The sequence below is a fragment of the Melanostigma gelatinosum genome (genome assembly GCF_949748355.1).
Source record: "Melanostigma gelatinosum genome assembly, chromosome: 1".
NCBI lineage: Eukaryota > Metazoa > Chordata > Actinopteri > Perciformes > Zoarcidae > Melanostigma > Melanostigma gelatinosum.
Window position 1 is genome coordinate 31,648,534 of NC_136634.1, and position 72,089 is coordinate 31,720,622.

At 42.1% G+C, this 72,089-nt stretch overlaps 2 protein-coding genes and 1 long non-coding RNA gene across 4 annotated transcripts; all 3 read left to right on the forward strand.

The window, feature by feature from the left end:
* Positions 1-7,184: 7,184 nt before the first annotated feature.
* Positions 7,185-21,729, forward strand: LOC306777084 (septin-7-like; the record flags this gene model as incomplete). Its single annotated transcript, XM_079268049.1, has 5 exons — positions 7,185-7,410; positions 9,753-9,859; positions 18,155-18,255; positions 18,360-18,494; positions 21,592-21,729. The coding sequence occupies 5 exons, from the start codon at positions 7,185-7,187 to the stop codon at positions 21,662-21,664; spliced, it is 642 nt and encodes a 213-aa protein (XP_079124175.1). The 3' UTR covers positions 21,665-21,729.
* Positions 21,730-21,774: 45 nt separating this feature from the next.
* LOC306780360 (septin-7-like) lies at positions 21,775-47,891 on the forward strand. 2 transcript variants are annotated; one of them, XM_079272712.1, is made up of 11 exons: positions 21,775-21,850; positions 25,526-25,626; positions 25,731-25,865; positions 32,159-32,276; positions 32,833-32,925; positions 34,226-34,322; positions 41,662-41,713; positions 42,552-42,677; positions 42,835-42,970; positions 45,361-45,506; positions 47,484-47,891. In XM_079272712.1, exons 3-11 carry the CDS (start codon positions 25,810-25,812, stop codon positions 47,521-47,523), a joined length of 864 nt encoding a protein of 287 aa, XP_079128838.1. In that variant the 5' UTR covers positions 21,775-21,850; positions 25,526-25,626; positions 25,731-25,809; the 3' UTR covers positions 47,524-47,891. The 2 variants fall into 2 exon arrangements, with proteins under 2 accessions (XP_079128838.1, XP_079128839.1); XM_079272713.1 differs by having other exon boundaries at positions 34,229-34,322.
* A 29-nt stretch (positions 47,892-47,920) lies between these two features.
* LOC306780374 lies at positions 47,921-50,024 on the forward strand. Its single transcript, XR_013772152.1, has 2 exons — positions 47,921-49,120; positions 49,825-50,024. It is a non-coding gene; the product is annotated as an uncharacterized lncRNA (long non-coding RNA).
* Positions 50,025-72,089: the final 22,065 nt, after the last annotated feature.

Genomic DNA, 72,089 nt, shown 5'->3' on the forward strand with positions numbered 1-72,089 from the left:
GGGAAACGCCTGGCTGTCGCCGGATCAAAGAGCTGATTGGCTCTTAGATTTGACAACAAACACCGTTTTGTAGAAAATCATAATTTTCTGTGTAATAGAGTGGTCTCGTGTGACGTCACAGTTTTAGCTGTCGGCCATGTTGGAGTACACACAAAGCCACTGGCATGCACGACTGAGTCGCATAACCTGTCGATCATGGTGAACTTTTGTGCTGTCTTTGGTTGTGGCAGCAGAGCTGATAGAGACAAGAAATCATTCTTTCGTTTGCCAGCGGTCATTACACATCAAGGAAATGACACGAAGGAGCTATCCAAGCGACGTTGCGAGAAATGGCTGTCACGCATCTCTCGAGATATAAAGGAATGGAATTTGGCGTACACTAGAGTATGTGCGGATCACTTTATAAGTGGTCAGTGATTTTATTTACTAATTTGTTTGTGAACAGTATTTAATAAAGGAAATATAAATTAATCCGATAAGACTACTTCGGTAAAATTGTATTTCAATGTTTATTACAAACTGTTTCAGGTAAACCCTCTACTCTCCAAGATGCCGATAATCCAGACTGGTCTCCGTCTCTAAAACTTGGACATGAGAAGGTTACCGAAGCTTCATCGGCCCATGACAGCAGTCGGTACTAGAGACGTGTCGAGCGTGTACAACAGGCGAAACACATAGATGCAGCCTCAGCATTGCTTGATATGAGTTTAATGTTGGATCATGCATATGACAGCCCACCAGCAGCAGAGGATGAGGACGAGGATAAGAACTAGAAAAAGCATTTCCTTCTGAAAATGCGTTGGAATGCTGAAAGCTGAAATTAATTGTGAAAAAATTGCTGAAAATTAAGAAATGGGAGACTATCTGTCTGAAAAATGTTGAAGCCCGAAAGCATTTAAACTGCACTGCTGAAAAACGTTTGCGTTGAAATGTCTAACTATGGTGTCTGTAGCTGAAAGTATCAGGAAGAAGAAGGCTTTGAAAGTTGAAGTTTAACAGGATTTGAAGATTTTCTCCATAGAGATCCCATTCAAAAGAAAATTGCAAAAAGCTAAATTCAAAAAGTTTAAAGATTACAAATATGAAAAGTCAAAGCACCCCTCTCCTGAAAGAGCTGAATATTTTGATATTTGAACAATTTCTGTAGCTTAAACAAATTTCAGAAGTAGTGATATTTGTAGTAATAGTCGTAGAAGTTGTAGTTGAAGTAGAAGTATTATTAGAAGTAGAAGTATTAGTAGCATTAGAATAAGTAGCAGTAGTAGCAGTAGTGATATTTGTAATAGTAGTAGTAGAAGTCGTAGTTGTAGTAGAAGTATCATTAGTAGTAGAAGTATTAGTAATTAGAAGAAGTAGTAGAAGACGTAGTACCAGTAGTCATAGTAATAGCTGTAGTATTGGTCGTAGTATTTAATATCACAGTAGTAGTAGTAGTAATAGTAATGGCAGTAGAAGATGTAGCAGTAGTAGTAGTACTAGTAGCAGTCGTACTAATAGCTGTAGTAGCATTACTACTTTTAGTAGCATGAATAGCAGTAGTAGTAGCAGTTGTAGTATAAGTAACAGTAGTAGTGGCAGTAATAGCAGTAGTGGTAGTAATAATATTCATGGTAGCAGTAATAGCAGTAGCAGTAGTAGTAATAGTAGCAACAGCAAAAAGTTATAGTAGTAGTAGCAGTAGTAGTAATACTATATTAGCAGCAGCAGTATTAGTAAGAGCATTCATTTTTTTTAACAAAAAAAGCCCAATTTTGAGCTTAATGTTTAAATACAGTGAATCCATGGGGCTTTTATTTTGAAAGGGTGGTGCTGGGTGGGGGAGGGAGGGGGAGATGAGACATAATCATAATGTTTGACACACATAAACAGAGGTTATTAAATGACAGGCTTCATCACAAGCAGTTCAGTTAGAATTCACTCTCTGGGGATTTTATTTTGAAATGGGGTGTGTGTGGGGGGGGGGGGGTGGGTGGGTAGAGGAGGGGGGAAAGACCTCTAAAGATCCCTAAGACCTGAATGACTGTATGAGAGACACAGAGAGAGAGGAGTGTATGTGCGCGTGTGTCTGTATCAACATCACTAATTGGCTCAATCGCGAACACCTGTGTGCCTGAAGCCATTTGAAAATATTCTCCATAGAGATCCCATTGAAAATAAAAAGCTTAATAATTCAAAAAGTTTAAAGGTTAGAAATATGAAAAGTCATAGCAGACCTCTGGTGAAAGAGCTGAACATTTTAATAGTTGAACGGTTTCTGTAGCTTAAAATATGAAGGAGAAGAAGAGGTGCGACGGAAGAAATGGAAGAAGTTGAATAAAGATTCGAAGAACAATAGTTGGAATGCTTAACAGCATTCCAACAATAAAGAAACAGGATAACAATAGTTGGAATGCTTAACAGCATTCCAACAATAACCAAGCCAACCAGACAGACCTCGGTGGGGCCACGATTGCAGCAATGCAAGCTGAGATGCAGCGCCTACTCTCGGAAAATCTGAATTTGAAAAAGGAACTTTCCGATGAACGATCCATGTTTGATTCAGTTTTTTTCTAAAATAATGATGAAAAAGTGAGATATGATATGTGTGTGTGTGGGGGGGAATGAAGTTAGGGGTTAGTTTAAAGTTAATTCCTACACACACGCACACAATGACATGCATGTACAATGTACACAAACACACGTGTCTGTTTGCACTGAGTAAACATTGAATATTGCTAAATATCTGACCAGATCTGTATATATTTACCCTTCCAATGACGAGATGAGAATTCTCGACGACCGTTGCTTTGACGTCTCGGACCCATCCACTGACAAACTGATTATAAGCGTCGAGCCCTTTGTAGCACTCCAACTCGTATTTTGTGTAAGGACTGGGGGTGTTCACGAGATACGTGTAGATGTTGGCGTAGTTTACCGATGGAAGATAAGTAGGATCGGTACTGAAATGATCTGCACTCATCGTATAGGGATCCAAACTAGAAAATGCATTTCCTGCTGAAAATGCGTTGGAATGCTGAAAGCTGAAATGAATCTCAAAAAATTGCTGAAAATAGATATCCAATTTAAAAAAAATTGCAAAAAGCTGAATAATTCAAAAAGTTGAAAGATTACAAATATGAAGTTATGTCACCCCTCTCCTGAAAGAGCTGCACATTTTGATATTCGAACGGTTTCTGTAGCTTAAAAGATTCCAGCAGTAGTGATATTTGTTGTAGTAGTAGTAGAAGTATTATTCGCAGTATAAGTATGAGTAGCATTTGAATAAGTACTAGTTGTAGCAGTAGTGATATTTGTAGTAGCAGTAGTAGTAGAAGTTGTCGTCGAAGTATTTGTAATTAGAAGTAGTAGTATCAGCAGTCGTACTAATAGTTGTAGTAGTAGTAGTAGCAGTAGTGATATTTGTAAGCGTAGTAGTAGAAGTCGTAGTTGTAGTAGAAGTATCATTAGGAGTAGAAGTATTAGTATTTAGAAGAAGTATTAGTATTTAGAAGAAGTAGCAGCCTAGTATCAGTAGTAGTCGTAATAGCTGTAGTAGTGGTCGTAGTATTTAATATAACAGTAGTAGCAGTAGTAGTAAAAGTAATGGCAGTATTTGAAGTAGCAGTAGTAGTAGAGTAGCAGTCGTTCTAATAGCTGTAGTAGTATTAGTACTGGTAGTAGCAGGAATAGCAGGTATTAGCAGTTGTGGTATCAGTAATAATAGTAGTGGTAGTGGTAGTAATAGCAGTAGTGGTAGTAATAATATTTATGGTAGCAGTAATAGCAGTAGCAGTAGTAGTAATAGTAGCAACAGCAAAAGTTGTAGTAGTAGTGGTAATACTAGAAATATTAGCAGTAGTAGTAGTTGTCGCAGTATTAGTAAGAGCATTCATTATTTCAACAAAAAAGCAGAATTTTGAGCGAAACGTTTAAATACAGTTAATCCATGAGGCTTTTATTTTGAAAGGGTGGGACTGGGTGGGGGAGGGAGGGGGAGAGGAGACATAATCATCATGTTTGACACATAAACAGAGGTTATTAAATGGCAGGCTTCATCACAAGCAGTTCAGTTAGAATTCACTCTCTGGGGCTTTTATTTTGAAATGGGGTGCGGGGGAGAAGGGGAGAGGAGACGGAATCATAATGTTAGATAAACACAAACCGGTTATTAAATGACAGGCTCATCACAAGCATTTCAGTTGGGATTCATTCTGTGGGGCTTTTATTTTAAAATGGCATGTGTGTGTGTGGGGGGTGGAGGAGGGGGGAAAGACCTCTAAAGATCCCTAAGACCTGAATGACTGTATGAGAGACACAGAGAGGGAGAGGAGTGTATGTGCGCGTGTGTCTGTGAGTCTGTTTATCAACATCACTAATTGGCTCAATCGCAAACACCTGTGTGCCTGAAGCCATTTCATGGAGATAAAACAGGGAAACACCTCTCAAACAAATCATCAAAAATCCCATAACCGTAGCTCATATTGCTCCGATATTAATAATTGAGGGGAAGAATGAGTTGAAGAACAGATCCTGTAAAAATTGTGTCTGTAGTGTAAAAAATGTGGCTTAACTGGCGATCTAGAAATGGGGTACCGTGTTCTGTGGAAGATGTTTTTCAAGCAAAATTTAACATTGGTCTCTATGGAGCAGAAAGTTGGTTTTCCTCTCAATTAACGGCTTCCGTGTCAAATGTGGAAATCTGTGGGATTCCACAGTAATTTTTCTACGACAAGGACAATATTAGCTACTTCTACATCCAGAAATTATGCATGAAGAGTGAAGATTGTGGACACAGTGGCAAAATACAAATGTTTTTTTCACAAGAATCTCAAGCTGCTCTTCACTCTAGCGGTGACATCACACACTCTAAGCTGCGCAATACACACCCATTATAAAGTCAGAAAAGGGCTGAAAAATCATAAAAGTTAAATTGCTGCAGTTTAAAAAGTTTAAAAGATATCAAAAAGCTGAATCATGTTGGCAATAGTTGAGGGTTTTCTCAACATTTGAAAGTTGAAATGGTGTCTGTAGCTGAAAGTATGAGGAAGTTGAAGGATTTGAAAGTTGAAGAAGTTTAAGAGGATTTGTAAATATTCTCCATAGAGATCCCATTCAAAAAAAAGTTGCTAAAAGCTTAATAATTCAAAAAGTTTAAAGGTTAGAAATAGAAAAAGTCATAGCAGACATGAGCTGAAGGAGCTGAACATTTAGAAGAAATAGAGGAATAAAGAAACAGGATAATAATTGTTGGAATGCTTAACAGCATTCCAACAATTATCTTTTCCAACAGTCTGGCATTCGGCAAACACAACTCTTCTAACATCCACCTCCTTCATGCCTGTGTGTTCCCCAGATGTCTCATTTCACACTTTCTGGCTCAGACCTCACACATGCCTGTTAGGTGTGTGTGCGTGCGTGCGTGCGTGCGCACGCTAGTTAGTAGGCCTGTCAGGATGTGAGGGGGCCAGCTGCTGCCTCGGGGCTGAGAGAAGGAATGTCAAGAATCCCATGGGAAAGCCCCTCTATTTGTTTGTTTTTCTGTCTCTCACAGTCCGTCTTGCTTCTGCTCTTTAGACACTTTTATATTTAATATGCATTGGTTCTCAATATGTCCGGAAATGTGCACAACACTGAGTTAGCATCGATAAAGCGATAAAGTCGTTTTCCCAGTGCTCCAGCTGCACTGTCCATTCGAGTTAATTTCTGCGTTCGCTGGTTGCTAATAACTTACACAATAGCATAACAAAGTATTGCACTAATACTTGAACTCGTTATCCAATCGGGAAGTCTCGTTGAGATCGAGATCTCTTTTGCAACACCTAAGAACAAATTACGTGAGACAAAGACACTCATTTTAGGGTTTTGTTTGTTATCATTCTACAACAATGTTTGCCAAACTTGTTTTTGGGTGGGGGGGCAAACCATCACAATGCAATTCACAACAGTCCTTATGTTCTATATTCAATCTCTTGTGACCCACTCTTTGGGAATTGTAGTCCCTGTGCTACATAAGAAAAACAAAAGGAGAAGCTGCTCTGTAGTCTGGTGATACGGTAGCCATTATTCTGAATCTCTTGCCAGAGGGCAGCAGGGTGAACAAGCTGTTGCTGGGTGGGTATTGCCAACTCACCGATATCACTGATTCTTGGTGTGTTCTGGGCAGTTACGATCACCCGCTGCAGAGCCCGCCTGCCTGCTTGTAATGTTTCCTGTCAGTTCATTTGAGGTTGGTAATAAGGATTGTCTATACAGTAGACAGACATACAGGTACATAAATTAAATCTGACCTCTTGCATTTAACCCCTTTCTAGGCCTTTAAAGAGTGGGCTGCTGGGGTTCTACAGTCAGACAGGAGGAGCAGGGGATAACACCGCCAACCTTGTGGCACTGACGCTCTAGTTTTGTGTTGCGTCTTAAATCCAGTGTACCTCCTTTAGTTTAAAGCACAGTGCTTTCGGCAGGTCAGGGTCGGCCACTTGGTGTGGGAGGATACCCTTGTGGGAACCCCGGCGCTGGCTGGACCATGGTGGTGAGCCGCAACCAGCTCTAGGTTTGGCTTGAAATGGTCTGGGTTGAAGGTGACGCTTAACGGCACCCCTTCATAGATGTAGACTCTTCCTTTTCCTCTCAAAGTGCACCAGATTGATGCATTTATCTTTTGAATGTGAAGGCTACAAAATCTTTATTCTAAATGCATGATGTTTCCAAAGTCTATCAGTAATCGTGACCTCAATATTGACCAAAAAAGTACTCTCATTGCCTTTCGTGTTCTAGCATCTGCTTAATAATGTTGTAGCCTTTCCGCAAGTGTGTGTTTTAAAAAAAAATTATTTTACTTCATGCTGACATCACAGTAAAGCAACTCAATCTGGAGAACCTTGAGAAGACCCAAATATGGCATCAGCCTGTCGGCTGTTGGATCTCTGTCACCAATTACATTAACATCTGGTCATCATTTTGAGATGGAAAACCTCCAACTTTCTGCTCTGGAACAAGCAATATTGATAGCTTGGCAACATTTTTCTTTGAGTCCAGCAATTGTCTCCGGTGGATTGCATATATTAAAAGTAAAAAAATATATTCTTCTTCTTACCATATTAACCGTCACTTCAAAGCAATGTTGGGGTCTGGCGCCACCTCCTGGCTGGCTGAGCTCCTCACATGCTTTCCTCATTCACCAAAAGCCTGACCTCACATCTGCCCAGATGACCACACCTCCACCTTCGGCCAAACCTGACACCAACTCTCCATTGGCAGAAAAGCAGCCTCCCGCTGTGCGCGCAGGCCCGCTTATAAGCACCAACACAGCTAAAATCGCCCTCTTCGCGCCGGACTTGTCCAGGCAACAGAAGATTCAGCTTTCCCCTCCAGCGCGACGCTGGCCACGCAGGCCCACGAGGAAGCCGCAGCCTACAACCCTCATCAAACCCTGTCAGGTCACAAGCCATTTCGCTGGTCGAAACAGCCGTGTTATATTTCTGAGTAAGGCCCCCTCATCCCGCGAGAACGGACCACTTCCGCGATCCGTTTCTCCGCTTTTCTTTTGTGCACATTCCGGCCGAAGGAAAGACGACTAAGCCTCCCTCCTTCACCGATGATTCCCGGTAAGACATACGGACCACGGCGTCTCAGCCGAAGTTAAACTGTCCCCGCTGCAGCGAGAACAGATCGGACCTGCGCTTGCTCCAGAGCGAGCAGCGCCACAACTGACCGAACCCGCGGCGGCAAACGCCGCGCTGAACAGCAGCTACCCCCCCCTATGAGGAACATGCGATTCCTCCTCGGAGACTGGCCTTTGTCCCGAAACTTCTACAAAGTAAGGTTCATAGCGTCTGGGCATAGCGTAGCTTAATATAACCTACGTTAATTCAGGTTATTCATTTATGTGTCATTATTCCCGTATTTTGTTGTGAGAAGTTACTGTCGCGCGATATCAAGGTATTGCGCAACCCATCGCGGACACCGACGCGCCGCTGTATTTGTTAGAATGCTGTTAAGCATTCCAACTATTGTTCTTCGAATCTTTATTCAACTTCTTCTATTTCTTCCGTCGCACCGCTTCTCCTCCTTCATTTTTTTAAGCTACAGAAACCGTTCAACTATTAAAATGTTCAGCTCTTTCACCAGAGGTCTGCTATGACTTTTTATATTTCTAACCTTTAAACTTTTTGAATTATTAAGCTTTTTATTTTGTCAATAGGATCTCTATGGAGAATATTTTCAAATGGCTTCAGGCACACAGGTGTTCGCGATTAAGCCAATTAGTGATGTTGATAAACACACAGACTCACAGACACACGTGCACATACACTCCTCTCCCTCTCTCTCTGTGTCTCTCTCTCATACAGTCATTCAGGTCTTAGGGATCTTTAGAGGTCTTTCCCCCCCTCCCCCCCCCCCACACACACACGCCATTTTAAAAATAAAAGCCCCACAGAATGAATCCTAACTGAAATGCTTGTGATGAGCCTGTCATTTAATAACCTCTGTTTATGTGTGTCAAACATTATGATTATATCTCCTCTCCCCCTCCCTCCCCCACCCAGCCCCACCCTTTCAAAATAAAAGCCCCATGGATTAACTGTATGTAAACATTAAGCTCAAAATTTGGCTTTTTTGTTGAAATAATGAATGCTCTCACTAACACTGCGACAACTACTACTGCTGCTGCTAATATAGTATTACTACTTCGACTAACTTTTGCTGTTGCTACTATTACTGCTACTACTGCTACCATCAATATTATTACTACCACTACGGATTTTGAGGACAGATTTTAGGAACTCTTGATTAATGTGGCTTTTTTTTTTTGACTACAAAATAGGTTGATTCTTTTTTGGGGGGATTCATCAATCAGGATAAATCAATAAAGGCGTGGTGGGTCAAAAAGTCCACGGTTCAGTGTGTACCGAGATTTTGGGATCCCAGTTCGGTACGTTTTCAATATGGCAAGGGAAACAAAGGACAACATTTTTAATTTATTTAGAAAAATTAAAGCATTAGCTGGGAGCTCATTGGCCATAATTCTCTTAAAATACCTCTTAAAATGAAGCAATGAACCCTGGTTGGTAGTTTTGGTCACACATTTTCTGAGTAGTGGCTGCTGAAAAGCAGGGTGACTGTGTACTGGAAGTCAGTCAGAGGTCTTGCTAGGACAAGCATGCCGTCCTCCCCTCCAACCAAACACCCCTCCGATGCCTTGTCATGAGACACGAGCCAGATGCTCAGCCATCCATCACGGCGTTGTGTGAGTGAGAGGGCGTATGCAGTGTGTATGTTCTGGAGTGGCGGCGCTCTTCATCCAGTAAACGTCCCCTCTGTGTTTGTGCGACTTCTGCATCCTGCAGAAAAGGAGAGAAGTAGGGAGATTTATACGTAAGGGAAGCTCAGTGAAAGGGACGGAGGAGGGGTGAGGGAGGGAGTAAACAGGCGGTGGAGAGGAAATTGTCCTTTTCTTCTTTCTTCTTCTTTTGTTAAATGTTTCATTCCCTCTTTGAAAGCTTTTCTTGCTGGCAGACCTTTTTCCCCTCAGACAATGGATCTACTTTATTGTCTCTGCAGCTCTGTCCCTCCCGGCCCTGTGTGTGCATGCGTGTGTGTTTGTGTGCAGGCTATGCACATGCTTTTGTGCATTGCTTTTAATGCACGTGCTTGTAGTTAAGCGTGCATGCATGTGAATAACATGTGGTGAGCAGGCCGCTGGAGACGGCGTTAAATTCATCATGTTTGTTTATATATTTCAAAGTATTCCATTTTTTAATGTCCGTCTTCAGGTGAATCTGGTCTGGGGAAGTCGACTCTCATCAACTCTCTGTTCCTGACTGACTTGTACTCAAAAGACTACCCCGGGCCCTCCCAGCGCATCAAGAAGACAGTGCAGGTGAGGTTACTCGATTACAGACTCATTCAGCATCACACCTGAGTTTCAACTTTAGTTCACGTGTCACGATAAAGGCTGTAAGTAGGTCATATACATTAATTTTTTTTATTTTGTTTTATTTAACCTTTTATTTAGCCAGAATAATCCCATTGAGATTTTGAATCCTGGCCAAGATAGCAGTGTAGGAGTTTCACACAAGCACCACATGAAAACACTAACTTAAACACTTAAAACACAACAGCAAATTGCATCAACCAAAGAAATATACCAGACATGGACCTCCTCCAAATAAATAAATAAAGCAACCTTCACGGCAACCTCCGGCTCTGACGAGTGAAACCAATGCGGAAGTGTCCTGAAGCTGCATTCTCTCTAATGTTTATCAGGGGGTGACTCTACTTCTCTCTCGGGATGGGTATCGTTTGGGTTTTTTCCGATACCGGTGCTAAAACGATACTTTTAAAACGATACCGGTGCCTGAACCGATACTTTTTTATTCAAATTGAACAATATAGTAACTGTTTAAAGTATACTATAAATGTAAATAAATACAAAACACTTGGCTTCAAACTACAGCTTCAAACTTTTAAACTTCAAACTATGAACAACATATTAACTGTTAACAACAGTTTACAGTATACTTAAATACATATAAATAAATACAAAACACACACACACTCTGTACACACACACACTACAGCTTCAAACTTCACCATGAGCATATTTGCAAATTTGTAGATACCGGTCATATAGGAACTGGTGCTATATTGGCACCGGGTTTCGGTACCCAACCCTACTTCTCTCTTGATTTATTACCTCAGTAAACATGAGTTTATGGTATCGATCTCTAGTTTCAAGTATTCTTCAATACAGCATGATGTTCATTTCGTAAATTATGGTCCATTTAGAGTCAAACAGACCATAAAGCAGAGTATGCTTTAGGGCGGGTTTACTGTGATTGACAGGTCGCTCCTCCTCAGTCCAAATATAGTCACTTCCGTTCACTGGTTGCAAAAAGCCAAGATGGCGATGGCCAAATCACTGAACTCAAGGCTTCAAAACGACAGTCCACAAACCAATGGGTGACATCACGACGACTATGTCCACTTCTTACAGTGGCGGGCTTCACTACTGTCCTGCAGCTGAAATACCACCTGATAACCACATGATGGCGCAACAGTTATTATTAGTTTCTAAGGCTGTAACTATGTACGTATTAAATGTACGTACTGTTCGGTACGAGACTTACAATACGTTTGAATAGTACTAGAGCATTTGGAAAATGCAGAAGCTTAAATTCAGGAAAACATAATATTTTCTGCGCTCATGGAGGACAGTGGTTCTCAGCTGGTCTGGCTGTGGGACCCACAAGTCATGACCCAAAGAGATCGCCTTATGATTTTACTTTCACAACTTGAACATTGAACGTACTGCTCTGCAATGTCTTTCCTCGTCTCAGCACCCTGTGTCATGGTGTGTGGTACATCTCGCTCAGTCAGAATGCCCATATTTCATTGGCTGAGCTGCATCACGTGATGTGATTCACTACCTGACAGCCTCTACTGTTAAGTTTTGTTTCACGATAGTCATGTGCTCGCCCACTGACCAATCACAGCACACTCTGCACCTCGCGGCAGAGCTACACATGAACACTGAGCTGCACGTAATGCTGACGTCATTATAGGCCGGCTAGCAGGTGCTGACACGTCAAAGAATACACCCAACATGTCAAACTAAAGATCTGATTGGTTGAAGAATATGATCATCAACAATATCGTCCCCATTCACTTAAACTGTACTGGATGCACCTTATACTCTGCAGGCCTCTGCCTCTGTTCTTACCTAGAGACACAGAGGTGAAATCTGATTGGATAAAAGCTCTACTTAAAACAAGCTGCACTGGAAGCAGAGCAACTGAGGAAGACAGTAGCTGTGCAATGAGAAAATAAGATAATAGGAAAATATCTTCATAAATTATAATACATGTAGTGTATTTAAGAAACAATATTAAATTATAAAATTGATATAGCTTTGTGATTCTGTTTAGGCCAGCAGAGAAGGCCTTGCAGGCCCTGACGGCCCACCATTGACTTCTTATATACAGTCTATGCTACTTGATGATGCGCCGATGACTTAAACAATTCAAACTAGTTGCAGTGTCGTGCTCAATGCCGGCTGTTCTCCCTGGTCGGAAAACAACCAGCCAATCAGAGCTTAGAAGGCAGGATAAATAACGGGAATATCGTTTATTCGTGCCAAAGCAAGAAGAAGAATGGCTCCATCCAATAACAAAATAGAGCCACAAATGAGACAGAATAACAACTCTGACGCTGTATTCACACCAAACACAAGGTTAAATAACACAGAAAAAAGGAGAGAGGGAGCAAGAGATGGAGTCCTCTGAAGAGGAGCGAGGGATGGAGTAACTAGGAGAGAGAGAGAAGGATTGAGGAACTAAGAAAGAACCAGCAAGGCCCCAGGGCCTGGTTTTGTCCTTTTATGGTGACGACAAACTGAGGATCAAGGCTGCATCTCGAGCAGCAGTGGGGAGCAGAGGACGGAGAGAGGGAGGAGAAGCAGTTTGGAGAAAAGGGAAAAGAAGACGACACTGAGTGTAACTACTAAAAGGTGGATGAGGAGGGTTGAGGACAGGAGGGACAAGGGAGGGATGCAGGTTGTAGTAGGAGGTGGACAGAGAGGCAGTGTGTATCTGAGGACTGAGGCAGGGATGGATTATAAGAGGTGACTGGGGAAGGGTGGGACTAAGAACAGCCTATTGGGTGAGAGTCCTGGTATTTTCCCTGAGGCCTGATAGGGTCAGTAGCAGGGCAAGAATGTTCCCATACAACGTAACACTCACACACACACACACACAAATATAGCATGCTGAGGCTAAACTAGAAAATAACACAAACAAAATTTGATGACACACAATTTTTTAATTTTTTATTTGCTCTGCTATCTGGCTGAAAAACATTGTTTAACGGTGCTATATACAAGGTTGGGAGCATTTCTATTGTGTCCAAACAGCTCTCAACATGGCGACAGCTGAGTCGGCAGCTTGCAACTAACGGCACTAAAAGTGCAAACGACGGCAACAGTGCTGAGCTAACGGTGTTAGCAGCTGTAGCTGCCATATGTGCTCACGTAGACATTACTCCACTATCTTTACACAGCTAATAGTTGTTAGCTGCTTTATTAATACTCTAAATATTGTATGTTGCACCTTTTATTAAATTATGAAAACGGCACACACACACTTAAAACATATGTATCAAATTACTTTGCTGCAGGATTTGGCTCCCACTTACTCTGTATACTCTTTCTTGTGTTTGCACATTAACACAAACAAGCATCACCCACACATTAAAAGCACACACAACTGCCTTCTCCCAGAAGCCGTATTCCCTAAGAAAGTGTATTCAGTAAGGTCTATCGATTATGCAGGGTTACCAGGACACAGTTTCTTCAAAGAGATGTTACTGTAGATTTATTTTAATGCAATTTTTTTTTTTTGCTGTGAGCACAGGGGCTGGGTTTCTTTTTTTTAAATGACGATGCCAGTACCAATACCAGCACCTTTAAAGTGCTACCGATACCAATAGGGTACTTCATTTGATACCCATTGTGGCAATGGAAGCTGCTAGTGTGTCCCACTGGCACTCATACAGCCTTTACTGCAGATAACGCTGTTCCCCACCCACTGTGGTTACTACTGATAGCTCTGCTAGCCACCGGCTCGGACATCCCCCGTGTTCAGAGCTAGCTGTATGGGTTGTAGCTGCTGCGGTAGTCGTCCAATCGCACGTTGCATTAAATTGAAAAGTGCTTTTTGAGATTGGCTGCGAGCAAAGCTGTAAAAATAGTCCAAAAGGTTTATTTTGTAGATCTGGGCACATAAATGATGGATTGCAGGTATCATTTGACTGGAGAAGTTCATACTACTGGGTACTCTGTTATTTTGGTCGATACTGTTGGGGTCTGGCGCCACCTCCTGGCTGGCTGAGCTCCTCGCATGCTTTTCTTCCTCACAAAGCTGACCTGGAGTCAGAGCGAATGTCCACGCCAAATGACCACACCTCCCGGCTCCGGCCAGCCCTGATACTGACCCTCCATTGGCCAAGAAAATGCCCCCGCTGTTTCTGAGACCTGGCTTATAAGCACTAACACAGCGAGATTCTGTCTCTTCGCGCCGGGCTTGTCCAGGCCACATGAAGACACATCAGCTTTCCCCTCCAGCACGACGCTGGCAACCGAAGGCCACGAGGAAGCCGCGGCCTCAACCCTCATACAATTCTATTCTGAGTAAGGCCCCTTATCCCGCTGGAACGAATCACTTCCGCGATCCGTTCTCCGCTTTTTGTTTTGTGTACACATTCCGGCAGGAAGACGACTAATCCTTTCCTGACCGACTATTCCCGGGAGACGCACGGACCACGTCGCCTCAACCGAAGTTAAATCATCCTCTCTGCAGCGAGGACAGATCACCTCTGCGTTTGCTCCAGAGCCACGCCACAACGGACCGAATCCGCGCCGGCAAACGGCGCGCCGACAAGCAGCCCCCCCCCCCCCCTCGAGGACTGAACAATTCCTCCTCGGAGACTGACCTTTTTTTCCGAAGCTTCCACAAGTAAGGGTCATGGTGTCTGGGCATAGCTTAGCTTAGTTTAGCCTTAGTTTAATCTAGGTTATTCATTTATGTGTTGATATTCACGTATTTTGTTGTTAAGTTACTGTCGCGTGATATCAAGGTAATGCGTAATCAGCGCGGACCACAAGCTCCGCTGTATTGTGTACTTAACTGCTGTAACTGTCTGCATTAGATCCGTTGCTGCGAGTGGATGTAGAGTTTGTGTATTATCACTTGAGAGATGTGATAAGAAAACAATACGCTCATCTCACCGCAGTGATAAAGGTCTGTTTTATTTGGGGATTATTTTCATTTATTTTATTTCACTTTGTGTGGTATTTCTCTCCATTAAATCGACTCTGTGAGTGAGCTGAGAGTCGTGGCTTATCACTGCATAAGCTGCCGGCAGTTCAAACCGACAGCGGTAGGCTTGTGCATGATAAGATCAGCGTACTCATGCTCCTTATAACATCACAACAGAGCTGATTCATGTCGCTTTCTCTCTCCTTTTTCTTTCTCCCCCTCTCGTAATATACACACACATAGAGCAGCCCCTGGGGGAAACCCCTAGCAGTCGATTGCCTCACGCACACGTGCTGCGCCGGCACACGTGATTACATACAGCACCTCTCAGCCATTTTTGACTACTAATTATGAGACTTAGTTTTATCGTTTGGTTATTGGTCCCTGTTCGCAGGGTGGTGCCCCGTCGTTATTAACAATCATTAATAACTGTTACTTACATTAATAATTCTATTGATGTCAAGAATTCAGTTTCTTAAATGCTGACAACCCAAACACGCTCCTTTAATTCCCAACAATACCTTAAAGGCATTGAGTACCAATACCCAGCCCTATGAGCACCACAAACTAAATTCCATTAATCTCCAGTGTATTGAGGCAGAGGCAGCAATCTCAACCCTGGACATTATAAACTATCAACATGGTTAAATACCAGTAGAAATATTTTTTGATACAAAAGGTACAAGATCATTTTAAATGGCAGAACTGTGTAATTGGTTCATTTCAAGGGAACCACCACAACCAATGGAACTTTTAAGAACTTTGGCACACAAATTAGCACCGTTGACCAATAGCAAGCTGTCTAAACAGTGTTGACCAGTGAAGGGTCCAAGATAGTGGAAGCTCTTATAGCTTAATTGCTGTATGTCACAATCCACTTTGATTTAACGCTCCTCTTGTCGTAGTACAAACTGTTCCACAAAACGGGAATGGTTTGCTGAAGGGTGGTTTAAGATGGTTTGAGATTTATTATATGGTGTGAACTTCTTTTTCCTACTCCAATAACTCTACTGAATAAAAAGATTCCTAAAATACCATCCCAGCAAGAACATCCAAGGATGGCTCGCGTGTTAGCATGCTAGCACATGTGAATGCTAGTGTTGTGGCAAAATGACGAGAAGAGACTGTCAACTGAAGTTGCAACCAGCTGGAATCGTTTTAATGCATATTCGTCAACACCAAACTAACTTAGCACATCGAAACAGATTCAAATATATTACTGTTCAAAGATCACTTTTATCGTCAAAATTCACACCCCTTTAGCTGCGTTCCACCAATCAAACCAGTCTGTTGAGTCGAAAAACAGGACACATCTGGTCTCCTAATTAGGGCATGTTTTTAGGCTGTTCTGATCACTTGTCCTTTTGGCCGAACACAGCTCCATGTACGGAAATGTTTTGGTACACTTTACGAGAGATTTATTACATTTTCTGTCTGGCGCTCCATAGTCATTTCCTGAGAACGTTGCTGGGAACCGAATGTGTGTTACATAACACGTTATATAACTGTTGCGTGTGAGCCCAAATGTGTTTAATTAAAAGTTCAATTCAAAGTTATGATGATTTTCTTCAACACTAGTTGTCATCACCTGACCAAAATATGGAATGTCTGTAAACTGAACCAACTGAGCAATGAAATGAGCCAAATATATTTGTTTATGAATGGCACGAGATGCGGAAAAACATTCCAGAGAAAGTTTGTGGATCTGGAGTTATGTTTATTTTGTCAAACTACTGTTCCCAGAGTCAGGAATATACTTTAATGCTTAGTTACTGATTTTTAAAAAAAAGTAACAAATCCAAAACATTGTTTTGGTATCCGTCCTGAAGTCATAACCAGCTCTACAGCCTTTCCCGACACAGGAAATCTTGTAATAATTCAATAGAAAATTCCCCAACATAGTTTGTCACGAACATCCCTCAAAAGACTTTTACTAATTTAATTAATTTGCTCATTCACCGAACCAACTCATAAATGCTTGTGTTGCGCTAAATAATGGATTGTAGAAACAAATCAAGTGATGTCGCCGTATCTTTTGCGTCACATGACAGCCACTGTTTGGTTTCAGTCTCAGCTCGGTGCTAAATTTACTCCATTTTGGGAAGACTGAAAATACTTTTTGTTCCAAACTCCCTCTTTGGGTCAGTCACTCACACCGAACCTCACGTGAACCCCGCCAGCACGGCATGCGCTCCTGCAAGTAGCATTTGGTGCGTTTGCCATTGGGTGCTGTGGTCTGAGGCTGAGGGGGAGAGACTGGGTCAGAGTATTTCTATACCACAACAATCTCTCATGCTTTGTCGCTCTCTCGCTTCCCCCCCCCCCACCAGATCATATTTCTTTTTAAATGATGGTGTCGCGACTGACGGCATTTTTGAGGTTTTCTCCCAATGTGTTTGTATTCGGTGGAAATAGCAGATTTTGGTTTCGAGACGGCTAACATGTCATGCACAACACCCGTTGGATGCACAATTAAGCCAAGATATGTCAAAATGACTGCGGTGCGGGATGTATATGTGCTCGGCCGTAAAGTCAGGATAGATTATCTGAAGGTTGGTGGAAACCGAAGAATGTTTGTGTTTGAGCGAGAGGGCTGTAGTTTGAGTTAAAGGGGTGATCCTAAAATAACTAGATGGCCTTGTGAAAGTATGCAGCGGCGATGTGAGGGAACAGCAGACGAGCTGCAGGAAATGATTGCTGTGTGGGACTGACTGAGTACATGTGACCCAAGTGTGAGATGGAGTGGTTCTGTTTGTCTGCTTCTTCTGTTTTGCATTAAAGCCACTTGCAGAGATCGACGGTTCTTGGATATTGAATTACTTTACATACTGAGGCACTACAGAGCAGTTTAACCTTTTTATATTATGTCAAAATACTGAGTAGGTTTTCGTAACATTTGCATTTTAGGTTAGCCGTAGTCTGTCATGACTATTTAGAGTTGGTGACATCTGAGCCGGTCGCTAGCAGCGAACACAGCTGTATGAGTTGTAGCTGCTGCTGTAGTCCAATCACACGTCACATTAAATCAAAGAAAGCTTGCAGTTGCTTGTCTTCGAGCAAAACCATACAATTCCTTCATTTCTTTTTTCCTAGATCTGGGCACAAAAATTATGGATTGCAGGTATCATTTGACTAGAGAGGTTTTGATACTACTGGGTACTGGGTTATTTTGGTCGTTACCTTAAAGAACTGAAAGCGTTACACACATGCGCACTGGTTCACTCAGTACTTAACAGTTATTGCACTGTATTCTGAGTTGTATTCACAAAAATGTTGAATCCGCAAAAATGCAGAAAGAAACTCAGATTCCAATGTTTGGTTGTGATTCAGAGCGGTGGTGTACCAAACAATGTGTGTTTCAGGTGGAGCAGTCCAAAGTGCTGGTAAAGGAAGGAGGAGTCCAGCTGACACTCACCATCGTCGATACTCCGGGTTTTGGAGATGCAGTGGATAACAGTAACTGGTGAGCCATGCTGGCATATTCAGGGCGTTTTCCATATTCCCAATAGATCATACGTTCGATTTTTTTTGTTTCTCTGCCTGATATCTTTTTCTCCATCTTTCCAGTTGGCAGCCAGTCATAAACTACATTGACAGCAAGTGCGAGGACTTCCTGAACGCCGAGTCAAGAGTGAACCGCAGGTCCATGCCGGACAACAGAGTCCACTGCTGCCTGTACTTCATAGCGCCCTCTGGACACGGGTAGGTCTGCAAGAGACGAAGGTGTGATAACATGAGATGGATTTCACATACAGTAAGATCGGACAGCATAAGGCAATGAGATAAGATGCTCTAAACAGGACACAGTGTTCATATCATTGCGTTCCCCTCCATGCCACATGTTTAAAACATAGAAGCCATGTTGGGGCTATAAGAAATATGTTGACCATATTTTGACCATTTATTTATCTCATAATATTGGCTATAATTGACTCTGTGAAATAGTAGGTTTTAACAGTTGAAAAAAAGAGCCTTTTGGCGAACGCTGACACATTTACAGTGAAAATTTAAAAAACATTTACGCATCTGGCCAACACAGAGCAACATTAGCATTTGTTTGAAGTCATGTCTCTGACCACCTGATGAATCTCAGTCCGATATTCACTCTCCTTTTTGCTCTGTTTTGGCCTCCTCCAACTCCCGACAATCAGCCAGTCGTTCACTTTGACTTGTTCAAGGCTTTGTTAGAGCTCATTTGTGGAAAATAGCTGTTGCTGGAAACTATACTGATAAGAAGCAGTGAGCGTGAATCAAAACGGTGAAGTAAGGGGCAGTAAAATAACCAAAACGATGGTGATACGACAGACGCCTAATCGCTGAGGTCAACAATAGAGTCGGGTGATAATTCTCTGCGGTGGACCAAGTCATGACGCCACCCGTTGGTTTGCTGACTGTGGTTTTTGAAGTCTTGAGTTTGGCATTTTGACCGTCGCCATCTTTGTTTTTGTCCAACCAATGAACGGACGTGACCATATTTGGACTGAGGACTGATGTAGAGACGCCGTATACGGCTCTGGTAGCGACCTGTCAATCACAAGCAGTGGTGTATAAAGTACTCAAAAGCCATACTTAAGTAAAAGTAAAGATACCTTACTGGAAAACTACTCAAGTAAAAGTAAAAAGTCACCTATTAGAATACTACTTGAGTAAAAGTCTTAAAGTATCTGATATTTATTGTACTTAAGTACAAAAGTACTTAAGTATCAAAAGTAATTTTCTGATATTAAATGTACATCACAACCTGAACATTAAATGAACATCATAACCTGTTCATTGAAAGTAAAAGTACAAGTAAATGCTGTTAATAAAAAAAGCAAAGGGTCAGAATTGTGAGAATGATGAAGTTTATTCTTTTAGGTGCTGTGGCACCATGACCAAGGACATGGAGCTGTGTTGAACATAATTGGGTTGGCTGTGATCCATCCAGGAGCAACAATGTTCAACATAATATATTGGTCATAAGTATACTTTTGCATCTACTATGAACTTATCATCATAATTCTCCGAAAAGCAATATGACACGATGAAGGAGTTGTAACAGTGCGTTTATAAGTATGCTCATTAGACTAGAGGATGTAGAGGCCAATGCATAATATTATGTTCAGCAAAACATATCCACTTGATGCATCAGGTCAGTGTTTTGAGAAAGGACACCTGCCTTGTAAACTCCTATGGGCCTGATTTGAACACAAAGGTTTTGCTGAAGCTGAATCTGCAATTGGGCGACTGCTACCATCATAACTCCATCTGATCATCCACAACATGACTCAAATATCAAAACATGATCAATACTAAAGCAGCACCGAAAGTAACAACCCAGTCATTACTTGAAACTGAAACATGTCCTGTTCATCTTCAAAAGAAGTTGGTTTTCAAAATTGCGAGAATTCAGTCTCGCTCTTCTTGGGCTGAAGACTAGTCCTGCGATGCTAAATAGTCTTTCACAGGCCGCTGAGGCAGGTAGAGGTGTGTTCAGCGTCACAGACAGCTTGCGCACAGCTGCGAAGGATTTCACTAATGCTGCGCTCTCGCGGCTCCTGTCAATCCGTGTATATAGCTACAGCTAACGTTAGCCAACTAGTGCTGCACAACTGTCAACACTTCCTCAGCTCACTAACTCGCTAGCGATCCACTGGTGTTGGTCTTCGTCACCACCGTCGTTTGTTGCGGGAGTAGCAGGTGCCTCCATTTCTGCTTCCATCATGAAATCAGTCATCGTAGAGTGGAATTCTACTCATGTAGTCGCCCGCTAGCTTATAGCATGTAGCATCCTGGGAATCAAAACACCGCGGCTTTGAGAGCACTTGTTTGCAATTGTGCATTAACATGATTAACCAATGATTTAACTTGCTGCTAGGACCACTGATTCACCAAACCTGCTTGCTTGCAGTCTGTGTTCCACCGCAGTCCCCGACGCTGCTCTCATGATTCATTTTGTTTCTAAAGATAGATTTGATTTTGTAGCGAGTAACGAAGGTTTCAGGGGAAATGTATCGGAGTAAAAGTACCGGTTTTCTTTGCAAAATGTAGTGAAGTAAAAGTAAAAGTCAACAGAAATATAAGTAGTAAAGTAAAGTACAGATACCCAAAAAAACTACTTAAGTACAGTAACGAAGTATTTCTACTTCGTTACTATACACCACTGATCACAAGGTAGCCCTGCCCTCTATTTGACACTAAATGGACCATAATTTACTTAATGAACATCATGCTGTATTGAAGAACACTTGAAACTAGAGATTGAGACCATAAACTCATGTTTACAATGTTTACTGAGGTAATAAATCAAGAGAGAAGTGGTCATTTTCTCATAGACTTCTATACAACCAGAGGAGTCGCCCCCTGATGGACGATAGAGAGAATGCAGATTTAAGGCACTTCAGCAGTCGATCGACTTACCAGAAATGGGGGTTGCTGCCTGGTCACTACAAGCCCTTTCACATTTAAAACAGTTGATCCATTGTTAAAGTGAATTATTGATTATAGCACCTTGAAGTGTCATAGGTGTGTCAGTGAAGTGAGGTGCAGTGTTAAAGTGGGATGAAAACCTTCACACCCTTTGTCTTGGAGACCCCTAAGTTGAGGGAAAGTCTACCCTTTAAATCCAGTTTCCAATCCTCTGCCAGCAATGCAAGCTGAAGTGTGTGTGTGTGTGTGTGTGTGTGTGTGTGTGTGTGCGCCAGCCAGCCAGCCAGCCAGCCAGCCAGCCAGTGACGAGGAGGCTGCCAGCCAGTGTATGTGACCCACAAAGGTTATATAACCCAGCTCCGCTTTTTGTTTTGTGTACACATTCCGGCAGGAAGACGACTAATCCTTTCCTGACCGACTATTCCCGGGAGACGCACGGACCACGTCGCCTCAACCGAAGTTAAATCATCCTCTCTGCAGCGAGGACAGATCACCTCTGCGTTTGCTCCAGAGCCACGCCACAACGGACCGAATCCGCGCCGGCAAACGGCGCGCCGACAAGCAGCCCCCCCCCCCCCCCCCCCCCCCCCCCCTCGAGGACTGAACAATTCCTCCTCGGAGACTGACCTTTTTTTCCGAAGCTTCCACAAGTAAGGGTCATGGTGTCTGGGCATAGCTTAGCTTAGTTTAGCCTTAGTTTAATCTAGGTTATTCATTTATGTGTTGATATTCACGTATTTTGTTGTTAAGTTACTGTCGCGTGATATCAAGGTAATGCGTAATCAGCGCGGACCACAAGCTCCGCTGTATTGTGTACTTAACTGCTGTAACTGTCTGCATTAGATCCGTTGCTGCGAGTGGATGTAGAGTTTGTGTATTATCACTTGAGAGATGTGATAAGAAAACAATACGCTCATCTCACCGCAGTGATAAAGGTCTGTTTTATTTGGGGATTATTTTCATTTATTTTATTTCACTTTGTGTGGTATTTCTCTCCATTAAATCGACTCTGTGAGTGAGCTGAGAGTCGTGGCTTATCACTGCATAAGCTGCCGGCAGTTCAAACCGACAGCGGTAGGCTTGTGCATGATAAGATCAGCGTACTCATGCTCCTTATAACATCACAACAGAGCTGATTCATGTCGCTTTCTCTCTCCTTTTTCTTTCTCCCCCTCTCGTAATATACACACACATAGAGCAGCCCCTGGGGGAAACCCCTAGCAGTCGATTGCCTCACGCACACGTGCTGCGCCGGCACACGTGATTACATACAGCACCTCTCAGCCATTTTTGACTACTAATTATGAGACTTAGTTTTATCGTTTGGTTATTGGTCCCTGTTCGCAGGGTGGTGCCCCGTCGTTATTAACAATCATTAATAACTGTTACTTACATTAATAATTCTATTGATGTCAAGAATTCAGTTTCTTAAATGCTGACAACCCAAACACGCTCCTTTAATTCCCAACAATACCTTAAAGGCATTGAGTACCAATACCCAGCCCTATGAGCACCACAAACTAAATTCCATTAATCTCCAGTGTATTGAGGCAGAGGCAGCAATCTCAACCCTGGACATTATAAACTATCAACATGGTTAAATACCAGTAGAAATATTTTTTGATACAAAAGGTACAAGATCATTTTAAATGGCAGAACTGTGTAATTGGTTCATTTCAAGGGAACCACCACAACCAATGGAACTTTTAAGAACTTTGGCACACAAATTAGCACCGTTGACCAATAGCAAGCTGTCTAAACAGTGTTGACCAGTGAAGGGTCCAAGATAGTGGAAGCTCTTATAGCTTAATTGCTGTATGTCACAATCCACTTTGATTTAACGCTCCTCTTGTCGTAGTACAAACTGTTCCACAAAACGGGAATGGTTTGCTGAAGGGTGGTTTAAGATGGTTTGAGATTTATTATATGGTGTGAACTTCTTTTTCCTACTCCAATAACTCTACTGAATAAAAAGATTCCTAAAATACCATCCCAGCAAGAACATCCAAGGATGGCTCGCGTGTTAGCATGCTAGCACATGTGAATGCTAGTGTTGTGGCAAAATGACGAGAAGAGACTGTCAACTGAAGTTGCAACCAGCTGGAATCGTTTTAATGCATATTCGTCAACACCAAACTAACTTAGCACATCGAAACAGATTCAAATATATTACTGTTCAAAGATCACTTTTATCGTCAAAATTCACACCCCTTTAGCTGCGTTCCACCAATCAAATCCACCACCAGTCTGTTGAGTCGAAAAACAGGACACATCTGGTCTCCTAATTAGGGCATGTTTTTAGGCTGTTCTGATCACTTGTCCTTTTGGCCGAACACAGCTCCATGTACGGAAATGTTTTGGTACACTTTACGAGAGATTTATTACATTTTCTGTCTGGCGCTCCATAGTCATTTCCTGAGAACGTTGCTGGGAACCGAATGTGTGTTACATAACACGTTATATAACTGTTGCGTGTGAGCCCAAATGTGTTTAATTAAAAGTTCAATTCAAAGTTATGATGATTTTCTTCAACACTAGTTGTCATCACCTGACCAAAATATGGAATGTCTGTAAACTGAACCAACTGAGCAATGAAATGAGCCAAATATATTTGTTTATGAATGGCACGAGATGCGGAAAAACATTCCAGAGAAAGTTTGTGGATCTGGAGTTATGTTTATTTTGTCAAACTACTGTTCCCAGAGTCAGGAATATACTTTAATGCTTAGTTACTGATTTTTAAAAAAAAGTAACAAATCCAAAACATTGTTTTGGTATCCGTCCTGAAGTCATAACCAGCTCTACAGCCTTTCCCGACACAGGAAATCTTGTAATAATTCAATAGAAAATTCCCCAAAATAGTTTGTCACGAACATCCCTCAAAAGACTTTTACTAATTTAATTAATTTGCTCATTCACCGAACCAACTCATAAATGCTTGTGTTGCGCTAAATAATGGATTGTAGAAACAAATCAAGTGATGTCGCCGTATCTTTTGCGTCACATGACAGCCACTGTTTGGTTTCAGTCTCAGCTCGGTGCTAAATTTACTCCATTTTGGGAAGACTGAAAATACTTTTTGTTCCAAACTCCCTCTTTGGGTCAGTCACTCACACCGAACCTCACGTGAACCCCGCCAGCACGGCATGCGCTCCTGCAAGTAGCATTTGGTGCGTTTGCCATTGGGTGCTGTGGTCTGAGGCTGAGGGGGAGAGACTGGGTCAGAGTATTTCTATACCACAACAATCTCTCATGCTTTGTCGCTCTCTCGCTTCCCCCCCCCCCCCACCAGATCATATTTCTTTTTAAATGATGGTGTCGCGACTGACGGCATTTTTGAGGTTTTCTCCCAATGTGTTTGTATTCGGTGGAAATAGCAGATTTTGGTTTCGAGACGGCTAACATGTCATGCACAACACCCGTTGGATGCACAATTAAGCCAAGATATGTCAAAAATGACTGCGGTGCGGGATGTATATGTGCTCGGCCGTAAAGTCAGGATAGATTATCTGAAGGTTGGTGGAAACCGAAGAATGTTTGTGTTTGAGCGAGAGGGCTGTAGTTTGAGTTAAAGGGGTGATCCTAAAATAACTAGATGGCCTTGTGAAAGTATGCAGCGGCGATGTGAGGGAACAGCAGACGAGCTGCAGGAAATGATTGCTGTGTGGGACTGACTGAGTACATGTGACCCAAGTGTGAGATGGAGTGGTTCTGTTTGTCTGCTTCTTCTGTTTTGCATTAAAGCCACTTGCAGAGATCGACGGTTCTTGGATATTGAATTACTTTACATACTGAGGCACTACAGAGCAGTTTAACCTTTTTATATTATGTCAAAATACTGAGTAGGTTTTCGTAACATTTGCATTTTAGGTTAGCCGTAGTCTGTCATGACTATTTAGAGTTGGTGACATCTGAGCCGGTCGCTAGCAGCGAACACAGCTGTATGGGTTGTAGCTGCTGCTGTAGTCCAATCACACGTCACATTAAATCAAAGAAAGCTTGCAGTTGCTTGTCTTCGAGCAAAACCATACAATTCCTTCATTTCTTTTTTCCTAGATCTGGGCACAAAAATTATGGATTGCAGGTATCATTTGACTAGAGAGGTTTTGATACTATTGGGTACTGGGTTATTTTGGTCGTTACCTTAAAGAACTGAAAGCGTTACACACATGCGCACTGGTTCACTCAGTACTTAACAGTTATTGCACTGTATTCTGAGTTGTATTCACAACAATGTTGAATCCGCAAAAATGCAGAAAGAAACTCAGATTCCAATGTTTGGTTGTGATTCAGAGCGGTGGTGTACCAAACAATGTGTGTTTCAGGTGGAGCAGTCCAAAGTGCTGGTAAAGGAAGGAGGAGTCCAGCTGACACTCACCATCGTCGATACTCCGGGTTTTGGAGATGCAGTGGATAACAGTAACTGGTGAGCCACGCTGGCATATTCAGGGCGTTTTCCATATTCCCAATAGATCATACGTTCGATTTTTTTTGTTTCTCTGCCTGATATCTTTTTCTCCATCTTTCCAGTTGGCAGCCAGTCATAAACTACATTGACAGCAAGTGCGAGGACTTCCTGAACGCCGAGTCAAGAGTGAACCGCAGGTCCATGCCGGACAACAGAGTCCACTGCTGCCTGTACTTCATAGCGCCCTCTGGACACGGGTAGGTCTGCAAGAGACGAAGGTGTGATAACATGAGATGGATTTCACATACAGTAAGATCGGACAGCATAAGGCAATGAGATAAGATGCTCTAAACAGGACACAGTGTTCATATCATTGCGTTCCCCTCCATGCCACATGTTTAAAACATAGAAGCCATGTTGGGGCTATAAGAAATATGTTGACCATATTTTGACCATTTATTTATCTCATAATATTGGCTATAATTGACTCTGTGAAATAGTAGGTTTTAACAGTTGAAAAAAAGAGCCTTTTGGCGAACGCTGACACATTTACAGTGAAAATTTAAAAAACATTTACGCATCTGGCCAACACAGAGCAACATTAGCATTTGTTTGAAGTCATGTCTCTGACCACCTGATGAATCTCAGTCCGATATTCACTCTCCTTTTTGCTCTGTTTTGGCCTCCTCCAACTCCCGACAATCAGCCAGTCGTTCACTTTGACTTGTTCAAGGCTTTGTTAGAGCTCATTTGTGGAAAATAGCTGTTGCTGGAAACTATACTGATAAGAAGCAGTGAGCGTGAATCAAAACGGTGAAGTAAGGGGCAGTAAAATAACCAAAACGATGGTGATACGACAGACGCCTAATCGCTGAGGTCAACAATAGAGTCGGGTGATAATTCTCTGCGGTGGACCAAGTCATGACGCCACCCGTTGGTTTGCTGACTGTGGTTTTTGAAGTCTTGAGTTTGGCATTTTGACCGTCGCCATCTTTGTTTTTGTCCAACCAATGAACGGACGTGACCATATTTGGACTGAGGACTGATGTAGAGACGCCGTATACGGCTCTGGTAGCGACCTGTCAATCACAAGCAGTGGTGTATAAAGTACTCAAAAGCCATACTTGAGTAAAAGTAAAGATACCTTACTGGAAAACTACTCAAGTAAAAGTAAAAAGTCACCTATTAGAATACTACTTGAGTAAAAGTCTTAAAGTATCTGATATTTATTGTACTTAAGTACAAAAGTACTTAAGTATCAAAAGTAATTTTCTGATATTAAATGTACATCACAACCTGAACATTAAATGAACATCATAACCTGTTCATTGAAAGTAAAAGTACAAGTAAATGCTGTTAATAAAAAAAGCAAAGGGTCAGAATTGTGAGAATGATGAAGTTTATTCTTTTAGGTGCTGTGGCACCATGACCAAGGACATGGAGCTGTGTTGAACATAATTGGGTTGGCTGTGATCCATCCAGGAGCAACAATGTTCAACATAATATATTGGTCATAAGTATACTTTTGCATCTACTATGAACTTATCATCATAATTCTCCGAAAAGCAATATGACACGATGAAGGAGTTGTAACAGTGCGTTTATAAGTATGCTCATTAGACTAGAGGATGTAGAGGCCAATGCATAATATTATGTTCAGCAAAACATATCCACTTGATGCATCAGGTCAGTGTTTTGAGAAAGGACACCTGCCTTGTAAACTCCTATGGGCCTGATTTGAACACAAAGGTTTTGCTGAAGCTGAATCTGCAATTGGGCGACTGCTACCATCATAACTCCATCTGATCATCCACAACATGACTCAAATATCAAAACATGATCAATACTAAAGCAGCACCGAAAGTAACAACCCAGTCATTACTTGAAACTGAAACATGTCCTGTTCATCTTCAAAAGAAGTTGGTTTTCAAAATTGCGAGAATTCAGTCTCGCTCTTCTTGGGCTGAAGACTAGTCCTGCGATGCTAAATAGTCTTTCACAGGCCGCTGAGGCAGGTAGAGGTGTGTTCAGCGTCACAGACAGCTTGCGCACAGCTGCGAAGGATTTCACTAATGCTGCGCTCTCGCGGCTCCTGTCAATCCGTGTATATAGCTACAGCTAACGTTAGCCAACTAGTGCTGCACAACTGTCAACACTTCCTCAGCTCACTAACTCGCTAGCGATCCACTGGTGTTGGTCTTCGTCACCACCGTCGTTTGTTGCGGGAGTAGCAGGTGCCTCCATTTCTGCTTCCATCATGAAATCAGTCATCGTAGAGTGGAATTCTACTCATGTAGTCGCCGGCTAGCTTATAGCATGTAGCATCCTGGGAATCAAAACACAGCGGCTTTGAGAGCACTTGTTTGCAATTGTGCATTAACGTGATTAACCAATGATTTAACTTGCTGCTAGGACCACTGATTCACCAAACCTGCTTGCTTGCAGTCTGTGTTCCACCGCAGTCCCCGACGCTGCTCTCATGATTCATTTTGTTTCTAAAGATAGATTTGATTTTGTAGCGAGTAACGAAGGTTTCAGGGGAAATGTATCGGAGTAAAAGTACCGGTTTTCTTTGCAAAATGTAGTGAAGTAAAAGTAAAAGTCAACAGAAATATAAGTAGTAAAGTAAAGTACAGATACCCAAAAAAACTACTTAAGTACAGTAACGAAGTATTTCTACTTCGTTACTATACACCACTGATCACAAGGTAGCCCTGCCCTCTATTTGACACTAAATGGACCATAATTTACTAAATGAACATCATGCTGTATTGAAGAACACTTGAAACTAGAGATTGAGACCATAAACTCATGTTTACAATGTTTACTGAGGTAATAAATCAAGAGAGAAGTGGTCATTTTCTCATAGACTTCTATACAACCAGAGGAGTCGCCCCCTGATGGACGATAGAGAGAATGCAGATTTAAGGCACTTCAGCAGTCGATCGACTTACCAGAAATGGGGGTTGCTGCCTGGTCACTCCAAGCCCTTTCACATTTAAAACAGTTGATCCATTGTTAAAGTGAATTATTGATTATAGCACCTTGAAGTGTCATAGGTGTGTCAGTGAAGTGAGGTGCAGTGTTAAAGTGGGATGAAAACCTTCACACCCTTTGTCTTGGAGACCCCTAAGTTGAGGGAAAGTCTACCCTTTAAATCCAGTTTCCAATCCTCTGCCAGCAATGCAAGCTGAAGTGTGTGTGTGTGTGTGTGTGTGTGTGTGTGTGTGTGTGTGTGTGTGCGCCAGCCAGCCAGCCAGCCAGCCAGCCAGCCAGTGACGAGGAGGCTGCCAGCCAGTGTATGTGACCCACAAAGGTTATATAACCCAGTTCTGCTCATGCTCAGTAGAGCCCCACTCTTCATCACTGAAATCACCCAATCAGAGCAGAGGCTCGGAGCGGCTCACAGAGGCAGCCCTCTCATCTCAGACAAACGCACTCTGTCTTCTCTCATCTCGGTGTGTGTGTTCACTTGGCATCACTAGAACATTCCCTGTTTGTCAGTATAGCTGCAGTACCAGCTACGTTTGATCTACATGGATTGGATCATTTATAAGTCAGTAATGAGTCACATGCGAGATGTCTGAAACTACACTCATTTAATAGCAGCAGCTGGATCGTGTGTGAATGTGTTGCTTTTAGTTACTGTGAGGAACGTTTAACTGGTTATGAAACGGTCTCAATGTAGTACTGATGTCTCTATATGACCTACATAGGTTAGTCTTAGTGCTCGTCAGCGGTGTCACCGGGACACATGCAGGTTCACCAGAACCGCTGTTAGCATGCTGATGTTAGCATTTAGCTCGAAGCAGCCTCTAAGAATCAAACGGTTGGTTGCCAGGTACGTTGCACATACAAGGAATTCAGCCAAGTGATTGGCGCATAACAATAAACACAGTGCAATAGTATGAGACGATAAATGATGATCAATAGAAAATATGAAAATGTACAATAAAATACGATAAACAAATAGGAGTATGTTAAAACAAGTCTTTGCAGTGGACTCCATGTAATGTATGGGTTTAGTCAGCCCTCTGCTGGAGACCCGCTGAATCGCATTCACTTTGGAAAGTGTTAGATCCTGGGGTACTTCTGGCCCGATACGGGGCTACTTACTGACTCAGCTCTCTATTAAAAGATTGTCGAGCTGGTGTTCTTGCGAGGGAACTCGCCTGGCTCCGCTAACTGCCGTTACTCCCGACGTCTACCCTGCTTCCTCCGGTCTGAGCGCGCTCGGCCGAGAGACCAGTCCTGGCCCCGGGCGCTCCCACCAGTCGCGTCGGTTGTGGCAGCTTCCCTCTTATGGATCCGTGCTCTTGGTAAATGCCAGGTTAGGTTTTAACGGCTAGGATTACTTCTTTCTAAAACCGTAAGGGGTTGTTAAGTGGATTCGGTCTCTAGGATAACCTTTCAGAACTCAGTTGTTAGACATACACTGGCTTTAACTTTTTACTGCCACGAGGAACTTTTTACTACTTGAGCAAATGAATGCACTTGAGAAATTTACTTTAAATGCAGATTAGATATTTATTGCAGGTTATATTTTAGTTAGTTTGCAAGGGTTAAAGCTACAGCTCACATAAAAAGTTACTACACTTGATTCGTTACGTTAATTTTCTTCTTCGATTACACTCATTAGTTTTAGATGCCGAGAAGGCTCGGTTGGAGCTGGATTTTCAAAGGTGCGATGAAAAGGTTCTTTTGGAGTTGTTAGGAGCGAAGGTCTGGCCAGACCCTCGGTCCTCCTGCTCTCGCAGCGAAGTCCGTTCAACAGTCCTCAAAACTCAGTACAAAGTCTTTCTAGGGCTGCTGCGTCTTCTCCGTTGTCCAGTTGTTAAGAATCGAGCAGTGGGGAGAGGAAACCTCCGTCTTTAAATCTTATTGTCCACGAACAGCGGTCTTCTTTCCGTGAACAGAGACGAAGTCCTCAATACATCAGTTGCAATCGTCCGTATCTCCTCATCGGCGCACTTGGACGGCGCCCGTGTCGAAATCCCAGTTTGCTGTTTGCAAGTCACTTCTTTTATCCATCATTTGGGCTGTCGGCCCCCTCCTGTCCAATACATGGTCTCATCTCCCCACCCACTTGAGTGGGCGTTTGGTCCTGAACATGTCCGGACAAGTCCAGGCTTTATCCTATGTTATGCCTCTATGACTCATCTCTTGCGACAGTCTTTTCCTAACCCCACCCAATAACATCTGTTCCTACTTTTTGCCAACTCATCCTGACAAAACACTTCTATCGCAGCTCGGCTCCGGTCACACAGAACATTTGTTAATCAGTTTTTACATTTGTTAAATCAGTTTACTTAGTACACATTTGCTTATAAAATGATTATTGATCTCATCCTTCATCATTATTGTGCTTTGTGTCTTTTCTTCTCAACCATCATTATTTCCCCATCCCTTGAAGCCAACACCCTGCTTACTTCCTCTTTCTCCGTACTTTCTACACTCAGACTGCACTATACTCAGATACACTTATTATTATTATCAGGTTTACATTTGTTAAATCACTCTATGTATTAAACATTTGTTATGTAACGATCATACACTTTATCTTTCGATTACACTTTAACTATTGATTTCTGAGTATATGCTTTATGCTTTTTATATCCTGACCTTCCCCTGATCGTGTATGCATGTTTTCGAGGCAGCTCTGTGGGCTCAACTCTTCTTGACAAAAGTCATGCACTTTCCCTTAGATTCATTCTCATGAATAAACTCTACTTTCATAGAAAGTGTCAGTCGTCGTCGTTTTTCTATCTAATCTAAACTACAATTGCTATAAGTAAAAAGCGAATGGAACTACACCGCGGTCACATAAGCACTAGTATAAACACAACGAGGCTGTTAAGGCGGACTCGTCGGCATGATGACATTTTGTAGTCTCTTTAAGGCAATTGTTAGTAACTGCTTTTTTAAAGACACCTAAAAGCTTCAAAATGCATGAGTGGTGTATTCTGGGATGTTAGGCTTTGGGTATTGGCAGAAACCGGGTACTGCACCGATCCGATACCAGTGTTTGATTGATAAGCAGCATGCCTCACTGTGTGAAAGAGACTGGGATAATTGTTGTGTGTGAGGCAACATCAGGCTTCACTTAAACATCGCTTTCTCAACTTAGTAAAACTAAATGTATCATATATACATGGTTGTGCATTTATCAACGTATTTACAATTCAAATACTAAATCGTCCACTCGGTAAAATAAATCTTCCAATTTCCAGTATATATCTACATATATATGTAGATATATACAGTATATGCTATTTGAGTCAGCATTGGCCTAGATTGAAGATATTTCAGGCATCTAACCAAAAACCTATTCAAGTGGCTTAACGTTGGCTTAAAGACAAGGACTCCAGAAGTGCAAAAATGGGACAGGTCACCAGCTGCCAAATACATTCGCATTTATGAGCAAAGATGAAATTATCAGTGGAAAACCGCTAAGTGGAAACCGGTTGCTGAGCATACCACACTTGCCAGGTGAATGGACCTGTTGACGTCAGTCGCTTGTTGTTAAGTTTTTATTCTGTCTGTCCTTCAGTCTGAAGCCGCTGGACATCGAGTTCATGAAGAGACTCCATGACAAAGTCAACGTCATCCCTCTTATTGCAAAAGCTGACACTCTGACCCCAGAGGAGTGCCAGCTTTTTAAAAAACAGGTATTTGTGTGTGCGTGTGTCACATTAGTAGGATTAGAAGTGCTGCTGCTACAGGCCAACTAATGTACCCAGATACATAACAATGTTGCATATTTGTATCTTATTTAGTTACTGCAAGCAGCATACAAGTAAAGCACCAGTAGACATTTTGGGAAGTGCGCTTACTCCTGAGAGTAAGATGAGAAATATGGAGCTATAGCTAGGAGGCAATTAGCCATAGCTTAAACATTTCCAGTTCATAACTCCTTCTCAATTACAATGGGTTGATTTATTGTTTCTGTTTGAGGAGCAGTGAGATGCAACATGTTAATTAGAGTTGTTTGTAGGCATATTTTTAACTTTGGACAGAGCTGGGCTTATGCTAAGCTAGGCTAATCACCTCCTGGCTCGGTGCACCATACTTCATGCATAGACATGACAATGGTGTGAATCTAACTCCCAGAAAAACATTAAAGATTGTAAACCTTCAGGAAAAATTCAAATCCCTTCTGATCTGTATGCAGGCCTGTGTTCTGTACGTGTTGCCTTTATTCTGATTTCTCTCTCCTTTCGTCAGATAATGAAAGAGATACAGGAGCACAAAATCAAAATTTATGAATTCCCAGACACGGAGGACGACGAGGACAACAAGCTCATCCGAAAAATTAAGGTAATGGACACAATTTTGTTCATAATTTTAAAACTAATTTAATCGCTCAAAATCTCCTTTGTAGAGGAGCTCATTGAGAACTTGTACTAGTGATTGTCGTCCATGTAACTCTGCCCCAGCAACCGCTGCCTCTAGTAAGACCAAGCATAGTGCTACTATGTTGGAACATTCTTTACCTGCGTCATGTCAGTCAACATGATTGAAGGTCCTGTCACAGCAGCATTTAAAGGACCAGTGTTCAAGATTAAGTTGGATCTATTGGCAGAAATACAATATAATATTAACAACTATGTTTTCATTCATGTATAATCACCATAAACTAAGAATTTATTTGGTTTCGTTAGCATAGAATGATCCCTTCATATTTACATAGGTAGGAGGTCCTCTTCACGGAGTCCGCCATGTTGCACCACCTTCTTTCTACAGTAGCCCAGAACGGTCAAACAAACGCCAGCTCTGGAGAGAGCCTTTAGCAATTTTTTGTTACCTGGCGGCCACCGTAGGTCTATACGCGCTTGGAAAGGGAGGGGTGAGCAGTGGGGTATTTAGTTAGTTGCAATCTGCAACTTGCCACTAGATGGAACTGTTTTCTACACACTGCTCCTTTAAAACAGGGAGACGTCACATTGTAGTCAGTAATCAGTTCATTCCAATTGAGCATCTTCAGTGGAATACACCCGCATTTTTTATTTTGAATTCATCCTATGTAAATTTTGACAGAACAAAGCGAAGTCCAAAATGCAACGCTGTTGAAGCAAATTAACTACATTGCACCATCCAGTTCTTTTAGAACCCTGCTCTATAAGAGTATAAACTGCTCCTCAATTTAAAAACAAGCTAGCTAGCTTCGAGTACTATTTTCCCCAAGTCAATGAGTATTGATAAGTGATGAACAACCCTGGTTAGCGGTTAGCATGCCAGCTAAAGTAATTAATTTATAACTTTGTATGTAGTTACCAAGCATCTAGCACCAACTTTGACGACAGGACACATGGATATATTTTGCTCTGCCACATTTTGCCGTGTTAAAAATATTCAAATCTCTTTAAATCAGTTCTCGCACTCTAAATACTGTCAGTCCGCTGCACTTGGACTAGATGGGAATTTGAATGTATAATTTGTGATTATTAATTACTAACAAACATGTCAGCAGACATAAGTATCCCAACCTAAAGATTTGTGAAATCAACCCATACTAAGTCAGTGGTCAGTTGCCACAGAAGGGGACCAATCAAACAAAGAACTAAACAAACAGCTGGTTCTTCACAGTAAAATAAAGTTGTTCATCTCTTCACTCCAGGAGAAGATGCCACTGGCAGTGGTCGGCAGCAACGTGGTGATCGAGGTGAATGGAAAGAAGGTCAGGGGTCGCCAGTACCCGTGGGGCGTGGCGGAAGGTAGGTTCATTCGGGTCCACTGCCAGAAAAGGACACCGCTTCCAATTTGTAGCGAAACCAGAACAGAAGTAGGCACACTTTGAAAGTTCACATGTGGGTTTTGTCAGTTTTCAAGAAGGACGTTTGATTCACAGTTTTTCATTGCACCTCGGTCAGACAATGACAGATTGTGAGAGATGGGCTGATGCATGTGGGCGATTGAAGGTTGACATGTTTGAAAATGTCCAGCAGTCATAGTGTCCTCTCTATCGTGACGAATGACTCATGGTATTCCTGAGAGTGTGGGATAGAAGGCATGTTTTCCACAGTGACCCCCTCGTATACACTGAATGTATTAACTACCAGGTAATACAACGACTTGTCAAAATGTACTCTTGACTGCAAATGAGTCCATGAACAAATGCAACCTCCTTAAGTAGGAAATAAGTGCCACATAGCACATTGTAAAACACCTGCTGGAGCTTTATCGGATTAGTCTAGAAATAGATATTGATTTTTGTATGATTTGTCATTTCATTATTGTTGGATTTGAAAGTAAAAAGAAAAGTTGATAGACACATTTAAACCATCACATTAATAAGGTAAAGCCAGGCCGGTTAAGTCTCAGTTAGGGCTCATTTTATGCCTCGCAAAATGAATATGAACGCAATATGATAGAACTTAATGTCTGTCCCACTCTTGTGTCATCTCGGTAACGCCTTAGGAAAATGTCTCCAAATTTGGCTCAAATGTATTTGAACTCAGGGAAGTGAACTCGCGTCTGACTAATTATTGTGGCTGTGATATGTCAGGAACACCTTGACGGAATTTCTTCAAATTCAAAATTGTCAGGCTTTTGAGTCTCAGTGGGCGGCACCGGAATGTTTTTTTGAGGATCCTGGTGGCTTTTCGTTTCCCAAGTTTTTGAGTTGGTATGGGTGAATAGAGGGTTAGCAGTCACGGACATTGGGATTAGCAAAATAATTGAATTTTGCATTTACAATATTTGATTACATACGAGTAGACATGATCAAGAAAGAACTTCCACATTTAATGAGGGTTTACTACTTTTTCTGTGTTGATTGGGAAATACATGAGCGCAACAAGTTAGAAGTTACCTGGCAGGATGCTGATAAATTGTTACCTTATACACCCACCCCTCAACACAAACAAACTCATGTGCACACAGTCCTTTTGGTAGTGTTGGTGTTGACCCTGATAGGGACTCTGGGGAATAAAAGGAGGATAGGCATAGTGTATTATGGGATATGTTGTTCCAATATGGCAGTAGGCACTGACCAGTGTCACCACAAGTCACATTGAACTGCTGTTGCTCCTACTGGTGTGTTTGTTTTCCTTTGTTGTAAAGTCCTCTGAAAGATGATTATATTGTACATATCTTTGTAAAGTATTTTACCTTTGTTTATGTGGTTGACCGTTTATCAGTCTTTCACTTTTTTCATTCCTTCTTTTCTCTCTTTTTTTCTTTTTTTGTCTGTTCTTTTCCATGACTGACAGAGGGCATTTTTGGTAAACCAAACCATCTTTCACTTTAGTTCATCCTCATTTTCTCCCCTACTCCATCTCCTCCTCTTCCTCAAGAGTGTCCCCCAAACTCTCCATCCTTCCTTTCCCTCCACTTTTCTGTTGCTGTGCTGTCTCATCATTAGGCTGATGGTCAAACCAATGCTCTGATCAGACTTGGGCTGAATACTTCTCTGAAGTGCTGAAATACACCATATTTTGGAAAACGGACATGTTAAAATGTGAACGTATTATATCTTGAAAATACAAAAGAACATAGACACTGAAATCATTCATGTGTTCTCAGTAAAATGTTTCTCATTGCTCTTTGCTGACACTTTACACCATGCTAAATGAGCCTCTACAGAGACCTCCCTTTTATAAAAAGGCTATAGGGGCAATTATTAATATGGTATATCATTAGATATTTTGAATATTGAATTTGGTAACTCGGTGTAGCTGATTTTATGGGGTTTATTCTGGAATAGGATACCACATGCGAGTCTGGTATGGTAGTGTCCCAATGGCCTGGGACATTACCATACCACACCAACAAATATTTTAACAAATAATTCAAGGAAGCAGACAAAAGTCCATTCACACAACAGCAGTGTACATCTCTTATGCTACAGCCGACGTCATCAAAAATGTTGCATATTTCGTGTTGGCAACGGAAATGGCATGTTTCTCCAGACGAGTTAGCTAGCTTTAAACATTGAGTTTAAAACTGTTGCCATCATCAGGACTGTTGCATGTTCGGTTGTCAGAATCAATATTCCAACAGCAGACTCAAGTTCTACAGCATCGCGACGTTTCAGAACAACAGGTGTATCAGTTTAACGAGTGGCCGTGTTAACTGGTGACGCTCGTAGTAACTCAAGTAAATGGTTGGTAGCTAATAAACATATATTTCAAATTGATTGAAGTCTTTTACAAAAACACCTACGTGTTCTGTTGGTGTTTTCAACAGCTGCCGTCGCTATGAGCAACCAAGACTCATTCGGCCAAGAGTCGCCAGCTTTTGGTCACCGGTTGAGAGCAATTAACGGACACCGGCTGCGAGCTATGAATCATGTTGACTGGCACTGGACTGTTTGTAGCGTCCGTTTTAAAAGTGAATGAAGTCAAACCTCTGAGTCTTTGTCCTGGGTCCAGAGTTGGATCATCTAGAGACTTGTAGCTCGTAATGTCTCTCTGGTGTAACGTTACACGCTAGCTTTCTCCACCAAATACATGTTTAAACCTTCCCACTAAATACTGGGCTATAGCTAATGTATTCTACCCACACAGAGATCTGGAAAGTCACTTTGTTTGGGTTGCATTCACCATCTTTGCTGGTTAATGTTCGTACAAAGCTTGACAAGCTATCGCACTCCGCCGTACTTCCGTTGCCAAACTGCGTGCGCACACCTACGTACGTCATCATTGTTTCGAAATGGGTTTATAGCTTGGAGGTTCAATGCACTACTCTTTCATCCTTATACCATGTTGTGTTCATTTTAGAGCCTTACCAACATTTGAGTATTATTAGATTATTTTAGTTCATAACAGTTACATTGGTAATGGAATGGTATGGTAGCAGATAAGTAATATAAATTTGTACATTTTGGAATGATAAAATCTCTCGATACACATCTTGGATGTTTCTGGGATCTGTCTCAAAAATGTTGTTAATGTTAAAAGGTAAATATCTGTGGATATGTGGTGATTGGTTGATCAGTGGTAACCTCCAAAAAATGTAATATTGCAACTCAGCTGTAAGACATTGTCCCCCCACCACCACCACCACCAAAGACGAACCAGGCTACACCAGATCAACACACACTACATAAACCAACTCTCATCGTCTCATTCCATAGGTGATTTCTTCATGTATTCCTCATGCCAAAGGAATATTTAAACAGTCTGCTCTTCCTATTGTCAGTTACTGAATTCTACATATTGCTTCGGGGCCTGTAATCTACTAGAGGGACACATGAATGATTCACTTTTTTGTCTTTTGTTTTTGAGTACTTAATTCGATAGTCAACCCATAAAATAACCTCACTCTATGTTTTAAAGGATAATTCCAGTCTATTACAACTATGGTCTTGTGTTGATAGCTTTGTCTATCATCTATCAGTTACTCGCCACAGTGATTACCGAGATGTTTGAACAGAGTGGCATCACCACAACAAAGTCTGGCAGGGTGAGAAACACAAGCAGTCAGACTATCAACCAGGTTTGCAAACTTTAAAAAAATGACAAACCATCACGACCCAATTCACAACTATATATATTTGTATATACTATAGTGTGTGTGTGTGTGTGTGTGTGTGTGTGTGTGTGTGTGTGTGTGTCCCTCACACAAGAAGAGCATATTTGTGCATAAATGAATGTTCCTGACTATTTTAGCCATTTCCACGTCACCTTATATTATCTTGAGCAGGTAAACCAGCTGTTTCGAAGAAACTTACATTTAATAAATCACAACTTTGTTTTTAGTATGTGTTAATTAAAATATACGCACATGTTAAATTCTTTATAAATGAGACCAAATAAATACAAGAGTTAACAGACTTAAAGGTGTACTGCAGATAAATGAATGAGACTTATTTTGGTAAGCCTAATAAAATCACCTGCGACCCACCCAACCCAGTCTTTGGGAATGAGTGATCTTAACCAATTAATTTACGGGTAAAACTGCAAGTGAGCGCACCCGAAACATTGCTAATGAACCCTCATTGTACAGGAAAACTACAGCAAGTACAGAGGGTCACACAGTTTGGTGAACAATTTTACCATTCATCTTTATTTTCTCTTTAAAAGATGTTAGTCGAACCCGAATCACAAAGACCAAGGTTGTAGTAGACGGGAATTATCCTGCAAGGTGCATTTAAAGAGGTGTACTTGACACATATTTTAAGATCCATCTGGTGTTCTCAGCAGGTTTAAAAGCCTCCACATACTCGCCTGTCCTCCCAGGTCTGATGCTGTGAATAGTCATGGAGAAAACTAGAGGCTATTTGTTTGTGCTGAAGCTGCAATAGAAACATCGCTCTAACGCTGTGGTTCCCTTCTTTGCTCCTGTGGTCTCATTTCAGTCCCGCTTCACCACACGCTTTAACTCGCCGTGTTGTGCCAGAGTCTAATTGGTTGTGTTGGTGCAGGGGTGAGAACGGTGTACAGGCCTTACTGTATCACTGGACCAAAGACCGGGATCCGTCATCTTAACGCATCGCTTATAGATTCATTACAGATTCATGAGCAGTTAATGCTGAGTTAGGGTTTTCCAAAAGGGCATGTAGCAGCTCATTTATCTCATCAAGGTAACACGTGGTTTGGAATCATGACTCATTCGCATATTTGGAATTGTATGACTTTTAACATAGAAACATGTGGTTGAAACAGTTGTGTGCTCTTGATTCATTTATTTAACCAATGCAGTTAATCATCATGGCCTAAATACACACTGCTAATAGGTAAAGCACCCAGGCTCAAAACACCTGGTGGACTCCGATCACTTTCCAATAAAGTTCATGATTGACAAATAAAAAGCTGAAATGTTTTGACTTGGAGAATGCATCAGGTGTTTTCTGCCATTCATCAACAATTAAGATCTGTATGCGATTAGTTAAAACTTCTTTTTTTTTTCCCTGTGACCCTTGATCTTCACTTATTCCCTCATTGAGACTTGTCCCCCAGCTGTTCATGCCTAGATCCCCCACATAACACCTCCTCTCCAACCACCACAATCCCTCTAAAAGCCCCACGCTCTTTAGTCAGTCAGCTTGGACACATGCAGGTTATGGTGTTGATCCGGGCCAAATCTGGTCCTGAATCTGGGCCAAACACGGGCCGGTTCTGGGCTCAACCTGGGCCAGGTCTGACCCACGATAAACCCAGCTGCTCCAGACCCAGATTTATCCCCCCCCCCTCCCCAGCTGGGTGCAAAAAGTAACTGAAAACCCGTACCCCCCCCCCCCCCCCCTCCGTCAGAGCTCCCTCCTCTAGAAGAGACTGAAGGTCAATGGCTGGCTTGGGAGGAAAAGGGGCGGGACTGCTTAAGTTTCATCAATGGTAAGGTGTGCTCCTTATTCGCTCCCCTGATGATGATTGACTGCCAGCGGGGCGGAGGCTAACCAATAAGGAGCAGCGTATTTGACGAAGAGGAGGCGGGAGATCCACCATGTCCACCTCAGCAGCAGTTTATTAGTGGTCCTTTTCCAGAATGCCATCTGACCGTATACCCATGTCTTTGTTGTTAAGATGAAAACTCACAATCACCTAACGTACCGGAGACCTTTTCTGTTGTCTGACCAAGAACTGTTGTTCGTTCTAACTTTGTGGCATCTAACAGTGAAAGGCTGTGATCAGATAGGAGGCTTTATGTTTCTGACTTGTCCTTCCGGTTCATTCTTATGAACTTGATATGACAGGAACGCCTGAAGTGAATTTCTTCAAATTTGGCACAAACGTCCACTTGGACTCAAGGATGGACTGATCATAACATAACTGTGGCAGTCAAAGATCACTGTGACCTCACCAGAGGAAATTTTTGGCTATAACTCAAGCATCCAAATGTAAATTATGAGAATTTCAAATAAGTGTCTGATAGGATAAAATGATGAAGTGAAGACATTTTGGACAGACAGACGTTAACTGTAACATCACTGGTTGGCGGAAGTATACAGCGTCCAATCACATAACTGATGAACAACAAGGGGGCGTGTCGTCCGTTAAAAGACTTCCTGGAAGTCTGTTCTCGTGGTTCCTCGCTCATGGCTCCTCTGAGGTCGATCCTCGCTCTTCCGAGCTACATTAGAGCTTTGGGACGGCCGTCAATATGGCGGCGCAGAAACAACTTCCGGTTCAAGCGAGGATCGAGGAGCGAGGAAACGACAACTAAGAGACTTGAGAAGTACCCATATATCGACCAAGGCGACTTGTTTTGTTTCCGGTTCGCAACCTCTACTTCTTCTTTCACTCTGTTTGCTGTTGGAGGCGTAGCCCATACTGCCAACTTTGGATGAAACTACTCAGCCTAGAGTAGTTTATTAGCTCCGAACCAGTTAATGGAAACGCGCCAGTTTCTTTTTGGCAAGATTTCAAAAGTTTGCATTGAATGGAACACGGCGAGTGATGGGCTTAAGAGCTACAAGCTGTAAACACAAGTGGCCAAAGCACTTTTAATTGTGCTTTGAGCTGAGTTGGTGCACAGTTCAAACATGCTTCATGTATAGTAGTAGAGCATGGGCCTCTGCAGATGTATTCACTCAAACAGCCACCACAGAAGGATACTTAGCTGGTGCACTGTGGCCTTTTAAAGTTTTGTTTTAGGGCAAAAAGCCGATGAAAAACAGAAAGTAAGGCATATGCTGATATAGAAAAACCGTCCTATGTGATCATGGCCTGGTGTCCCGCTGCGCTCTGTTAATGTGCTACTACAACCCATGTTGTACAATGCCTCCTTATACTGTCACTTATCTCAATATTCCCATACCTTTATAACCTATGACTGAATGGAATGAACTTTACATCCTCTTGATGTCTGTGTTTGTACCACGAGGTCTAATAGAATAATAATCTATTTCTCTATATTACTACTGTGCTGTATATGCTTTATCTTGTAAATAACACAGATGTGTTAGTTGATCACCAAAAAAAAGTTTCTGCTGGGAAGTTTCTCTCAATGTGAACACGCCTGAGATGCACCCCATTTACCCAGAGTTCTTTGCAGTTATTTAGCATCTGTGAAACCGGCTGTATCAGTTTCCCTTGAGACCAGATATTGATTTTTCATATTGTTCGTGTATTGTTATTCTGATCTGTGTGTCTCTCTCCCTGTGTGTTTCAGTGGAGAATGGGGAACACTGCGACTTCACGGTGCTGCGCAACATGCTAATCAGGTAAAACAGCCGTGCATTACTTCTCCAAACTTAATTCCATGAATGCAACTTGATGTCTTACCCAGAGAGTCCACTAGAGGCTGACCTAGTTCTCCTCATGCCCACATTAGTTCACTGTTGTCTCAGATGCTAATGTAGCAATAGTCAAAGTTGAATATGTGCTAATTATTTGCAGCACTAGCTTGTTCTCTTATAGAGTGCTGCAGAGATGATGTATTTTTGTAGGCCAACCAGGAAGTTAGCATCACACTGGTTCCCTCCACCAAAAGCCAATGGGATTCTTTCATTGGATTCTGGATTATTGCAGAAAATAAGCTCTGTGGCAAACAACATTTATGATACTGAAGTTTTGTTCAGAAAGATAATCTTCACAAGTGAACACCACTTTTATGATTTTTGAAGTATAAATCAAATTGTGAAAATGTGAAAAGCTAACATTAGGCTACAAACAAACACCACGGTCACATGACTGCACGTCACCACCACTAAGCTAAAGGAGGACTAGAGTTCTAGTGAGGACGTTTAGTCGTCTCATTTAGACACCTTTTTAAGACGTAAAAGCTTCTAAATTCACCAGAGGGGTGTTTGCTGACGTATTTTATGTTATGAAAACAAAACGGTAAAATCTCTTCAGCTTGTGTTAAACACAGACCTTTTTTCAGGCATCCAACCAAAATGTTGACTCATTTCCTTGTTTTAGGACTCATTCCTGCAGCAATCTATACATGAGCTGTACCTTCCTTCTGGGGTTCTCTCTCCTATTCTGCTCCCCTTCCTTCCTCCTCATCCTCCTTCAGGCACCTGATTAGTTTTTCTTCTTGTTCTTCCCCTTCCATAGGACCCATATGCAGGATCTGAAGGATGTCACCAACAATGTCCACTATGAGAATTACCGCAGTAAGAAACTTGCCGCAGTCACCTGTAACGGAGTAGACAACTCCAAGACCAAGGGACAGCTCACCAAGTACGCCTCAGTCACTAAACTACTGCTCCTCTCATTCTAATGACAGGGAACACGTTACTTTAGATGTGGAACAAACTGCTTTCCTTTAGTTTTTAAGTTCTATGACAAGTGAATATAACAAATTCCAACTAACCTCCGCCTTCGCTGTGGTCCACAGGAGTCCCCTGGCCCAGATGGAGGAGGAGCGCAGGGAGCACGTGATGAAAATGAAGAAGATGGAGGCAGAAATGGAACAGGTCTTTGAGATGAAGGTCAAAGAGAAGAAGCAGAAACTGAAGGACTCGGAGGCTGAGGTGGGTTTGAGGATCTCCGTGTGTTTGAGCGAGAGAAAGATGAAAAGTGTTGGAAATAAATTACATTTATCTTTTTTCATGGCCACCATTCATGGTCTTGGTCCAACATGATGCCATTAATTAACCTCTGTTATGGGAAAATATGTCATGGTCTTATGCTTTAGGATTGAAGAATGTAAGTCTTTAAAAATGCAGGCACAAAACCTATTTGAGTAGATGATTCTATCAGTTTTGCATCCAGGTGTTTTGTTATCTGTTATCTTGTTATCTGTTTTCCTGTGCATTGTTTCTGTCTTCAAAGACGGCGACACACAGAGGTCTAGATTACGGTACTTCCTGATGAGCATCAGCTGAAGAGCATGACCCTCTGTATGTATATGTGATGTGTGATGGTAAAACAGGCTTATTCAGAATCTGTATTTCTTGTATCTGAACTCTTTGATTGGGTCACAGTGACCCAATCAAAGGAAGCAGTATAAAGGTCCATGTATCTGACTGTGTTATTCAGAGCACCTCTAGCAGATGACGGCGATGTGTCTGTGAGACGTGTTCTCTTTGCTTGCAAGCAAATAAATTGACTATTACAACTTTGATCGTTCATCCAGACTCTGTTTCATTTGACAATGATTTGTTAACACTGTAACACTCTTCTCCCGACTTTTCATAGAAATATTCCACAACACCTCTAAATGTCGACTCAGCTGTGGTTTTTCACAAGACTTCATGTTGTTTTATGCTCCAATCAAAGGTAGAGATCAACTGATTGTCTGTCTTTTTTTGACGGTCACATTTACAAACATGTCTGTTTTACGTCGTGCACATAGCGGCATAGACAGTAACACCACACACACGCATGTCGTTGTTGTGGAAGTTCTTCCATGTGAGTGACGAAGAGCTCACAATTTGTAACATCTGCAAGTCCAAAATAAGCTGTGGAGAAAAACCTTTAAAGAATTTGGGACACCTTTGAGATCCGTTTGAGTGAGAGAAGCTCCTGTAACTTGTTTTGTTATGAATGTACAAAGAAAAATACAAAAACTGATTGTATATGCGGTCAATTATCATTTTTCGGCAGATGAGACTTTTAAAAAAGCGGAAATTGGAATCGGCCAAGAAAATTGCATTCATATAAAAATCTTATAATCATAAGGAATTTCTAGTTTTACTTATGTTCTTTATACCTGACTCATTTTTTATTCTGAATGGCTATAAGAGTCATTTTTAGTTACCTCACAATATAACCAGACATCTACGATGCAGGTGTTTGTTTGCCATTCTAAATTAATGAACCAATATTAAACTGTAGGTAAAGATGAAATCCAGTTAAGCTTGGAGCAATGGTTAATTAGGTCACCAATAGAAATGTGTGAAATGAGAATCTTTACCTTGAAAAAACGATTTAACAAAATAACCATCTTAACAGTAATAGTAGTTTGTTTTGGCAAATAACCAAGACAACTGAACAATATCCATCCGCAGATGAAGACAATGTGGCTGAAAGCATCACAATAGGCTAGTACTGTAAGTACACCTAGAGTTGAATTCTGTTTTGTCAGGTTTCAGAAAACAAAAACATGATTTCACACTTTTTTACATGAATCTGGATATATAAATCATAAGATCAGAATTTTTCTCATACTGATCCAAATATCAGAAATGCCTGTGATACAGCCTAAAATGCTGAATCAGGTGTCGGGGAGCACGGGATTCTATTCACCAATCTGTTATGTTATGTTACGTCATTTATCAGGTCATTTATGCGACAAAGGAACTTTAATCACGTGTGTCTCTTGATACTGATCCGTACATCATGCCCGATCGCGACTGCATGTGTGCCAACTAATAGTACACATCTGTCCTTATCTTGTGCACTCTATTTTTTCCGTGATAACGCTACGTTGTGAACAACAAATCAGTGTTGAAATCAGCAGGAGGAGAGCTAGTTAGCGCATGCTGTTAGCAGGCTGCACAGGAGTTACATTATGATGCGTTCAAGCTTTATGTAGTAAAAAGGAGGACTGGGCAAAGATACATTTTGTAACGTTATCATGATGTGTTCAGATGTAATTTTGTAAAATGTAGTTTTTGGTGAGAATCTTGAATAAATCCAGTTGTTGTTTGAAGGAGATGTTTTCACAGGAGTATGGAATATATATTAGAGAAATAATTATGACCTATTTATCTGTTTTGATTATAGCACACTGCTGTCAGATTGAAATCGGTATCAGGAAGGAAAAAGTGTTACTGTAAAAATATGAGACACGGATAAAAGAGCTATCGCGTGTTTTTCCTGCGACAAGCTAACAAGATCAAAAACCAGTTGCATGAGTAAATTAACAAATAATGGTGAAAACATACAACCTGAGTCTGGCTGACATTTTGACCCTCAGCTGGAGCGACGCCACGAGCAGATGAAGAGGAACTTGCAGGCGCAGTACAAAGAGCTGGAGGAGAAGAGACGAGTGTATGAGGACGAGAAGTCCAACTGGGAGGCTCAGCAGAGAATCCTGGAGCAGCAGAAACTGGACGCCTCCAAGTCAGTAACACTCCGACCTGTGAACAGCTGACTAATTAGCTGTTTTACTGGCAAAATGGTTCATTTGTTAAGTCTGCAGCATGTCTTCTGATTGACACATGTGACAAAATATCCTTTGACAATATTGTTGACATGAGTTTTCTAAAAAAAGACATTAACTCTGTTTCATTTTCGAAACTTTTTCTTACCTCATGGAATCACATAATGTGCCATCTTCACCTCATTTGGCAGAATTGTACGGCCCCCGGGCCATATACGGCCCTTTGGCTGTCACCGACCGGCCTGCGGGACGTCAATTGGAAATTAGGAATAAAACGGAAATAAGTATACACGTTCTTAAATGTGTGCGAGCAGCAGCATCACTGCAATGTGTTGGTGAACTGAGCTCACGGGAGATGTGTTAGTTGTTAACCCCTTTAAAAATAGAAAGATTGATACAGAGTGTTGAGTTTTTAACAAAACATGGACTTCTTAGTATTTATTTACTGAAGTCAAAGGTAAAGCCAGCTTAGTTTGTGGAGAACAGATCACAATGTTTAATGATAACAATTTGTATCTCCATTACGAGACGAAACACGCGGAGTAATAGAAAAACTTGACTAATGCAGAGCGGCACGGACATCTGAGGCTTTGCTAGCTAAGCTGCTAAAGCAACATGCTCAGAAGATGTTGGTTCTCTTTCGATCTACCTTCATATGTGAACAAACATTCTCGTGATGAAGTTTAACAAATCCAGATCCTCTCTCGCTGACGATCCCCTGTCAGCTGTCCTTCACATATCCCCCTCAGACATTCAACCTGACTTCAGTGCACTTGTTCCAGCCCAACACAGACTAGAGTTCTCTCACTGAACTGAAAGAACTGAAAATGACTACAAACTATCGTAATAAAAGTACTAATTTTGCAAAAACATGATCCCTGTCAGTGTGTTACGATTATATATGGATATTGCATATGTATATTTTTGGGGTCATTTTTCCTGCTGCAGATGTTTACCACTCACAGCTTATCCAAACCATACAATGTACTGCTTTTTATAAAGAGGTGGAATATTATGGAGCAGGATTGAGTTCAGTCTATTGGTCCGTCCCTCCACAACAGTCCCTGTTTCTCATGTGACATTGAAGATTGACAGTTCGCCTTTTAGTTCAGATCCAGTTCATGTTCACACAGATTTTTTTTTTGATTTTTTTTACAGACCACGAATAAATCTATAATTGTTCATAGATTACGTTGTAACCAATCTATAACTCTTCAAACATGTCTTGTATCATTTTAATACATATCTCGTGTTGTTCCACAAAACTAAGGACCCCTCTCCACACAGCGTATTCTTCTGCCGCTTTTTTTTATGTTTCTACGACGACGATGTCTCAACAACATATCGCCGCTCTAACCACGGTTCTATGATAGACTAGCATCGCCCCTTTGCTTTGTATTATCCATCTGGTCTACGATATATTTGATTGGCATTGTTTTTCATCATAAGCACCAACTTGAGGATGCCATACCTGATATTTTGTATGAACCAGCTCGAGGAGGACGATGCGTCGGAGACTGTGTGTCCGCCCAGCTCACGGCTGTTTCGGTCTTTCTTATGATAGTGTATGTAGACGACACTGACAAAACAAGCTTCTTCTTCGTTTACTACAGTGACGTCACCAGCACTTTTTTCTGAAAAGTTCACAGATTTTCAACTTGAAGCGCTCGGAGCATCAGCACAACAACAGACTGAGTGCTCAGGAAAAAGACGCTGGGTGCTGTGATGGGCTACATCGAATTAATAGTAAAATAGTGTAATGTGTAGTGTACTCAATGTAAAATGAGAAAAGACTGCTTTTTATTTTTTGGGTGATTTTGGGACCGTTAAAGATGGCTCCAGTTTTTTTTCCCACGGTGCCTGTGAAGCCTGATAATACATTTTCCATGTTGTTGTACACAATTGTAACATTCTCACTTCTCTCGTTTGTCACACAGGACGATGGAGAAGAACAAGAAGAAGGGGAAAATCTTTTGAAGAGCTGATCCTTCAGTTTTACACAAACTCAATATTTTTCTTCATCCCCCTCTGAAGTTCACATGTACTGTGGCCCTTTCGAAACATACACGCAAACATATAGAACATTCGCATTCCTCCATGTTACATTTAACAAGCAGCGCGTTGTGACACGGACGCCATTTCCACACATACACACACGCATGCAAATGCCCACAAACAGCCCACGTGCTTGTCTCTCAGCAGGGCCGTACCGTATCCGTACCGTATCCGTACCGTATCCGTACCGTATCCGTTGAAACCTTTTTCATTTTCAAGGGGAACGCATGTTTTAGTGAAATTCTATTTTCTTATATTTTCTGACAAAGAGGAGAAGCTGGAGTTCCTCTGAGCTACAGTATGGAGGTAACACATGGCAGGGACCATGCATAGCCATTTGTACACATGTAGTCGCGTGTTCTCTAGATATATTCCATAGATCTGCAGGTAGGCGTACCATCCTTTCTCATCCACGCTCTTTCTTTTAATGGTCTCAAAAAGTGTGTACACGGTAAAACACTCATAAAATCATAAAGACCTCATAGAGAAGGGAGAGTGTATGTGAGTTTAGGTAACTGAATCAGGTGGCAGCAGAGGAGGGAGAAGTCAAGTGGGATTCAGGCCTGGGCACGGCAAGATCACTGTAAAGCTAACCGCCAACATGCTAGTGCTATTTAGTACTTCAATTTTCTCAGCACTGGGCCGTTTACTCCCCAGAACTTATTGTCCTGTTAGCAAACTTATTGTTCTATTGGTTTTTTAAATGTATATGTACTGTTAATTCCTCTCTCATAACTGTCTACAAACCATTCATCTTTTGTGGAACAGTCTGACAGAGGAGGTTAATTAAAAACAGATGGTGCAACACAATTAATAATAATCCTCTATTTTGGACTTCTCTTTTCCCTCAAAGGTCAGCTTGTTAATGGTCAACAGTACAAATTCACTCTTTTAAAATTCACCAAACTTGATGTAAAAAAACATTCCCATGTAAAACTAGAGAGAGCCTTTTACGTTAAAAGCCACCATAGTTCTGTGATGCGCTTGAAACTGAGGTAACGTGAGCCGCAGAATCAAAACCGAGGTGCTACCTGTTGCCATCCGACTTGCATTGCTCCTGAAGTAGTTTTATTATGGTGTGGATCACCTCCGAGCGAGGCAAGCGGTGTTCACTCAGCGGCTCACGTTACTACAATCTTGGAAAGGGAGGGGTGAGTGGAGGGGTATTCAGTTGGTTGCAATCTGCAACCACACCCCTAGATATCACCAAATCCTACACACTGTCCCTTAAGTGCTGTGTTTGAGGTCTGAAAGGCTGACTGATCCGAGGGAGATTTGAACTGTGTGCAACAGCAGTCAGAACATTGTCATTGCATTGTGTTTTTCCTATTTCAATAGAAGACATGCAAAAGCGTCATCGGTGTTTACCACGTTACAGGTCACAGTGATTACAAAGATGTTTTATATTGTGATTTAAGTGATGAATGTCGTCATCGATCTGAACCCTGATATCCAGCTTTTTTGTGATGAATTTCCCTTTGTGTGAAAGGGAAATTCATCAAAAAGCTGAAATATTCCTGTGACGCTTCCTCTCTCCCTGGACTCCACAGGAAGACAACAATTTGGAGAAGTTTGCCAATTCTGCCATAGCTTCGTCTCAGACTTCACTTGTCGAATATTAGATAGAACCTCTTCCTCAAGCAACCAATCATTACCCCTCTCTTACAGAAGTCAATTCAGAATCAGAAGGCAGTGTGCTGCGACACATTGGAACCTTTAAACCTTTCCAAGAGCTCCCATGTTTTATTTTCATATGATAGTGATGATATTAATAATACTATATGCAAGGTTGAAGAACAGCTCCTGAAATCCTTTATAGTTTTCTCAAGCGACTCGTAGAGTAATCTGTTATTTTAGTATCGTTTTTCAGATCGCCTGCAAAATTCATGATGCATTTAAAGCGAAATGCTAAAGGGCCGAACGTCACACCTGCAGCATTTCAGATATTACCTGTGTGGTTGTGTTCATGATGGAAATGCTTACATTGTGTACATACTGGAGGCTGCTCAGTGCCCGCATTCTTTCTTTGTTTTTTTTCACAATATTATAAACCAGGAATAACAACAGAACTTGTACTCGGAACTATTATATAAAACTTGTCTTAAGAAATACACAAATACATTTCTACACGCACACATATACCGTATACATCTATGCCAATGAGTACACTTTCTCAGGACCGCTCTGTTATTATATATTTTCTCTTTTAAGTCCGGAGAAAAGCAAGTTCAAAATAAGTGAATTTTTCTTTGAAATGCTTGTGAACCACTTCCAATAACGGCAAGTTAAGATAGACATAAGTCTAGGTGGACTTTTTTCTTTTTGTAATTTCTTTTTTTTTATGTGGACACTGTTTCTCTTCTTTGTTCTCTCTCCAACTGTACATTATTAATATTAAAGTTGACATGGTTATGCTTTAAGTCCCAATGTGTTTCTTTTTAACACTCGTGAAATGAATCGTTTAATATAGTCAAACATTTAGAATATTCTTGGATGGGTATTTATCAAAACACACAAGTTTGTAGATGTGTATCGGTACTGATATGCGATTATCAAAAAGAAAAAAATGACACTGTGAATGGGAATTACGCCTTATTGTTTATTGGTTGTATTCTATGTAATTTGTTTCTGTAATCTTTGCCCTGTTGACAGCCATGGCCTGAGAGACATGTTTTTTGCTGTCCGTCCATCTCACCATGAGGGAATTTCTTCAAATTTGACAAAAAGGTTGAACCGATTATAAGTTGGTGGTCGAAGGTCATGTGATCGCACACAAATCCAGTTTTGGCCATGACTCAAGAATCCCTTTGCTAATTATAACAATTTCACCAAAATGTCTAAGAGGATACGATTTTGGACAGACATGGCTGACTGGTTGGCGGATGCATACACGTCTGTATTTCACTACAGACGTGTATTTTTTGTTGTATGTTGTAAGTACGTGTATGTTGTAAGTACGTGTATGTTTTCCCCCACTGTGTGTGGGGGCCGGTTAAGAGTCGCGAATGAGGAGTCAAAAGTTGTTTTGAGAAAGTATGAGTCGCTACACAAACGAGAGGTTCCTTGAGCATGCAGTGTTAAGGCCACAACTTCTGGACACAGGGAGAAATCGCCCCCCCCCCCTTGCAGCCATGCTGTCTCAATCACCTTGTGGAGGGAGAAATCTCCTCACAATGAAAGTGGAGCAGGCCAGCACACGTGGACTGATATCTTTTCAGTCACACGGCGCTAAAAACGTTACCGAAACTGATTTACAATTATAAGGAATTTAATTCCACTGATGCAAGTACGATTACAGTTAAACATTGGAGTACATACTCCTATGAAATATTAAAACAATAAAACCCCATTTGCAAAAAACTCTACTCAGCTCCTCAGGTATAAAACACGTCTGTCCTCTGCGAGCATTCACGGGAGAGAGAAAAAGACTTTAATTCAAACCTCCCACACATTCGTTCGCGACTCCTCCCCTTCCGTCTATCTCAATTGCTATTGGCTAACTTCTCTACGCACTGCAACGCCTGTCTCCATGACTCTCTTGCCCTGAGTCTCTTCTAACACATTCAATGATTGTCAGTTATTGTTTAATCCCGTCTATAATAATCCTTCAGTGTGAAAGTTAAACTTCTGCAACTTGGCAGAAGCTTCATGTCTTTTAGCTACTAATCCTACATCACTTTATGTTTATCTTAATTATGCATTCCCAAAACCCTTATGATTATGACTAATTATGAATTATTAATTATTAATTATTAAACACTTTTATTATATCTACTAACTACAGTTTTTTGCTCAAATTTCTTACAATTACCCCCTAACTCACAGTTCACTGTGAGTTAGCTACTCAAATGTAGTTAGTTATTCAAATGTCCCTGGAGACCTCCCCCCTACTCAATCCAGGGAGAGGCTCCCTATCTATCTAAACAGAGGCAAACAATTCATGCATACAGATATCATTTCAAGTATTCCTGTTCAGTCCGTTTCACCCTACGCTTGCCTCGCTAACGCAAAGAAGAGTCGAATGCGTTGAAGTTCACTGCCTTCCATGTCTTGGGGCTGGCAGGATCAGGATACAGCCTGTAGGCTAGAGAACACATACTGAGAAGCCTTGACTGTTCTTTTACACTTGACAAAATTACATTTCTTAATCTTTACACCCTAAAATCCCCTTATAACCCAATTAAACAAAAAATAAAATCTCAAGATACTCATCCAAAACAATCCGTCTATTTCCCAAATTTCCAACATCTCACCGGATGTTTTAGAAGTCCATCTGGGCCTTTATCAGGTCCTTCAGGATCTCCGAGAGGATGGTCAGGAACCGCTCGTGAAGTCCCTCTGGTGGCCTCATCTAGACTGTGGCCATCAGAAACTCCAATTCTCCCTCATCCTCGACACATAACTGGTTGCCCTGGACTGGTGTCTGGCTCATCGCTGAAGCAATAAACCCCTGTAGAAGTCCACGGATGCAAGGGAACCCCCATCCACAGACAACTAGGAGGCCTACGACGACAGCACACAGAGTAATTACGATTGACAAAAATGTATGTTTCCACTTGCCAAACATACTTCCCAACCAGTCGGTGAACGGATTCGTGACACCAGAGTTCTCCGCTAGCTCTTGGCTGAGTGCTGTCAGTCCCTCCAGAGCCCTGGTCACCGATCCATCAGGAGCTGTGTTATTTGGAATGAAAGTACAGCACGCAGTCCCAAACATCTGGCCAACGCCACCTTTCTCTGCTAAATCATATCTAATGCCATTCTGTTCTGCAAGGTCATAAAACTAGTCTTCGCCAGCTGTGCATGCAGCCCTGATATGGCGTCCCTGGTGAAGTTTACAAAACGCTGTTGGTTATAGTAAATGTAGTTGATCCAATCGACATTTTTATTAATCGTCACCCTCTGAGAGAAAACAGATTCTAAATCTGCTGCTATTTGATTTCTGGCTTGAAAGTTGCTAGACACCCCCCTTGGCACTCTTATGACATCTTATGTACACTTGGTCATCAAAGGCTCCCTTCGGGCCACCGGCATCTCTTTTGGATCTTCTGTTAGCATGTGGGCGTGGAGAGATGAGTTCTCTATAAGTTGCATCATTGACAGGCAAGATATAGAATGACAATATAAGTTGCACCAACGCACATCTACCTGTCCAATCTTTAGGCAGGATTGGATATATGGTTCTTCCTCCACACCACCACCATAAATCAGCTCTGGATGCTGTCTGTCTTAACACACTGTTATATAGAAAGTCGCTAGCATTGTGACTGTTGCTACAATTTGCAATAATTTGCAATAATACTACCTACATTGGGCCCCTTAGCTGTATCTGAGACTATACAATCAAATGGACCCTCTGTAACCTTGAACAGAGGTGGGGTATTATATTCTACAGGTGGGTAATCCCAGTGTAGCCCCTGACAAGTGTGATGGAGGGGCAAAGTGTCATCAGTAAACAGAGTTAAAATACAACTAAATTCAGGACTTAGGAGTCTGAATCTTGAAGGAACTGGTGTTGCTAGGGGTCTAGATCCTGAACACACAATACAATCTGTACTTCTGACTTGAAGCCGTATGTTGTACCCACCATAAATTCCCATCTGCCATTCCAGTTTCCAACCCCCGGTACCTCATTCTCTGCGTCAGTCGTATGTCGAACCTGGTCTTTTTGGCAGGCTTAACAATAATCCTAATGAGCCCTTGTGGGGCAGGACTATCAGTAGTTGCCTTTCCCTGTACTACGTAAAGTCCTCAGTCAGTCAATTTTGGGTCTGTTAAGGTAAGTATTAAAGGATTACATCTACCCACCCCCTTTGTACACATCACAGGCATAATATGATAACAGCTTCCCATACTTATGTGTGGCGGGCCCACACTGGTCAGTTATGATGCACAAGGTTTTGGACATCCACCCGTAGGTGTGTTCATACTTGGGACAGGAAACTACTTCACAGAAGTCGAACTGGACCGTTGATGTTGTACCTTCTTTGAACATAAGAGTGAGAGTTACATTTTCATACGAGAGTGTCGTCAGAGAAGCCTCTCTACGTGGTCTAAGATCGGTTTGATTAGCTACTGAGGCTAGATGTCGAATCTTGATGTAGTCATGCATGTGTTCTGGTTCCTGTCTGTGGTTAATTCCCCATACTAAGAGGGAAACTACTGAAATCAGGAAGAAAATAATTACAGACTTCCATAACCCACTGAACCTAGAGTCTCCTACAGGACGCCCTCGCTTAAACTGTGGGGGAAACGTCATCTTCAGTACTGTCTAAACCCCTCTTTTGAGGTGTCTTTAGCTTCAAATTTTGCCTGTTTGATGTTCAATCCTGTCCCTGCGAGTGTCTCACTCGTTACCTTCGCTGCTGCACAGTGAGTGAGGTGGTGCCAAGTCGCTCCCATTTTACCTTTTCTGCATGTGAGGTTGCCAATACTACCTCCCATGGACCGGTCCACCTTGGTTCACTCCACCTGCGCTCGTGGACTTTTATCCACACCAGACTGCCTGGTGACACGTCAGCCTGCTTCCTTTCGTCAGCTGCTGCTTCTGCGTTTGTCACCTGAGAAAACAACACTCGGCTCATGTTAGTTAGAGCTCCAGTATATTTCACAATTTCTAGAGTTAGCAAGTCTAGGCTAAGACCTATCACTGAGTTAGAGGACTTGGATTGTGCTGTATTTAAATTCAAAGTTGTGGTTTATCATGACGTCATTAAATCTCAAAAATTGTGAGTAGCACCTTTACTGAAAACTATTCTAAATGTGGATCTACAAAAAATGTTTGACACCTTACCATAAATGTTTGACACCTTACCATATCTCCCCTTCACCTCGATATCTCTGCTGTAAGAGATCACATGGCAACCATCTATGTATCTTGGCTATACACTGAACCTCCCCATGGTCCTGGTGACAGCATGGGCATCTGTTGATGTCTCACGGGAGGAGGTCCAGATGGACCTGGTCGTAGGTACTGCTGATGTTGTGGTGGGAACGGAGCATGTTGTGGTGGTGCATTGGGCTGTCTTCCTCTTCTTTTATGTGGGCAATCTCTCACCCAATGACCCTCTCTCCCGCATACGTAGCACTTCCCTCTACCTACAGGTCTTTCATACCCCCCTCTGTAGTTACCTCTCCCTCTGTTGGATGATCGTGCACGTCCTCTGCCTCTATAATGTGGTGGAGGTTGGTAGTACACCACTGTGGGGGCCGGTTCTGCTGGATTTGGTTGGTATGAGGTCGGGGGTGCAGCTGGATATTGGGGCTGTTGTGAGGCCTGAGCCTTGGCTACGGCCATCTGTTTCTTGGCCAGATGTTTTCTACTTATTTCTCTGTCGGCCGCCGCTATTTGAAGTTTCAGCAGCCGCCGCGTCATTCTCTCCAGATCTTCCTGTCCTCTTGTCTCCTCAGTTAGATGTCTCTGATTGTAGTGAGTTAGGTGTTCCCTCCACATGGCATCTTCCATGTTGCTCAAGCCTACCACTCCTCCCAGCGCTGTCTGTACTGGTAGGGGCAGGCCCTTCTGCACAGTGTGTCGCCATACTACAGTGGTGGCTTCATTGCAGTCATGTCCCCCTGTGGCCTCATGCCACTCTTCTTCAGCTCTTTTTAGATACCGATGCAGCTCTTCTTCTGGTTTTAGCTTCAATCCACTGAGGCATTTAACTTTATTGTCCCCTCTGTGCGGATAATCATGGCCCGTATGTCTCCCAGTGCCAATTTATCCGCTGCCGTGAGTTTTTCAAAGAGACGGATCCAAGGGCTGGCTCCTCCTCCCAGCGGTGGCAGTGCCTTCTCCAGTGTGTCCATGTCTCGATGTCCCCATGGCACATACTCAGCTTGTCCGTTGTATTTCACCAGCAAGGGGTACTGTTGGGTCTGGGCTAATGGTGGCATCTCACCTTTTACAGGATAAAGACGTTCTCGATAGCGTTCTGGTGCCTTCCTTTTCCTGTTGAACCATCTGGGAAGTGGACAACCTCCGGCTGCTCCACTTACCTCTTCTCTTCTGTCCTCATCAGTGTCGTCAAGGGTGTCATCATCACTTGTGGCTGCTCTCTGTCTGTTTCTGGGTTTTGGGAACACATAACCGTCTGTCTTATACTCACCACTCCCCATCTTCCACTCCCGTTTTATCTTTTTTCCTCTGCACCCCATTTGCCCTGCTTCATCCTGGCAGCCCCCTGGAGTCTCCACGTCCATGTCCAGTGTTCCCCCTTTATTCTGTACACAGGTGCCCGGAACTGCGTTGTTCCTGTAGTCAGTGAAGTGAGTCAGAGTGTGGAATCTCCCCCCTTGACAACTCAGATTGTGGGGGAACAGAGAAACAGAGACAGCAGCAGTATATTTTGTCCAATAAATGCTCTAAATGTGCTGTGCAGTGAATCAGCCTGCATGTGACATTCTAAACACTTTACCATAATAGTTAACGTAACTTGCTGTAACTTTCTAAATCCTTCAATCGCATGTGTTATGTGGGTGTGCGTGGTGTTTGTCTAGTTTCTAATGTGTGTGTTAAATGTACACACTTGTCATTGAAGTCAAAGTCAACTCACCCTCTGTGTTGTATTGTGTGCGGTCGTTTACTCCAAAACTGGGATCCACTGCTCCACTTCCCAGATCTGGATCCACTCAACCACGCACCTTGACTAAAACAAACACAAAACTGCCCAAAGTTCAGCAGTAAATGTTAGCATACGTCTGTAGTGTAAGAGAGGTCAACGATCTCTCAACTATGTTAGCGCCGTCCGTGTCAAAATTGATTCTTAGGATCGATGTAAAACAGTAAATGTACCAAAATTAGTCAATACTGGATATGTGAAGGAATCTCGAATCCAAAATTGAAGTTAGAATTCCTAAATCAAACTCAACATCTAAATCAGAATCAAAATCACAAATCTAAATTCAAATTCCATCACTGTGTTCAAAAATATTCAATCAGAATCTCATTTACTAATGAATCACAATTAAGTTCAAGAATTGAATAAGCACAACTGAAACCATTAATCTTTGTTAAAATGCTGTATTAGAACCAAGTCACCAACTAAAGTTATAATGCTTAATTAAAACTAAGGTCAGGATATAAGCTCACAGCTCATAGACAATGAATCTCTAAAAAATTCACAGATTCTAAACACTTATTACTATTATCTAGCACAGCGGTTCCCAAACTTTTTAGGCCGCGCACCCCCTTCTACATCCCGACTGGGTTCGCGCACCCCCCCCCCCCCCCCTTAATAAAAAAAAAAAAAAAAAGAAGCAACAGAGCCTTTTAAGCCTTCATAGCCGCATAAGAATCGGACCAATGAGAGAACAGTTTGCTCGCGCGTGGCATTTGTTCACAAGATTTAGTCCGCTGTTAAATGTTGCAGTGTGAACACAAACCGAACAAAGGGGCAACTGCAACATTGTATCATATTAATCCCTGAATCGGAATAAAGCAAACGAACTGAAGGTGTGAAAACGCCCTGAAACACTGCAACAAAGTTTCAATAACTTTCAGTGACACAAGGCGTCACTTTTAAAGAGCAATACGGATGCGAGCACACACGCACAGGCTCAGAGGCAGATTATCACATTTAATTTACAATTAATGAGCGACTAATGTAGCCAGGATGTCTTCGGACAAAGCATCGATGCGGCATCGATGCGACACAGTGTTGTTGGACACCGGGATCATGTCCAACTTTTTTGCTTCTTTCTCCCCAATCATACATTCCACCATCTCTCTGGCAGCTGGCAAGCTCACGTCTTCAGTGATTGTGTGCGGTAGCCCCTTTCTCGCTATTCTGTAACCAGATATGTAGCCCGTAGTGCGTCATTTATAGACCCAACACATGAATGAGACTCCAGTTGTTTTTGGCTGTTTTGTAACTCCTCCAATTTCGATATAAACAATGTAAGGGGCTTTTGACTTGCACTGGCATGCTTGGTGTTCAGGTGGCGACGTAAATAAGAGCTTCAGACTGTTAGCCAGAACCTCACTGCACACCACGCACTGTGGCTTTGGGCAATCTGCGTTGCCAATCCAAGTGAAGCCCAGACACAGATACTTTTCATCATATTTCCTCTTGTTTTTCCCAGTCTGATGCTCTCTCTCGTTTCCTATTTTTCACCTTGACTCCGCGATGGGCCGATGTGCTCCCGATTTGTCTGTGCTATCCCTTCCTCCTTTCGGTCTCCTCCGTCTCATCTTCCTCTGACTCTGGCTCGATTTCTTCTCCCGGTCTCTCCCCAACGCACCTCTCCGTTCCCCTCGCCTCCGATTCCTCTCTCTCTCTCTGTCCCTCTCCTCTTTTACGACTGATAGCTTCAGATGTCCCACCTGACAGTTTTTAAATTAAAATTACATTTTTTTTAAATATTTAATATTATTACACCATCAGACCGCCATTACACTTTTCCTCTCGCGCACCCCCTAGAGGCAGCTCGCGCACCCCACTTTGGGAATCCCTGATCTAGCAGTTACTCCTCCTGGCCGCTAGTTGGTTTTCTGGCGTTTTATCCTTCTTCTACGCTCTTTTCGCCGACAGGAAGTTATCCTGAAACTGGTTGTTTTGGTAACGGATATGCTAACCGCTATGCTAACGACAAACACGGAGCTTCTCATAAAGCATACGCACACACAAGTTTCACCAAAATCCCACACATTAATTCCACACATACGCCTCTGTCTCCTCTCACAACCCACCGGTTATTTTCTTTTATAAACACTTTTATTTTACATACAGAGTACCGCAAAACCGGAGCTACACGTAGCTAGCGTTAGCTCCTCACGGCGGCTACAGATCATGCAATGTTATTCATCATTTTAAACGTATTTCCACGCTGCTAAAACACAGACTAGACACACGTATTATTGGACTTAATGTCCGTTTTTTTAATAACCTTAAATCCTCTGGTTTAACCAGACCCTACGATCGTCGTATATACAACCTTTCACCCAGTGTGTTCTCACAATCGTATCTCCCCACAACGCTATCGCCAACACGGCAACCACGCACATGACAAGACACAATTGTTACCGGACTTATTTATATTTTACCCACCCGAACGTCCTTTAATATCTTGCATTCAAAAGCCTCCCAGCACCCCGCGGCAATCCTACCTCTGCAGACTCGATTCCCGGCAGCAGTGCCTGGCTGCTCCCAAATGCTACCGAAGCTGTCCTGGCTCACCAGATCCTTCTTGTCAGTGTCTTTATTCCATTTTGAACCACACCATCCAACACTCAAACTCTAGGCAAGGCCGGCGAGGTAGTCCGCGGACATCGGGCTCTGTTAGTGCAGGAATCCCCGACCCCCGACGGTCTAACTCCGCCGGTCCTACCTATACCGAGCAGTGTTGGTCCACCACTCCCAAAAAATGAGAGACAGCGAGATCCTTCTTGTGGCACTGGCACCGCTGCGTCACTCAGCGTCAGTCTGTGTCACGCAGCGTCACTCAGCGTCCCTCTCTGTCACTCAGCGTCACTCTCTGTCAGTTCAGCGGAAAGATTCAGCTGTGGCACGCGAGCATAGTTCGGCAATTGTCAAGAAGCTGCGGAGCTGAGGGGGCGGAGCCACATTTCCTGAGACATTTCCTGAGAACACCCGTTGTTACGACAGATCAGCTTCCATAAATCAGTTTTATGATTTTAGTTGAGTCACCGGAGCCCCCTGTTCTCTGTATGCATCCTTAGAGTAAGTACGTTGTACTTTTTTGTTTCTCATTCATTTTATTTCAGTATGATTTTGCTGCTTTTGCAACAAAATGGAACATAATACACTTTCCAAATTATTACTTTTATAGTCACTTACAACAATCGGCTAAAATAATGAAAATAAATCATCCGTTTTAGAATCATTTAAAAGTATATATTAAAATTAAGACATAAAATGTCCAATCCAAAAATACATGTTTGAAAATATCTTCACTCTTCCTCTGCTTATATGTATATGTATGTCAGTAGGACATATGTTAACTGTTAACAGTTTACAGCATACTTAAATAAATATAAATAAATACAAAACACACACACACTTTGTACACACACTGCAGCAATTATTTTGCAGGAATATGAGCATATTTTCCCCCTCTGGCAAAATACAACACGTCTCATGCCTTATTTTATTTTACCAGTTGGTGGCGGTAATGCGCCAATTCGTTTGCCAACCGCCAGTACACCAAAAGGGAGGAGAAGAAGAAGCTTTCGCGTGCCTGTGTTGTTGTGCTCATGAGCGACAGCGATACGTACCCCGTTGTAATAATACTATGAGTGAGGAGCGGAGGACCCAGTCCTGCTGCCAGGACGGAGTCATCAGAGTAGTGTAAAAAAAGTATTTCAATCGGCGCAGGGTGACAGAGGGTTACGCAGAGTGACAGAGCGTGAAGCAGGGTGACGGAGCGTGAAGCAGGGTGACGGAGCGGGACGCAGGGTGACGCAGGGTGACGGAGCGTGACGCAGGGTGACTGAGCGTGACGCAGGGTGACGGAGCGTGACGCAGAGTGACGGAGCGTGACGCAGGGTGACAGAGCGTGACGGAGCGTGACGCAGGGTGACGCAGGGTGACGGAGCGTGACGCAGAGTGACGGAGCGTGACGCAGGGTGACAGAGCGTGACGCAGGGTGACAGAGCGTGACGCAGGGTGACAGATATTTGATGTTGATGGTTAATTTGCAACCAAGTTGTATACATCATGTATTTACTTGTTATTTGTATGTAATAGAAAAGTGAGCATGTGTAGTTCATGAAGCAATAAATAATGACAATTGAAAAATATAGAGAGATGTTTGGTTCATTCTTTTCAAACACTAAGCCTAATTTACCTAAGTCATTGATTTAATTGTCACACTTAAATCCTGAATTGACTGGTGAAACAGAAGAAGTTAAAGGCCAAGATGAGAGGATATAATGTTGGTCAAATACTGTGGTCCAAATTCAATTTATTCAGTTGTATTGGCATTGAGATATAGAAAGTTTGACTCTAGAATATTCAAACAATTCCGAATCTCACAATGTTCTCAGTAACTGTGATATCCACCCAGAGGAAATTGAAGACATGGAAAGTGAGCTCCTTGACCCAGAACTGCCATGTACATCATTCAATGTCAATGACCAAAACGTCCGCGTTATGACTGAGTACTTGGCCAAAGCAAAGAAGATACCTGCATTACATAACATCCCCATTGAACTGCGCACCAAAGAAAAGCCACCACCGGCGTGCTTCATTCGAAGTGAGCTCAATTGTCCATATTGTCCTGGACCAACATCCCCAGGTCTGACAGAGGAAACGATAACAACACAAGCCACCGTTTATGGCTATAGCTTCATTCAAAAAGGTAATTACATGATCTATTACTCTCACATTTTACAGGGAAACTATATTGGTGTTTTCTGTTTGCGTACTCCCTTACTTGCTTAACATTTTTTGTCCTTTTGCTCAAATTTAAGGCGTCTCTGTTGCTATAAAGAAGTGCCCTGTCTGCGGAAATCATGTCCGTTTCCAAGACTACACATCCGGGTTCCACAATTTCAGCGACAGGGTGTTGCTCACTCTTCCGCTATGTGCACTCCTGCTCTCTGCTTTGGCTGTACGTTTTTCTGAATTAACTGATTACACATGATGATAGCATTTGGTTAGGTGTTCTGTTGAAACGTTTACTTTTAGTGTATGATTTTCTCTGAAGTATCCATGATCCTTCTGGTGTACATGTGCTCTGAGGATTGGTTTAAAATAACATGTTTTGCAGTAAATCCTCTGCATGTGCTGGTTCTTGTATTGTGCAAGTCTGATATAGCATGTCTGAACATATCATTACACAGTTAAACAAAGGGTTTAGCATTACGTCTCCCTCCTGCAATATAAGAACACAACAGCAACATTTTCCACCCTAATTGGATGGCGAATTCCAAATTGGGGTTCCACTACATTATTCACGCTCCAGTAAAATCCTGCTTATGATCCCCCACCATCATTACAGAAAAGTTTGGTTATTGTCTCCTATAACAGCCACCCGATCCAACGTTTGTTTGGTTTGACACAACATACATGGTGCTCACGGACCTCCAGTCGGGTACACAAGCATTATGTGCACATCACTGTCAACGTTTGGAAAAAGTATTACTGTGCTGATGTAGCATTACAATGTATCACTTCTTTATTGTTGAAATTAAATGTGCTATTTAGTTATTGTTTCATATTTTACAGTCAAAGTGACTTAAAAATGAAATGTACTTAAAATGAATGGTGTTTTTTTATAATGCTCCTTTTCTTCAAATGCAGAATGATGGCAAATTCAGACGACTGGAACACACTTTGTTGGCAGCCAAGTGGTGCCAGACCAAGGTGTTCAAGGGAACAGTCACTTTGCCAGAAGTGACAAATATGGACAAAGACAACCAGCTGAAAGCGCTAGACGACCTTCAAAATATGAACATGGATGAAGAAGAAGACGAAGACTCACCACGAAGTGTCTTTGTGTTTGCATTCAAATATGAGAGTGATTACGACATGTTTTGTGAGGAGTTTTTAGATAAGGGCTACAAGGTGGATGGTTCATTTCAGGAAAGTGATTAGTTTCCATGAGCAAAGAAGGGACAAATGTTTGGGTCCCCTATAGTATGACAGGCTTGGCACAGGGGAGGAGTTTCAGCTTGTGTGTTAAATGCCATTTCCTACTTGTGTTAAATAAACGTAGTTGAACTGTTATGGAAGTCATCACAATATATAGCACAACATATAAAAAGCAGATAAACAAGTTGAATACAAGTTTGACAACACAGTATATTATTATCATTGTTAGTATATGTTACCATATGTATTGATTGTTTTATAGGCTACGTTACATAGGCTACTACTTACCACATGTACAGCAGGCCACATCATTATTTTCGTTATGTTATTGCCATCACACTACTACTATACAGCTATATTAATAAATGCACGTTAGAAGAGTGCTCTTTCAGGAACAATTAAGCCATCTGAGGCTACAAAATGGACCGATTGCTTGCAGCGTGATTCAGTTCCGAGAAAGAAAAGAAAATTACGTTCAATATAGGATCACAAAATATTAAAAACGTGGCAGGAAATTGCTGATATTATGAATGTATAACACGTTAATCTCATCACTGCACTCTATTATTAAACAGCCTCCAGTGGACCTTGCTTCAGTTACCATAGTAACACAATCAGTGATACATTTTCAAAATAGTAACACTTCTGACAGTCTGCATCCACCTACAGCTCCAGAGATCAATCTTAGCGGTCACAAGACAGTTAACATGACAGCAACAAAGAAAGGAGAACACATTCATCTTGTTTTTGCTCTTGTATTGTGAGATTCGGAATTGTTTGAATATTCTAGAGTCAAACTTTCTATATCTCAATGCCACTACAACTGAATAAATTGAATTTGGACCACAGTATTTGACCAACATTATATCCTCTCATCTTGGCCTTTAACTTCTTCTGTTTCACCAGTCAATTCAGGATTTAAGTGTGACAATTAAATCAATGACTCAGGTAAATTAGGCTTAGTGTTTGAAAAGAATGAACCAAACATCTCTCTATATTTTTCAATTGTCATTATTTATTGCTTCATGAACTACACATGCTCACTTTTCTATTACATACAAATAACAAGTAAATACATGATGTATACAACTTGGTTGCAAATTAACCATCAACATCAAATATCTGTCACCCTGCGTCACGCTCTGTCACCCTGCGTCACGCTCCGTCACTCTGCGTCACGCTCCGTCACCCTGCGTCACGCTCCGTCACCCTGCGTCACGCTCCGTCACGCTCCGTCACCCTGCGTCACGCTCCGTCACGCTCCGTCACCCTGCGTCCCGCTCCGTCACCCTGCTTCACGCTCTGTCACTCTGCGTAACCCTCTGTCACCCTGCGCCGATTGAAATACTTTTTTTACACTACTCTGATGACTCCGTCCTGGCAGCAGGACTGGGTCCTCCGCTCCTCACTCATAGTATTATTACAACGGGGTACGTAGCGCTGTCGCTCATGAGCACAACAACACAGGCACGCGAAAGCTTCTTCTTCTCCTCCCTTTTGGTGTACTGGCGGTTGGCAAACAAATTGGCGCATTACCGCCACCAACTGGTAAAATAAAATAAGGCATGAGACGTGTTGTATTTTGCCAGAGGGGGAAAATATGCTCATATTCCTGCAAAATAATTGCTGCAGTGTGTGTACAAAGTGTGTGTGTGTTTTGTATTTATTTATATTTATTTAAGTATGCTGTAAACTGTTAACAGTTAACATATGTCCTACTGACATACATATACATATAAGCAGAGGAAGAGTGAAGATATTTTCAAACATGTATTTTTGAATTGGACATTTTATGTCTTAATTTTAATATATACTTTTAAATGATTCTAAAACGGATGATTTATTTTCATTATTTTAGCCGATTGTTGTAAGTGACTATAAAAGTAATAATTTGGAAAGTGTATTATGTTCCATTTTGTTGCAAAAGCAGCAAAATCATACTGAAATAAAATGAATGAGAAACAAAAAAGTACAACGTACTTACTCTAAGGATGCATACAGAGAACAGGGGGCTCCGGTGACTCAACTAAAATCATAAAAACTGATTTATGGAAGCTGATCTGTCGTAACAACAACGGGTGTTCTCAGGAAATGTCTCAGGAAATGTGGCTCCGCCCCCTCAGCTCCGCAGCTTCTTGACAATTGCCGAACTATGCTCGCGTGCCACAGCTGAATCTTTCCGCTGAACTGACAGAGAGTGACGCTGAGTGACAGAGAGGGACGCTGAGTGACGCTGCGTGACACAGACTGACGCTGCGTGACACAGACTGACGCTGCGTGACACAGACTGACGCGTGCCACAAGAAGGATCTCGGCCCTGCTGCAAAAAATACGCAGTTCGGCCCATCAGGGCTGCCGCCCATCAACGCTTATCGATTCAACGCTCCCAGTCCGCGCAGCTTACCAAACGCTCTGAATCTCAGTATTCACTGGACTAGTCCCCTCTGCTCACCATGCTAGTATACTTCAGACTGAAAATCGTAGCTTACCTCAGTGGAACGAGGCCTCCTCCGTGGAACGTCCTCACCGGCAACACAGAGCTAGCTGTTAGCAACGCTTAGCCAAACAGACCTCCCCTAAATTTCCTAAAGCTACCTCACAGATTTCATGAAACGGCTCTGCCTACCGATATTATGGGCCCAGGATGTCTGCTTGACCAACGCTGCCTTCAGCACACACAGCGAGGCCGGTAAGAGTGTCCCATCTGGGGTGCCAAATTTGTGGAGGGAGAAATCTCCTCACAATGAAAGTGGAGCAGGCCAGCACACGTGGACTGATATCTTTTCAGTCACACGGCGCTAAAAACGTTACCGAAACTGATTTACAATTATAAGGCATTTAATTCCACTGATGCAAGTACGATTACAGTTAAACATTGGAGTACATACTCCTATGAAATATTAAAACAATAAAACCCCATTTGCAAAAAACTCTACTCAGCTCCTCAGGTATAAAACACGTCTGTCCTCTGCGAGCATTCACGGGAGAGAGAAAAAGACTTTAATTCAAACCTCCCACACATTCGTTCGCGACTCCTCCCCTTCCGTCTATCTCAATTGCTATTGGCTAACTTCTCTACGCACTGCAACGCCTGTCTCCATGACTCTCTTGCCCTGAGTTTCTAACACATTCAATGATTGTCAGTTATTGTTTAATCCCGTCTATAATAATCCTTCAGTGTGAAAGTTAACCTTCTGAAACTTGGCAGAAGCTTCATGTCTTTTAGCTACTATTCCTACATCACTTTATGTTTATCTTATTTATGCATTCCCAAAACCCTTATGATTATGACTAATTATGAATTATTAATTATGAATTATTAAACACTTTTATTATATCTACTAACTACCGTTTTTTGCTAAAATTTCTTACAACCTCCAAAACAACAGCAGGTTAAAGTAAAAATCAAATGGATTTATTATCCAAGAAGCATAAAAACAGATACAAACAGTTACAAACCGAATCACACAATTATTAACAAAACAAACCTATGTATGAAATCAAATGTGAGATCCAATCCGAGCCACCCAGAAGGCTGGTCTGCCTCCTCGGTGGCCAGCAGAAGATCTGAAAACCCCCCAGAGTTTCAAACCCTTTGTCCCCTCAAAGTTGCATTCCTCAGCTCATCGATCAGCTCACTGATTGGCTGAAGTCCAACAAGCCCCACCTGGGCCTATGCCCCATTGTCCTAAACTTCACACCTCTCCCTGCCACTTTCACACAACCCCCACTCCAGCACATTCCTCAGACCCCATCTCACAGACACTGAATGCATGAAATAAAACTTAAAACCCTCACAATTCCCCCTTTACTCACTCTTCAGAGTGAGTACATCAAACAGTTGTATCCATCAATGCATCATCCACTCATAACTGGTTGCTCTGTATATTTCTAAAACATTTTAAAGCATTTTTAACAGTTCTCGTGTAGCATTACTAAAGTAAGTACAAGCTGTTGAGGGAAAAGGATTATTCTTTACACATAGGTGTCATCATGATGTGTAAGCAGAATAGGTGTTACAAATGACATGCTAAAAAACAGTAGACAACACATTGTGCCTCTAAGGTCACATCGTTCTGGGTGTTTCTTCGTCGTCCAATGGTGGGGAATTTGCTTTTCACTCATGTAAGTGTGTATCACTGTCAAAAAGTTCAGTTGAGTCTGTGAGTGCAGTGACTGTTCATGTAGCTCGTTCTCGTGTGGGTGGTGAAGAGAACTGTCCATGACACCGCTCAGCTTGCCAGTGCCTTTGTGCTTTCCGGTTGGGGGTTGTGGAGTGGTGTGGGGGAAGGGGGGTTAATGCAGCCGCTGTCTCAGTGGGTGTAACCAGCTCTGCTGCCAGGATCATCGGTGTTTTTGAAGTCAGTGAATTGAGTCTGACTTGCTGCCAGTCAGACATGTCCTTTCACACCATTCCTGGTCCTCGTACCAGAACACATGTGCAATCTACACCTTTTACAACTCAGATTGTGTGGGAGACAGAGAAACAGAGACAGCAGTATTTTTTGTCCAACAAACTCTCATTATACATTCCACTTCTCTCTCTTCTCTAAGCACACTCCAAGTTGATCACATTTTACAGTTTTTCTCGATTGCTGAGACCAGTGGTGTAACGAAGAAATACTTCGTTACTGTACTTAAGTAGTTTTTTTGGGTATCTGTACTTTACTTTACTACTTATATTTCTGTTGACTTTTACTTTTACTTCACTACATTTTGCAAAGAAAACTGATACTTTTACTCCGATACATTTCCCCTGAAACCTTCGTTACTCGCTACAAAATCAAATCTATCTTCAGAAAAAAATGAATCATGAGAGCAGCGTCGGTGACTGTGGTGGAACACAGACTGCAAGCAAGCAGGTTTGGTGAATCAGTGGTCCTAGCAGCAAGTTAAATCTTTGGTTAATCACCAATGTTCCCTCTAAGCTGCGCGCATGAGCAATCGCGCACTGCTCGCACATTCTCAGCGCACAAGAAAATCTATGCAGCGCATAAAATAAAATTCAACATAAACGTATTAATTAATATCTAATATTAGTCCTAATCTTATCTAATCAATTAAACCAATAATAATAATAATAATTTTGTTTTCTGTACTATTTTGCAACGTAACTCAGTGAGTGACAGGTGTCCAGCCAATGATACGATTCGGTTCACTTACGCTACGCAGCCAATCATAGCATTGACACTATTGCCCTGCCCATTCGCGCCGTGCAGGTTAGCTAGATAACAACAGTGCGGCGGAGTTACGAGACGCAAATGCTAACCCCTTATCATGGCGAAACGAACGGGCAGCGACACATCCACTCACCAAGCCATTGGAAAAAAGAAATGTGGTTCTTTTAAGATGGAATGGCTGTCGGAGTATGTTCAAATAGAAGAACAAGCGGTGAAACTGGGTGAGATTTTTCTTTTTCGAGTGAGAAGGGTCTACTCTGCAAAACATGCAGCGAAGCAGACGAAGCCATCAACCTGGACAAAGTGTACAACCATTGGAGAAGTGAGAAGTACAGACGTGAAAAATAAGGTAAAATTTAAGTCAGATTTGTGCATATTCTAGTGACATTTATTACGATTTTTTACTTATGGATATTAATCATTAAATTATGTTACTACTAGATAATTTATGGGTAGTATAAATGATAATAAAAAACTGAGTAATTACATATTTTACAGACGGAGTTACAGGAATTTACACTGTATCACAAGCTACAGCACACGTCATTGTGCAAAATGTGAATGTTTTAATGTGAACAAAATGTTACGTCTGAAAGGTGTATATGTATCATTTCTTCCAGAACAGGACCCTCACACAGGCCAAAGCAGGACTCTTCCCATGGCCAAGCAGGACTCTCACATAAAACATACTACACATCTCATGAACAACAAGATTTTTGTCTTTTTCCTGTAAAGTTTGTCAAATCACTTATATTAAAAGTAAACTAGTGAAAATTGCTGCTGTAATTTGATTCTTTTAATAAGCCATGTAACTTGCTATGATCCAAGGTTTTGAACAGGTGTGATACTGGTGTGTGGCCACAGCGTGCACATCTGATGTTGCTCACAGTGGTCCTCAGTGTGCTCAGGGAGCTTGTGTGTATGCCCAGACACATGAAAAATTAGAGGGAACATTGTTAATCACGTTAATGCACTATAGAGTGGTCTCGTGTGACGTCACAGTTTAGCTGTCGGCCATGTTGGAGTACACACAAAGCCACTGGCATGCACGGCTGAGTCGCATAACCTATCGGTGGTGAACTTTTGTGCTGTCTTTGGTTGTGGCAGCAGAGCTGATAGACAAGAAATCATTCTTTCGTTTGCCAGCGGTCATTACACATCAAGGACATGACACGAAGGAGCTATCCAAGCGACGTCGCGAGAAATGGCTGTCACGCATCTCTCGAGATATAAAGGAATGGAATTTGGCGTACACTAGAGAGGACGAAAAATGATAGTATTGCAAATCACGTTTAAATCTGGTCTAAGCGTGAACGTCTGTTCAACGTCTACAAATAGTCGGCGAAAAAACTTTCACTTTTGAACGTTTTTTCAATGTCGGGCATAGACGTCTTTTAAATGTCTTTTGAACCAAAAAATGCTCACTGGGTATTCTGTTACGGTGCCAATATGTATTTAAATAAAAGGATCAACGGATCTAAAGAAAGACAGCGCATTGGACATTGAAATGTTTGTGGGACACGCGTCCGAACAAGTTCACCCGTTCGCCCCCACCGTGACTTAATATATAAAAATGGATATTGTTAAAGTCACTACAATTAAGTAAAAAACTGGCTTCATTTGAGCTCGTATGGATCGTCGTTCGTTGAAATTGAACAGCTGATCGACATTGCGCGATTCAACAGCTGATGATTTGACCACGCTGGATTCAAGGCTGATCAGCATCGCTGGATTACCAGAGGATCGATTAGACATCGCTGGACAGCGCTGGATTCAACAGCTGATGGACATCACGTGAATAACAGCGGATTGAATAGACGTCGCTGGAAAGTTGTGGTTGCTTTGAAATCTGATTGGACAACTGATCATCAATACCACCAAGCTACGATTTGGGACCAATGGACACTCTGAACGGACAGAGGTATGTAGCACTACCAACATGGCCATGTTTAAAGTTGTGTGCACACTTTTATTTCTGAGTGTAAATCCAATGCATTGGTTCCAGCTAAGAGCTTTGTGGGTGGTTTAATTTTGAATTGTATTTAATAAATGATGGATTCTGATATAGGTGTAAATGTACAAAATCAAGGTTCTATTGTTAATGAGTCAACCATGGCTGGGACACAGGTCGATCCCAGCACGGCCAATGGTGAAATGGAAACACAATCTGTCAGTAAACGTCCTATTAAACTGACACATAAGGCATTAATGCATAAACTGGACAAGTTACAAAAGGTTCGGAAGGTGAAACTAAACAAAGCTTCTGACCTGAAAAGGACAATTCAAGACCTAATGCATGACAGAGAATATAAAATAGAGGTGCAATGCACTTTTGATAAATACACAACTCTTTGCAATGAAGCAAAGGAACAACATCAATCTCTGTCAGAGATATTATCTCATGAAGAAAAGGACAAACATGAGATATGGTTCAAAGCAAAAATGTTGAGTGTTAATGATTTTACTGATGCTGTGAATAAGTGGTTGTCTAATGCAGACATTTCCAAACCTGATGAAAATGATGACGCTGTTGAGAGTGAAGTCAAACCCAGTGACAGCATTTCCAATGTGGAAACAAAAGTTTCTATTGACAAATTGAGCAGAAAAAGTCACACCAGTTCAAGAACCAGCAAATCTTCTTCATCTGTACGGATTCAGATAGAGGCAGAGAGAGCAGCACTTGAAACTCGCGCTGCAGCCTTGAAGGAGAAGCACGAGCTTGAGGAGCAATCGGAGTTGCTGAGAAAGAAAAAGGAAAAACTGGAGGTGGACACAGAAATGGCAGCCGTTGCTGCTATATTAGCGGTATTTAAGGCCTCTGGTCACCAAGCTTTCTCAAACACACAATCAGATGGAATGAAATCATACTTTGAAAAAGGAGCAAGGTTAAAGGAAGTCTCTACCACGCTCAACCGACATGCCAAAGCATATCAACCAACATCTGTGGACTTGCAACAACAACCACCTATACTACAACAACAACAACAACAGTATGCATATAGGAATGCAACACATGACAACAGCACGGTCAGTCAACTGAACCCAGAAAATACATCACGCAAACCTCGCATGGATCATCCCCACGTGCAGCTAACAAATCCAGGTGTCATTCAGTCTCAACTTGCTCATGAAGGAAATGATGAAACATCAGCTCTATGCAACCTACTGCAAAGGCAAAATGAAATAACAACATTGCTTATCCAACAACAGGCCTCTCATTCACTGCCGCCAAGAGAAATTCCATTTTTTGATGGGAATCCTCTGCAGTACAGAACGTTTATCAGAGCCTTTGAACATTGTGTGGAGAGTAAAGCAAGCAACAGAGGAAACTGTCTGTATTTTTTGGATAAGTACACAAGAGGTCAACCAAAAGAGCCAGTGCGTAGTTGTCAGCATATGGCTCCAGACAGAGGCTATGCTACAGCTAAGGATCTGCTACAGGAGCACTTTGGGAAGGAACACAAAGTTACTGCAGCATATATGGGGAAAGCCCTCTGCTGGCCTTTAGTGAAGCCTGAGGATGTGAAATCTCTCCAAGCCTATGCCCTCTTTTTGCGTGAGTGTTGCAATGCAATGGAGGACATACAGTACACGAAATAACTGGATATGCCAGCAAATATGAGAGCAGTGATTCTGAAGCTTCCATACAAGCTAAGAGAAAAATGGAGAATATTTGCATGTGAGCTACTGCAAAACCTCAATCGCTGGGCAACCTTCAATGATATTGTCATATTCATCGAGCGTGAAGTGAAAATATTGTCTGACCCAATCTTTGGAGACATTCAGAATGCACCACTTCAAACATTAAACAAAAATGTGAACAAGATCAAAGCAGAATGGAAGCCAAGATTCAAAGAAAACAGTTTTGCAACTTCTGCTACTGTTGAAACCCCGGCCATTGAAGAACCAAGAAGGTTAAATCATGGCAAACAACCAAATGGTTCATCTGCAAAGAACACCAGCTTTTGTTTGTGTTGCTCTCAAAGTCACACACTGGCCATGTGTCCACGATTGGAAGAGAAGATACATAGGGACAAGATTAACTTTCTTAAGGATAATGGAATCTGTTTTGGCTGCCTTCGCATTGGGCATAGGAGCAAGGATTGCGATAAGCACTTGACTTGCAAGGTGTGGAGTCTAAACCATCCCAGTGTTCTTCACATCTGCCAAAGAGAGAAAGTAGTCAACACAGACTCAAAAAGGCCAAAAGAACCATCATTAAGTAGCGCACATGTTTCTCTACACACATGTGGTCCTACAGGGGCCGGTAGCAGTGATGGGATTCTATCCATCTTTTACCAATACAGGTGAAATCCAATAGGGGAGACAAGGTCATACAGACATATGCTTTTCTAGATCCAGGCAGTACAGCAACATTTTGTTCTGAAACCCTGATGAGGAGGCTTAATCTGAATGGACGGAAAACCCAAATCCACTTAAGAACCATGGGCTCAGGAGCAACAGTTTCCAGCTACATGTTGACTGATTTGGAGATTTCAAGTCTCACCGGGAAAAGATTCTATGATTTACCAGAGGTCTATACCCAGAAGAGGATGCCTGTAAGCACTGATAACCTCATCAAAAAAGAGGAGTTGGCAAAGTGGCCATACTTGGATGGTGTTAGTGTTCCTAGCATTCAAGCTGACGTGGAGTTGTTGATAGGTACCAATGCCTCCAAAATGCTTGAGCCGTGGGGAGTAATCAACAGCCATGGAAACGCACCGTATGCCATTAAGACCCTATTGGGGTGGGT

Excerpts from the sequence above, each read along its gene's own strand:
- LOC306780360 (XM_079272712.1), top strand. The coding sequence starts at position 25,810 with ATGCCGGACAACAGAGTCCACTGCTGCCTGTACTTCATAGCGCCCTCT. Across the intron at positions 25,866-32,158 it reads ATAGCGCCCTCTGGACACGG|TCTGAAGCCGCTGGACATCG; the intron begins GTAGGTCTGCAA and ends TCTGTCCTTCAG. Across the intron at positions 45,507-47,483 it reads CAGAAACTGGACGCCTCCAA|GACGATGGAGAAGAACAAGA; the intron begins GTCAGTAACACT and ends TTTGTCACACAG.